Raw genomic sequence first — 72089 nt, 5'->3', positions numbered from 1 at the left:
ACTATTTACAAACTACAGGACACGAGACTTTAGGGCATCAACCCTAACATTATGAACTCATGCCTATGAGAGCTCGTCCTTTGATTTGTATGGGTGAGAGTGGCTCGAGTCGCCGACTCAATGAGCCTACCATTTTAGGAACTTGACTATATAGGGAGTTGAGAGCGTAATTTCACAAGATGGAATTCACTTCTTCCCATATAGGGACAATAGATAAGTAGTTCTCTTAAGTGTCATCTCTAGGACTTGAACAATGGGGCTTCACACTCTCATTGGCTCGAGAAGGACTTGATTTGTTGTTAGACCATAAACAAATTATTCATTAGAGAATCAGGGGTACTTAAGGATATAAAGGTAATTACAAAAGTAAATGAATATTTGACCCAACTGTAGTTACGAACAACTCGTGAAGGATCGACTTATGTGAAATGATTATATCCATAAATGCAACATGTCCTACAGTACATAAGAGTGCAACTATGGGTCTATAATGATTTGCTCCATAGTTAATCGATATTGATTGATTAACTAAAGAGTTTAATTAATTAATCTCTAATCATTGGAGACTATAATTTGCAGGTTCATTAGTTTCCCTTCTTAGCTTACAATGGATTAACAAGGACAAAATTTTAAAAGAATAATTTGAATCGTTCAAATTAACATAGGGAAATACATATTAATCGTATATGATATAATTAATATAAAATATAATATATATAGATATATTATTATATATAGTTAATTATAAATATGATTTATAACTAATGCTATATTTTGGGAGAATTAATATATTTGAATGTGGTTCAAATATTAAATTAATTTAAATAGGATTTATATTAAAACTATAGGTTGTATATTAATATGAACAAGATTCATATTAAAAATATAGATTATGAGAGAAATATACAATTTGAATATGATTAAAACATTTATTAAATTAAATGGAAGATATTAAATTAAATTAAATTATTTAATTAATATATTATTAATGAACTATTTCTTTTAATTTCATCCACTCCTCTTTTGCGCAAAGAGTGGAGAGGTGGGAGGTTATTTTAATCTTCCTCTTGTTAAAATAACACCGAAGGATTCTGTGTTGGGTGTGAATTAAGAATTCTTAAAATCTTTCTCAAGAAACTCACAGAGAAAGGTCTTTGCTAAAAATCAATTCCTTCCAGTTTCCTATCTTCTCTTTCAACAGGCACCCCCACAAGTGTGTCCTTGCCAAGAGATATAGCGAGGAAAATATTTTGGGAGAAGAAGTTGCGTTGAATTGAAGAAAAGTCTTCAAAAGTAATACTTTTTCTTCTCTTCATATTATGCTTGACCTAATAGTTTTACAACATATAATGTTGTCTGTTAATTATATTTTAATTCTGTATTTCATCTTCTCAAAATCAAAACAAAAGCATTCATATGTTTCCACTACGGAGTTCGATTTGACAACATTAGGGTTTTCGGTGCAGGCACATCACTAACGTATTTCTGCAAAATTAGTTTAAACCATTATAAAAGCTTATAAAATCAGTCCAAATAGTTAAAATTAACTTAAAAGATAGTTCAAAGATACGTATTTACTTATTTTACTCATTTTAGGCTATTTTAGGGTGAAAACATGCTAAGTGTCCTTTTACTCAAGAAAAGTAGTAGAATAGATAGTGAAAATATATACTTTTTGTCTTGCCTATGTTAATTAACATTCTTATCACAAATATTACAAAGAAGATTCTTCTTCTTATTGCAACTACAGATTATTAGAAGGAGAATCTATGATTCACGTGATAAAAGTTCTTGAATGAAATTATATAGGACTTTTTTGGATTGATTATAAAAATAAAAATAAAAATAATCTTAAAAAAGTAATTTTTATTTAAATTCTTTTGATAAAAACCATTTAAAATACACTTTAAAACTTTAAAATTATTTCAAAAACTATTATGAGTGGTTGCTAGACACTTCCATTTTTTTCTAAAATGACTTATTTTCAAAATTAAACACTTAAAAAATTAAAATAAACATAATCCTGATCTCATTATAATTAGAAATAACCCTGATCTCATTATAATTAGAAGCGTTAAAAAGGAACTTGTATTGGTTCAATATTGAAGAGAAGTATGAAGGTGACAAAATCCATCTCGTTTACCACGTCATACTCTAACCATCAAAGAAATATAAAATTGATATATTTTTACTACATAATTAGAGTCTAAAATAGTCTTGTCAGCTTTCTGTCAATCAAGATACCCTCAATCGACTCAATGATTATCGAGAACTATTTTCAAAACTTTAAAAACTAAGGTCCGTTTGTAATCATTTGATTTTTTTAAAAAAAAAATTGTGTTTTTTTTCTCAAATTCTTAAAATAATTTTGAACTTTCCTAAGTAAAAGAGTTGTATTCTTAGCCAAATTTTAAAAACAAAAACAAATTTTTTAAAAATTAACTTTTTTAGTTTTCAAAATTTGGCTTAGTTTTTGAAAACACGGGTAAAAGGTAGATAATCAAGCAAAGAAGATTAGAGAAGGAAAGCGTGTTTGTAGCGTTTAATTTTCAAAAAGGGGAATACTTGGTGCATCCGAAGATGCAACCATATTTATGGATCCCACTCTTATCACATATAAATAATGAATTAAATATGAGGAACGATTAGGTGTAGCCTAGCTTGAATCTATTTCCATGCATCTCATTTTACTTACACAGTAAAAATATTTAAAAATTTGTCACATGACATATTTTTATTGGTGTGCAGTTCGGACTGCTTAATGCTAAGGGCAACCAAGACTATATCTAAGTTTTTTTTCTTAAAATATTTCAAAAAATTGAGTAGGATAATTTTTCATGTGAAATTATAATTGGATAATTTGGTGGAATACACAAATATAAAGACAGCTTGAATGCATCTAGTATTTTTCTTTTCGAAATAAAAAATTTAAACCAAATAGTTATCGACGCTTTTGGGATAAGAAAGACACTCAAAATGTATTTGGCCTCAATCCGTTCACAATTCAGATGCTTTTTTTCTTAATTTTTCCTCCAAACAAGTCCCATTATTGTTAATTTCGTCCCATTATAAAGACGTCGTTTTTTATGTTAAAAGTGTATATTTCTATGATTTTTTAATAAAAGTAAATTTTAGGAGTTTTTAATTACTAATTCACAAAAATTGAAAAGGAACAAAAAGAAAAAAGGAAGGTACTTATATTAAGAATTAAAATATTCCATCTTCCTACTTAAGAAATAGGTAATGATTGGATCTACAACTAAATCAGAGCATATAAGTCTGAGACAGAGTTTCTGTATTGATATATATAAACAAACAACCATCAAACGTTTCAGAGAAATAAAAAGCAAAAACAGAGAGAGCTCAGTGCTCAGTGTTCTCCCAAATACTTCAAAACAAAACACAACACACACACCCACATGGGTTCTTTGCCTTCCGAGTCTTTGGCCGTCGAAATTACCGGTACGCATATTCATGCCGTCGCCGGTGCCGGTACCGGTGCCGGAGCAGAAACCTCTGAATGGCTTCTCAATTCCCCCAACCCTCCAACTTTGTGGGAAGAAATTATCGGCGCCATCAAAGGAAATGCCATTCCTCGAAGTTGCACAAAGACCCCCAAGAAAAAAACTTCTTCTTCAAGCTCTGAAAAACAGAGCATTTTCAAAACCTCATTTACCCTTCTGCAGAGAGTGTTCCCGATCCTTAAATTGGCTCGAAATTACAAAGCCTCCAAGTTCAAAAATGACCTCATGGCTGGTTTAACGCTCGCCAGTCTCAGTATCCCTCAGGTAACTATAAATTATGAATTCTCTGTTCTTTTTTTTCTATTTTTGGGGGGCTTTTTTTTCCTATTTTGATGCATTTTGGCTTTGATGCAGAGTATTGGGTATGCTAATTTGGCAAAGCTTGATCCTCAGTTTGGTCTCTGTAAGTGTTTGATTTTGATCCTGTTTGTTGTTTTGCTGATTCTGTTTTTAACATGTCCGGTTTTTTTAAAACAAATTTAGATACAAGTGCTGTTCCTCCTTTGATTTATGCATTTATGGGGAGTTCAAGAGAGATAGCGATTGGCCCAGTGGCTGTGGTTTCATTGCTTCTTTCGTCTATGCTTCAAGAAATTCAAGATCCTGTTGCAGACCCAGTTGCTTATAGAAGGCTTGTTTTCACTGTGACCTTATTTGCAGGGATTTTCCAAGCATCATTTGGACTTTTGAGGTTTTGTTTTTTCTTTTTGGATCAATCTTAGTTAAATTTTTGGCTCTTTCTTTTCTTTCTTTTGTAATGTTATGGAATGTTCTTCTATACAGATTGGGTTTTCTTGTGGACTTTCTGTCTCATGCTGCCATTGTCGGGTTCATGGCTGGGGCTGCCATTCTTATTGGTCTTCAGCAAATGAAAGGCTTACTTGCTATCAGCAACTTCACTACCAAAACTGATGTGGTTTCTGTTTTAGAATCTGTTGTGAAATCTGTTCACCAGACTGTAAGTTCTCTGTTTCAAACCAAGAGAGAATAAAAACAAGAAAAATAGCTTCAAAGTTTTGACCTTTTTTCTTTATTATCTTTTCTTTGGCAGTGGTATCCTTTGAACATTGTACTTGGCTGCTCCTTCCTAATCTTTCTCCTTGTAGCCAGGTTCATAGTAAGTCGCAACACCAAATCCCAAATTGGCTATGAAGAAGCACGCAGAAAGAAAGAAGTCAATAGATAACTAACTTTCTGAACACTTCTTCGAAAGTCAATCTAAACAAACTCTTACTTACTCGTCAGAAAAATAGGAAGTTTTTGTTTAATTTAGAGTTGACATGCAGGGCAGAAGGAATAAGAAGCTATTTTGGGTGTCAGCCATTGCTCCTCTCATATCAGTTATTCTGTCCACTTTGATAGTGTTTGTTTCACGAGCTGATAAACATGGAGTTAAGATTGTGAAGGAAGTGAAAGAAGGATTGAACCCAATCTCCATTCATCAGCTTCAATTGAACAGTTCAACTGTTGGGTTAGCTGCCAAAGCTGGCCTCATTGCTGCCCTTATAGCTCTCACAGTTGAGTTTCTCAATTAACCTTACAAAGAACAAATCTCCATGAAAAACTTCAAATATCCTTTAGAGACTATTTAGGACGTTGAGTTAAGTTAAAAAGTCAGTTAATATATTAGAGTATCTATATTTGGGGTGCAGAATTTAGAGTTAGAAAATATTATTGGGAGATGAAGTTATTCGATAAATATGCAAACTTTAATGGTAAATACTATTAAAAGTTGGTGAAGTTGAATTATTTAACACGACTTAGGAATTTGGTGGGCCATACACTTCCTAAATGATATATAACCTTGTGCTTTTTTCTCAGGAAGCTATTGCAGTCGGCCGATCCTTCGCCTCAATTAAAGGCTACAACATTGATGGGAACAAGGAGATGATGGCCATGGGATTCATGAACATAATAGGCTCTTTAACATCTTGTTACATAGCAACTGGTTAGTATTAATCAAATTTGTTATATTAAGGTTTTGATAAATGATTTGAAGATGGTAAAATGTTATTAAATTCAGGGTCATTCTCAAGAACTGCTGTGAATTTTAGTGCTGGGTGTGAAAGTGTATTGTCAAATGTAGTGATGGCAATAACAGTGATGGTGACACTGCAATTTCTGACTCGGTTTCTTTACTTCACACCAATGGCCATTTTGGCTTCAATCATTCTATCAGCTCTTCCTGGTCTCATTGACATTAATGAAGCTCTGCATATTTGGAAAGTTGACAAGCTTGACTTTCTTGCTTGCCTTGGCGCTTTCCTTGGTGTCTTGTTTCATTCTGTGAAATTTGGTCTACTTGTGGCGGTAACCCCTCTTTCTCTCCCTCTCTCCTATCTAAAATAGACATAGTTCGGTTATGCATTTACATGATAATGTTTTCGTTTCTTGCTTCTTGTTTCTCATTTTTCCTTTCTTTTGTATTTAACAAGTAAAAGATGATAAAGATAATAATTTTATGTTAAAATGTCGTTTTGGTCCCTATATTTTTTGTTCAATTCAATTATTGAATTTTAATCTATATCCTTTCAATAAATCTTAAATTTAATCTTTATACTTTCAATGATTTTCATGCAAGGAAAAAATATATATGAATATGTTTTCAAAATTTTTTGTAAAAATGTTAATAGAGTGCAAAAAAATTTTAAAAAATATTAATGATAAACTACTAGTGAGGACTAAATTTAAGATTTGTTAAAAGTATAAAGACTAAAATTAGACAATTTGAAAGCATATGATTAAAATCGAACATATTTCAAACTACGGGGATCATAATGATATTTTAATCTACTTTTATCTATGTATGGAAAAAAAAAAATAAAAACTGAAATAAGAAATCAAAAACTTGTATATGCTGTTCCAAAATGTTTATAGGAAATGAAAAACAAGAAACATAAATGGTTATTATATAATGTTTCTAAAAGATGAAAACAAGAAATAAGAACATTTGATCATAGAAAATCGAAACAAACCAATCACCGTATTAAAAGCAATTTTAAAAAATAGTTAATTTGGTTTGGTTTATTGTGTTGGAATTACAATAATGATATACTTGAGAGTGATTTTAAAAGGAGTTAAAACCTATTTTCTCAATTTTAAAATCACTCACCAAATTCATAAATCATTTTAAATCAATTTTAATTGGTATAAAAATATAAAAATTAAATATTAAATTGATTTTGAGGAATTGAAAAATACGTTTGATTTGAATAATTTTAAACCAAACAAAAATCACTAAATTGAAGAAGATAATCCGGTGAACGAGGACAAGAATCTCTTACTCCCCTCTTGGATAAAATAATTATAACCAAGTTTCAAAATTTGAAAGTAATAATATACTTGTGACATGAGAACAAGTTGGGTTTAAAAAGGACAAAATGCTTAGGATAAATATAGGTCTTTATAATATAGTATTTTTGCTTTATGTTTTGGACATTTGATCATGGTCTCGTTTGTCTCGTGAGTATTGGTCGGTTCCATGTATTTCATTATTATTATTGTTATTATTATTTTATTTTTTTATCTTGTTTGTCTCGTGTGTATTGCTCGGTTCCATGTATTTCATTATCATCATCATTATTATTTTATTTTGGTTTTATATTATCCTTAAGACACTCCAAAAACTGGACGTTACATTCTCTTGCTTTATTCCTTATTTAGAAACCATTGATTGTAGCAACGCAACCACCTTGCAAAGTTAGATTATCTATATTTAGAGCACATAATTAGATTGAGTTAAATAGGAATATCTGTATTTGAGGTGTTGAATTATGATGATTTGAGTAAAAAAGTTTGTGGAGTTGTTGAGTTTGGATATTTTGTGTAATTTTTCTAAACGAAATTGATTTTGTCTTGAATTATTTCTCTTATTTTTTTAAATTTCCAACTGTGCACATATTTTCCTAAAAATTTTAATATTAAAAAATACTTTTTTCTTTTTTCTCATTGTTAAAATATAATTAAAGTAAACATATACTAAACAAAAATTTTGAATGTTCAATTACATAACATATATGTTTTTTTTTCCTTCCTAAACATAAAACATATTCCAAATAAATGAAAATTTTTCACAACTATTTTGCCCTTAATCATGAATACTAAATAAGCTTAAAAATTGAATAGCCTTTTGTTTTTCCTACTTGAAAAATGTAACGTATTTTCACCACATAACTTGAACAGTCAATTGCATAACAATTTTATTTACATCCTAAAAAACATGTCGTATTCCAATAAAATAAACAATTTCTTAATTCCTAATCCTCAATTTTAACCCTCAAGTAATTTTAACTCAACCATAAATGTTAATTAAAAAACAAATTCAAAACAAATTTTTATCTTGTTTTTTGCTCATATATTTATAAAATATGAATTTCAATTTTTATGGTGAATGATTTTCTTCTTCTTCTTCTTCTTCTTCTTCTTTTTTTTTTTTGTGCAAACGTATGATTTTTTACATGCTACACTAGTACAACAAAATGATGTTCTTGTGTGAAAGCTCATTTTTTGCAAACATTTCTTATGATTAGTTTTTTATGGTTAAGTCTAATTTACCACTTACAAAGGAAATAATTATATCTACAAAAATGTCTACGTACATATAAAAAATGTGTAACAATGAGTTGTACTTGATACAACACAAATTGCTCCTAAACAACTAAACAAAATTTGAACTATAAAAAGTAGACTCCAAACTTAGATTAATAAATTTCAAACTAATTATTGGAGGAATTATGTAATTAGTTTAGGCCCTATAAATAAGATAACAAACTATAGTTAGATTAGAATAAAACTAAAATACAAATAAAATTAAAATCAAACATACTATAACATACCTTCAAAGATTTGAAATGAATTAGATCTAAACACCAAAAGTTCAGAATGAATTAGATTGAAACACCAAGAATAAATAGAGTTGTCACTAAGGGTCTCGTTAGAGGTGATCTTTGTCGGAGTTGGTTGTCTGAGGTGAATGTTAATGTTGGTTGACAAAGGTGGTGTTCACCGGAGTCATCGAAGATAATCTTAGTTAGAGTTGTCGGCAAAGGTGGTTGTCGGAGCCAGATGGTGGTCGCCAGAGTTGTGTTGACGGAGTTCTATTGGAGGTGATTGCCAAAACCCGCAGTTGGGTGGCAAAGGTGGTTGCCGAAATCTGTTGTCGGAGTGTGGTAACAGTAGCCATCGATGGTGGTTGATGGATGAAGCCATTGAAAACATTGGAGACAGGAAAAGAGTTTGGTGAGTTGGAGGGAGGGTTGGGGTGAGCTTGAGTGAGTTGGTAAAAAAACCAACGTAACTCCACCAACATTTAAAGTTGGTGAGCAAACATTGAGTTGGTAATTTTTACCAACTCACCCCCTTAATGTAATATATTAAGTTGTTAAAAAAGTATTTTGCTTTAGATTTAAAATCCTATGTCACTTTTATTTTAATCTATACTTATGGCCTGTTTGGATTGACTAAAGAAAAAAATATTTTTTTAAATCATTTTTATTTAAACTCTTTTGATAAAAATGGTTTAAAATGAACTTTAAAAGTATTTCAAAAGCTATTTTGAGTGGTTGTCAAACATTTTAATTTTTTCCAAAATGACTTATTTTCAAAATTAAACATTTGAAAAGTTAATCCAAACACACCCTAAGGGGCCGTCTGGATTGAGGTTTTCTCAATGCCTAGGAATTAAGGGTGTCTGGGAATTATATGTCTGTGAATAAAATTAGTGAGGAATCAAGGATGACTATGTTTGGTTGTGCATGAGAAAACAATGTCTGGGAATAGTATGTGTGGGAATAGTATGTGGGAATTAAAAAAAAAAATCCAAACGACCCCTGCAAGAAATATGTTACAAAATAATTTAGTAATATCCCAAATGCGATCATATTACATTTCATCTTAATTTTACATTTCTTGCAGATGAATTACTAAATCCAAACGGCCCCTAGGCTTGACTATGTTATTTTGTCTTAATCAATTCTCTCTATCGTTTATGCTCTCTACGTATAGAAAATTTCCTCTATCGTCTACATCCTATCGTGTACTTTCTGTCGCCTACACGCTCAACCCAATCATGCAGTCTCCTACCCCATCGTCTACACGCTTACCTCTATCATATAGACGCTTGTCCTATCGTTTACCTTTTTCCCAACGATTGTCTAGATATTTGACAACAATCGTCTAGCCTTTTTCTCAACAATCGTCTANGCTTGTCCTATCGTTTACCTTTTTCCCAACGATTGTCTAGATATTTGACAACAATCGTCTAGCCTTTTTCTCAACAATCGTCTAGTCTTTTTCCCAACGATCGTTTAGCCTTCACCTTTCTGTCGCCTACACGCTCAACCCAATCGTGCAGTCTCCTACCCCATCGTCTACACGCTTACCTCTATTGTGTAGACGCTTGTCCTATCGTTTACCTTTTTCCCAACAATCGCCTAGATATTTGACAATGATTGTCTAGCCTTTTTCTCAACGATCGTCTAGTCTTTTTCCCAACGATCGTTTAGCCTTCACCTTCTTGTCTCCTACCCTATCGTCTACACGCTTACCTCTATCATGTAGACGTTTGTCCTATCGTTTACCTTTTTCCCAACGATCGTCTAGATATTTGACAATGATCATCTAGCCTTTTTCTCAACGATCGTCTAGCCTTTTTCCTAACGATCGTTTAGCCTTCACCTCTCAACGATCGTTTAGCCTTCCTTTCTTCCTTCTTCTTACAACATAAAATCAGTGACTAGGGATTGAAGAGAGGAAGAGAGACAACAGTGTTCGACAGTGGTGAATAAAGACAGTAGTGTTCGATAGTAGTGAATTTCGACCATGGATCTAATTTCTAATTTATTGAGTACCAAATGCTAAAATCAGTGACTGGAGATTGAAGAAAGGAAGAGAGACAGCAGTGTTCGACAGTAGTGAATAAAGACAGCGGTGTTCAATAGTAGTGAATTTTGACCATGGATCTAATTTCAAATTTACTGAGTACCAAATGCTAAAATCAGTGACTGGACATTGAAGAGAGGAAGAGAGATAGCAGTGAATAAAGACATAAATTGAAGTGAGAAAAAAGACATAAATGGAGATGGAAAGATTGTAAGTACCAATAGGGGAGCAAAAAATCACGCTAGTGAGAAGAGAGGAAGAGAGATCGAAGCAGAAAAATGTATAGAAATGGCTAGCATCGAAGCAAAGAGATGGTCGGCACTCAAAGCAGAGAGGTCGATTTTCATGGCTGGAAGGAAGAAATTTCGTGATAGGAAGGGGAAGAAGAAAAGAAAACCCACACTTTTCAATGGGCATTCAATTCTTTTCTTTGTGTGGGAAAAAAAAAACCTAGGAATTATCTTTTCCAAGGCAAATGAACAAAGCCCACCAACCAAACATGGGTTTTGTAAGCCCATTCCCATTCCCATTCCCATTCCCACCCTATTTTCCCTCCAATCAAACGACCCATTGAGAGATAGTGTCTTTTAAGTTTTACTATTGTTGAGTTAGATTCTAATTTTTATTAAAAAATATATCACATTAGATAATTGTAAAATTTTTTTTGAATATCAATTTGATGATAGAGATGAATAACTCATATATCTTTTCTATAGATTGTGAGGTCTTTTTATATTTTTGATGTGTGGGATCATTGTCAGTTAAATTGAACTAATTTATATGAACTTTAATTTCATCAAATCGCACTCGTTAACTTGAAAAAAAAATGTTACAATTTTAACCTTAAACTTTAAAAAATATTACAACTTTTACACTCTGATAAGTGAAAAGAATTTTCATATACTTTCGACAAACTATAAAACATATGTATGGTAAAAATAAATTATAAGATTTCAAAGGAAAACAATATTAAAACTAAATTTTGGTTAAAAATCTTCAGTTATAGCAAAATAATTCCATAGCTAATTTGTGCATATTAATCCAATCTAAACTTGTGCAAAACTTAATATTATTGAAATTATTGAGTTTACGTAGAATGTTTTACATTGCTTTCTGTTAAAATTAGTAGAATAAGCGAAAATTGAATAGGTACCTATAACTAAATTCCAAAAACCAGTTTCGTAAAATTTATGATGAATAATTGCTACAACCTGACAAGTATATTATAGGTAAAATATATATATATATTTTCCCTATTTTTTTTTTAAATTATGTATACCCAAATGATTATTTTAAGTTGAAAGGGTGTTTAATTTGTAATTGAATATTCAGGTTGGAATTTCATTTGCAAAGATATTGTTGATATCAATAAGACCAGCCACAGAAGAGGTGGGAAGGCTTCCAAGAAGTGACATGTTTTGCAACATGAAGCAATTCCCCATGGCCACCAAAACTCAAGGATTCTCCATTATCAGAATTAACTCTCCCTTGCTTTGTTTTGCCAATGCCAGTTTCATTAGGGACAGGTTTAATTTATTAATTTCATATCAATTTTTATAATGTCATCTATTTAGTTTTTTTTTCTTTTTAATCTCAAGGGCCTTTCTAATTTCATTAATGGTTTATTAGGTTAATGAGATTGGTGGAAGAAGGTGATGAGGAAGATGATGATATTGAAGAAAAAACAATACAAGATCAACCTAAACAAGTAGTTGTTGACATGTGCAGTAAGTTCTTTCTAAATTCACTAAGTTTCATCATAATTCTCTTTTTTTTTAATAATTTAACTCAGAAAACAATTTGGTTTTACTTAGCTCCATTTGGTAAGCATTTAAGTCCTGTTTGGTAACCATTTGATTTTTTTGTTGTTTGTTTTTTAAAAATTCAGCCTCATTCAATCTCTAAATTTTTTTGGTTTGTTATTTATTTTTTATTAATATTTTCAAAAACCAAGCTGAATTTCAAAAACTAGAAAAAAAATAGTTTTTAAAAATTTGTTTTTATTTTTGGAATTTGGCTAAGAATTCAATTCTTGTATTAAGAAAGATGCAAATTATTATAAGAAATTGAGAGGAAATAAACTTCCTTTTCAAAAACAAAAAAAAAAAAAAAAAAAAAATGATTACTAAACATGACCTTAATTTTTGGTTTTTAGATCTTGAAAATTAAACCTACAAATATTTCTTCCAATTTCTTTTAATTTCTTGCTTCGTAATATTTACTTTCTACCATTGTTTTCAAAAGTCAAACTAATTTTTAAAAACTTGAAAACGTAATTTCTAAAAACTTGTTTTGTTTTTGAAATTTAGTTAAGAATTCAAATCTTCCACTTTGAAAATACGAAAAGAGTGAAAGAACGGAAAAATCATGGTAAAAAGTTAAGAGTAAATAAGTTTAATTTTGAAAATTCAGAATTAAAAAATCAAATAATTACCTTAAGATGTCTCCATAATTTGCCATTGAAAAATATCTTTAGGACAGGAAGAAAATCAATATCAAATAGAATCTCACTACTTTAGTAAGGGTTTTTCTAATTTTTAACAGCTTCTGTATTACTTTATTTTCAAAGCTCGTGTTTTTAACATCAAGATATCATTTTGGTTCTTATACTCTAAGTTTCACTTCATTTTAGTTTTGTATTTCAACTCATTTTTATACTTTCAATAAATTTTAAATTTCGCTCTTAAAGTAATTTTTATCACAATTGTTTAAATAATTATAAGAATGTTTAGATAAGAAAAGATACTATGTTAATACATTTTCACAAAAAAAATATAAAGGAAATGCTAATAAAGATTTTTTTTATAGAAAAATCAACGATAAATTAAACTAATTGCATGGATTAATTTAGGACTTATCCGAAGCATGGAGACTAAAATTGAATATTTTAAAATTATGGAGTCCAAAATAAAATAAAACCCTAAAAGTAGATGCCAAAATAGTTTTTTTTTTTTAAAGTTTTTTTTTCATGCTTTTAGTTTTCACAAGTGTCATCATTTTTTTTTCTAAGATAAAAGCACTGAACCCAATAAATCTTTTTTAAGTAAAATCAGAAGTCACAAACTTGTGGAAAATAGTTTTCTTAAAAAATTCTTCCAACATCCCATGATGAAAATTGACAAAAATTTCTCCTTTTGATATAGATGTTATGAGTATCGATACATCAGGAATCATTGTTTTAGAGGAACTTCACAAAAGGTTGTTGTTGCACGGCATACAAGTAAGACAAAACGACTCTGATTACAACATGTATTTACTTTATTATTCTTTTACATTCTAATAAAGAAAGAAACTTATAATCCGAACATATCTCAACTAGTTTGAATACTTATATTCTTAAGGAAGAAGTTAAATATTTGAATTTTTATATCATATCTTGAGTATTGTTAGAACTAAGAAAAGGGATGATTTGATGGTTTGCAGCTAACAATAGCCAGTCCAAAATGGGAAGTCATCCACAAACTAAAAAAGACCAACTTTGTTGAAAGAATTGAAGGAAGGGTTTTCTTATCAGTTGGTGAAGCTGTGGATTCCTGCCTTGGAAATGCATCCAAATTGCCTTCTCTCTTATCAAAGTCATTGTGAAAATTGAAACTTTCACGCTTTTTGTGACAAGTGTTTTTGTCAGCATGAAAACAAATTTGATATGTATATATTTATATATATATGATTATATACTATATTATATGTAATGTATATTTACTGCAAATTTGACTATTTGAGTGTGGCACACTAAAAACTTTATCAAATATATATGATTAAATTAAAATTAGTTGGATCTCTTGATTTTTTAAGTTTAAATTGTGTGTTTTATATAGGAAAATTTTTCAACTTTCATTAGCCTATTTGATGTTTGTTAAAATTCATAGATGTTAGGCCAAATATATATCAAGTTCAATCTTTTTTAGTAGACACATTCTTCATTATTTAGAGACCAAATAGATGCAAACTTAAAAGTTTATAAACGTGTGACTTAAAAGTTTATAGACGTGTGGGTATATGTGTGCGGACGTGCACATTTTTTTTATCTTATATATCAAATCATATTTTCAAAGTTCTATTTTAGTTTTTATATATATTTTCCTTTGGTTTAACCTTATTGATAGCTTTTGTCATTGTTAAACAAATTAGTGATATGAATGAGAAGTTGATCTAGAATGGTTATGGTACAAAACAAAATTAGGCCAACTTGAGCATGGTTTAAAAGCATTTTATTATTTTGACCAATAATTGTTTCAAAACTTCATAACATGCACCAAATTAATAGAGCCAAAATCGAGCACAGTTCAAAGTACAAATGTCTTCGACCAATGATTGTTTTGAAATTTAATAGGAGAAAGCTATCTCAAATCACCACATATGAAGTTCTTAGATCAAAACTCTAAAACAAATTCAAAACAGAAAATGAGTTACTAAGGTCATGTTCAGTAATCATTTAAATTTTTTTTTAATTAAATCTATTTCATCTACCTTTCTTATAATGATTTGCATTTTTTTAAGAACAGTGGTTGAATTCCTAACCAAATTTAAAAAAACAAAAACAACTTTTTGTAAGCTACTTTTTAAGTCCTCAAAATTTGGTTTGATTTCTTAAATCATTGATCAAAAGTAGATAGTAAAGGAAGAAATTTGGAGATGGAAATAATGTCCATAGACTTAATTTTAAAAGACAAAATGATTATCAAATTAGGTCTAAATTAATCTTCAAACGGAAAATAAGTTACTAAATCAGTTGGCAATTAACCTCAAGAACTGAAATAATTAGATAATGATTTCTTTCAAATATCTTGCCTCGACCACCTTCATCTCCTCTATAAAAGCAAAGCTCGAGGCTTGTAAAAGATAGAGTAAAAACAAAAATTTGTAAAAGTGAGATTTTGAGAAATTGATATTTCAAACCTAAAAAGTTATGGAAAAATATCAATTTATAACCCTAAAATTTAGGAGTTGTATCAATTTAAATAAGTGATAAATATATCAATTTAAATCCTAAACTTTTATAACGTGTATCAATTTACACTCTCTATTACATTTCATTTGGAAAAACCTTGTCTGAAACTTATAATTATACTAATTAAACCCCTAAACATTCATAAATTAATCAATTTCGACTGTTTAGTTAGAATTTCCTTTGAGAATTTTTTGTGCATTTACCTTAAATGTCCATTTTGTAAAATCGACATTTAAAGAAGTCTACATGTATTTGAGACTTAATGCATGGATGACTTTCAGAGGTCATCATAATGAAGGATCTAAATTGATTGGCTTATGAAAATTTTGGAGTTTAATTGACTAAAATTATAAGTTTTCGCACGGTATTGGTCAAATGAAATCTAGAGGAGGGGTAAGTTGATACAATTATAAAAGTTTAGGGTTTAAATTGATACATTTATTAGTTAGTTTAGAGTTTTAATTGATACAACTCTCCGAAGTTTAGGGGTATAAATTGATATTTGCCCAAAAGTTTTTTATGGGACAAAACTAACCTCTTTTTCAAAAACTTCTTTTTTTTTAACTTCTTTCTTTTTAAGATTTTAAGTGGAAGGCCCTGCATAATAAAAAATTATTTTGTCCAAGTGTCTCCAATTTCACCTTTACCTATAACTTTTCATACTCAACTTCAATCTTAAAACTTAAATTTTAATTTTCTATTTTGTTTATCTCAAAATTTTTGGCAAATTTCAGACAATATTTGTGTATTATTTGTTGTTATAAATTTGAGAAATAAAAGTTTTATTGGGATTCCTATAATTGAAAGTTTTTATGTAAAAAAAAAATTACGTTAAATTACTCATAAAAATTGGGAAAGGAAGAAATTTTTTCGAATCGAATCCAATTGTTATGAAAAATTAATGAGAATTTTTTCTCCAACTTGAAACTAAGAATGATAAATAAAAAAAATAAAAAATAAAAAAATAACTTAAAGCATCCCCTAAAGGAGAATTCTCGTAAGTTTAATTGAAATTGAAATTGGTTTGAAAAAATTAAACTACGGCTTACAGAAATTAGAATTGGTTAACTTAAACTAATTAAATTTAAGTAAAAAAAAAAATAGAATTGATTTAAGTTAAAATAAATGAAATTGGTTTTAAAAAATAAACTAATTTAAATTTATGGGAAAAAATTGGAATTGAAATTGGGTAAAAAAAATAAATTAATTAAGGACAAAAAAATGCTATTGATAAAAAAAATAAAAATAATAAAAAACTACTCCCGAGAAGAAGTTTATTGGAAAATTTCTAGTAAGCAAGTTTTTAAAAAAAAAATATATGAAAATGGTGTAAAAACCACCCCTCAACTATAGGATTTACAATCACGTGCATGAACGTTCAATTTGATCAATTATACCCTCGTGATTTATTAGTGGTTTCAATTCACCCCTAATTTTACTAAATTAAAATTTATATGTAGATATACTTTGTGTTTCTCCCTCCTCTACACCTTGCTCATCATTTCTCAAGGTAAATTAGTAGAAGGATGCAGAAAAGGTAATAAGAGAGAAAAACTCCCCTACAAATTAAAATTTAATTAACCTAAGACATAAGGAAACTCCAGAAACCATGTAATCCAAAACCTCATGAAGAAAGCAAAATCAAGAAGAAATAGATAATGGGAGATTATCCAAATGGCAGATTTAAACTCAGTGGTTTCAGCGAGTATCCGCTTCCTCACCCACTCAAGTTCGATTGCCTCCATGGCTCTTGGGTGTCGATTTCTGGAAATTGGAACACATAAATCGATGTTTAGTGTCTAGAAATTAAATTCGGGATTTACTGTAGAAGGAGCCGTCTTTTAATTTTTATTAGTTTTTCTGCATCCTTTTACGTCATCACCATTCTCGGCACTGCACATAGGTAGCAGCCGTAGATTTTCATGGCTGGCGGAGAGACAATTAGAGAGACGAAGAAGGGAGGAGAGAGAACAAGACAGAATAGGGAGAAATCATCCATATATATAAATAAATTTTAATTTAATAAAAGGGATTAATTGCAATCATTAAAAAACCACAAGGAGATAATTGATCAATTCATAGATGTGATTGCAACCAACTCCATAATACAGCTGTGGTTTTTACAATTTTTTCAAAAGATATTTAATCTAATTTGTAATAAAAATATATTTATTAAATTTAGATCTTACCAAAAAAAAAAAAAAAAGGAAAAATTTCCGATTCTAATTTCTTTTCTTAAGTTTAAGTTAATTTAATTTTTTTATCTTAAACTTAGTTAGTTTAAGTTAACCAATTTCAATTTCGGTAACGTTTAGTTTAATTTTTTTAACTAATTCATTTCCAATTAAATTTTGGGAATTCTCGTAAGGAATGGTTTAAGTTTTTTTAATTTTTTTTAATTTCTTATTTACCAATATTAGTTTTGAGTCGAAGAAAAAACTCTCACAAATTTTCCATAACAATTAAAGTTTATAGGAATTTTTTCAATTATGTGAAATCCCAATGAAATTTTTTTCCCAAATTTTTTCTTTTAAAAATAACAAGTCTACCATAAATATTGGTAGAAACTTAGCAAAAACATATAGACAAACAAAATAGAACACTTAAATTTAAGTGTTAAAACTGAAGTTAGGCATGAAAAGTTGTGTTAGGTATATTAGAGTTGATGTTTTAAATCTCATAAGGTCCTATAGTTTATAATTGTATTGTAAGACATTTTATTTATTTAATAGAATATGAGATATTTTATTTGACATTTAGTAGCATTAAACCCACAAACCAATAAACTAACATCGAAAGTTATCATCTATAGTTTAAACATGTATGTAGAGACATACAAGTGGATCATGTTTAAGTGATAACCTAAATGACCTGTAGTAGATGGATAAGACTGGATACCTTATCCTAGTGACACTACGAATATTGCCCGACTTGTAGATGTTACAATTGTTGTAAAGTGCTACAAATGATATGATCTTAATTATTCATGTGGAGATGAGAGGGTATTCTGTACAAAGAAGTTTGTATAAGATTGGACCACGAAATGTCTAGTCTCATTCGAGAGCCTGGTCAAAAATTTCAAATTTATCTTTGAGCTCGAATAACTTATTTTCAAGATCTTATCTTGGAAAATTTTCTTCTACAAACTTGTTTAAAAACGTCTTAACTTGCTTATCTTAAATTTTGAGCTCTAAATTCCTCGTGGTCTGACCGAAAACCTTCAATCTTTACCTTTGGCTCAGATTTATCCAAGAGTCTGATCTTCTTGGAGAAACTTCATATTTTCACCATGATTTCTTAAGAATCTTCTTCTAGCAACCCAAGAGCTTCAGTTACACTCTTTAAGATTTCAAATGGCTCTGAAGTCTCTCTTTTAGTGCAGCTAAAATGCTCAAACCGAGCTCTTGAAGTAGGGCTTCCCTTTTATACTAAGAACTGCATGCCCTCCTTTTAACCTTAGGCTGCCAACACGTCCACTAAGTGGGTTTAGCTCTCCTAATCCTGATAGTTGGCCCACTCAATTCGGTAATTAAGATGAGAACTCCCTTTAAACCAACGCATGGCTCATCAAACTCTTTACCATCGCAAGGCACACCCAATACACACATCTACTTGGTCAACGCATGCCTTAACGTGTCCTACGCCCATCGCCTTGTCCAAGGTCATCACTTGGCTTCCCTTGCTCACAGCCCTTGCCTAGCCAATGCATAGTCACAATCACACATCCAAGGCCTTCTTGCTCTATCGTGTGTGCCCATGCCTACCTAACCTCAACATGGGCTTGGTTAGCGCATTGCCCATGCTTAACGCATGACATCACATCGACCACACTTAGCCACATAATCAGTGCACAACTTCATGCCTAGCGCCCACATTAACCTCAAGATGCTTAGGTTGCCGCATACCTCTTCAACGCATCAAGGCCTTCAACAAAAGGCTTCCACACTTAGCCAAATTTTCCTCATTCCATGCCTACACAATTTTCTACCCGAGAACACCATCCTCAACACTTAGAATATTTTATTCTTGTTAGTCATCCTCAAGCTTTTCCTTAAATACATAATATTAACTTATACTTAAACTTAATTAACACATAAATTAACATACTTAAGTAGAAAAAATAGGGTTTGGGGTTTATAATCAAGAAGTGGAGCAATCTTATAGTCATTCTCAATTGCTTCCCAATAATCACAACCCTCTATGTAGGTTTGTATTCTGATAGCCCATGCTTGGTAATTCTCACCATCAAACACAGGTAGGGCTAATAAAGAAATATTGTTTGGTCCTGACTTCATCTCACTCAATCCTCATAAGTGTATTACTTGGTTTCTCTTAAGGATTTCTCATTCTCATTCACAAGTCCCTTAAGAATTCAGCTTTAATACCACTATAGTTCTAACTATTTAGAGAGAAATGAGAAAATGGGAAGAACGTTCATTGAATTCTAAAATACTCCATATAAATTCACATTTAAGTCTAAAAATAAATTCCACATTGTTAGCAACTAATTCCACTAACTCCATAAGAATAGGAACTTAGAAACTAAAAATAATCTCAACTATTTTTTTTAGAAACTAGGAATTGACTAGACCAACTAAAAACTAATTTGTAGTTTTGAGTTACTAACATACTCCAATGCCATGAGAAGCCTTATGTACTTAATGGTCTGTACAATATCATATGTGGCTTATTTGTTTAACTCTAGTTAGTCGATATATGGAAAACCCTAGAAGAAATCATTGAGAAGCTAGGAAATGGGTACTAAGGTATCTAGTTGGGACCTCTAGAAAGGGTCTACTATACAAAAATCCCACTGATATGAAGTTGGAACTACATGGCTATGTTAACTCAGATTATGTAGATGATCTAAATTAAGGGAGATCATTGACATGATTTATTTTCCTACTTGAAGATAATGTGATAAGTTGGATGTCAAATTTGCAATCAATGGTAGCCTTATCTACCACTGAAGCAAAGTTTATTGCCACAATATCGGCCGTAAAAGAGGTCATATTGCTTCAAGGACTAATTAGTGAATTAAGTTTCAATCAAAAAGTGGGGAATGTGTTGTGTGATAACCAAAGTGCAACACACTTATCTAAAAATCAGCAATGCCATGAACAAATGAAGTATGTTAATTTAAAATTACATTTCATCATAAATATTATTGATAAAGACAATATATGCATCTCTAAAGTCGGAATAGAAGAGAATGTAGTAAATGTTCTCTCTAAATATATTGGTGGCTTGTTCTAAGTTTAACTACTATCTTAATCTTTTAAAATTTGAAGACTCACCTGGTTGAAGTGTTTGAGACATGAGGCTGGTAGCTGAGATGGAGATTTGTTCAAGGTGGAGATTTTGTGAAGTTCCTGATCAAATCACTGCAACAAATTCAAAACATAAAATAAGTTACTAAAGCAATTGGCAATTAACCTTAAGAACTGAAATGCTTAAATATCGATTTACCCATCAAATAACTTGTATCAACCACCTTCATCTCCTCTATAAAAGTAATGCTCTAGGATTGTAAAAGATAGAGTGGAAAATCTGTAAAAGTGAGATTTTGAATGAAAGATTAGGAATAAAAAAGTCAAGCTACTTATTCGAGAGTGGATGTAGGCCTTTAATGTCGAACTACTTTAATTAATGAGTTTTCTCTCTTTGAATTTTGCTTAAGTCTTCTCCATAAGTTTGTTCTTCACTTTAGTTTCATTCCCTTATTTTTGCATGCCTAAGCTAAAACTGAAAAGAGGAGGTGAGAGAGATGTTAGATTGGTATCTCAAATGGGGATTTAACTAAAGACGTGGCATATTTTGGTTCTAACAACATGGGTGTTTTGTTGGCTTTATTTAAATGGCTTAATTTTCAGAGCTCACATGCTTTCTTAACAAAGCACCCAAAATTGAGCATATATGTCATTGATGCCAAAATTCAGACAAGGAAACTCACCTGTCCTTCACGTACCTTTAACGATAAATTTGTTATTTTGGAGAAGAAAGAAGATCTATAAGACAAGAAAAGAAAACAGCAGTGTGGAGCCTGCCACAACACGTCTGATGCTTAAGTCAGTATTTAGCAAAAGAGGTAGAGCAAGCTAGAGATAGAGGAGTAGAACTTCCCTTTTGCATGACTTCCATGCTCCATTTATAATGAAGGACAAGGGTTTTCCTTGTCCTTTTAGGATCTAGAATCTACTTTCTTTTCCTATTTGGAAATCGGACACTCAAGGCTGGATTTAGGCCACTAGGGATGTTCCATAATAGAGAGCCACTTCGGATCGGCCAGTGTGAATGATTTACTGAGGTTCCCCTCGACTCGGCCTAGGCCATGGCCCATGAGTCTGAGGCGGGCCTGCTAGCCTACTGACCAATTGGATTCTGACCCAACTGTCTTTTTTCTCTAATTATTAGAAATTCTCTTGAGCAAGCTTTTTAGCCACTTCTGGATTCGTTTTCTTTTGAGATTAAGTAACTCTCCATTTTTTACTTTTATCTTCATCTTTTACAAGTCCATAATTATCCATAACATTATTCCCTTACTCCCATTTGGGATTTTGAGGTTAATCTATTAAGGATCTAGTATTAAGATCCTAATTTGGGAGTATATTTAGTATTTTTTTGCCATGGTACATAATAGTATAATATGTTTGTTCGCCTTTTGACCTGCCCATTTTTGGACTTGTAAATGCTCTACTCTCAAGATGTGCACCTCTTGAGTTTTGGTTTAAGCGTGTGGCCATTGACATGGCTTAATTTAGTAAATTCCTGGGCGTTCCTTAGCATTTGTACTTTCGGAGTAGCTATCAAGCTCGTCAACTGACTTTTGGCTCTCCTTGCCTTAAAGGCTATAGGATTCTTAATCCCCATGTTTTCCATGGAATGACCCTATTAAGCCTTGGGCCAATCTTGGGCTTTCCTTGGTGAATTAACTGACTATAACTCTTCATATGAAGTAGGATCTATGTAGAAATGGGTTTTGCTCAGCTTCAAGCCACAAGCTGACTTGGGCCTTAGTCTCATGAGCCTCGATCACCTTGTTGTCTCAAATCGAGGTTTGAAGGACTACAAAGTGGGCTCTAAAAAGAAATGGGACCTACCTCAGCCTCAGAGCCATAAACCAACTCGGGCCTCGGCTTCACGAGCCTCAATCATTTTTGTGCCATTTTTCTACCCTAGTCACTTTTAGCTTACTTAAGAAGAATTAACATGTCTATGCGTGTATAACTTGTCAAGCGTTTTAAAATCAACATATTTAATGAAAACAACAAAATAAGTTAGTAAGTTACTGATAGTAGATTCTTATGTGCTCTACATTCCACAGATGAGAGAGGATCTTTCCTTTGCGATCACCTAAGGTATAGGTCCCAGGTCGAACTACCTTAACAACTTGGTAAGGGCCTTCATAGTTTGGGCAAGTGCTCCTGTTTTTTTTATTCTTGGTGCTTTGAATTACTTTTCTCAATACGAGATCTCTTTCTCTAAAACTTCGTTTCTTTACTGTTGTATAATACAAGACCCTCTTCTCTAAAACTTTGTACCTTCTTGGCCTCTGCTTGCTCCGAAGGTAGTTCTCTTTATCTCAAATATCTTTGGGTCCAACCATGTTGTTTTCATTCCAAATTCCTCTTCTGTTATGGTGTTAGTCCTCTATCTAACTTCAGTTCCGAATTTGACCTCATTTATACTAGAATCCTTTATTTTTTAAGCTTCCTCGTCAGGGATTCTTGGTTGGAACAATACTGGAATTGTTATGTACAAGTCTGTTTCATAGGCTACTATTAATTGGGTCAAAGAATCGGCATTAGCATTCTAAGACCTTGGAATTTTCTTGATCTTGTACTTTGGAAATAAGGTGAGAATTTCTCTAACTTTAGAAAAGTACGCTGCTATTTTTTTTTTTCTTTGGCTTGTTATTTAGCTATTATTTGCTTTACTATCAATTGAGAATCACTTAATAGCAAGGGGTTATAAACACCTATTTCCTTTGCAACTCTTAATTTTGTGAGGAGAGCTTCATATTCAGCTTCATTATTGGAAGTTCAAAAATTGAATCTAAGTGCATACTCAAATCACTCTTCATGAGGGGACATGAGCAGTAATCCTACACTATAACTTTCTACATTTGTTAATCCATTGACGAATAAGGTCATAGGGTTGATTGAAGAGAATTCACCTTAGCCTCCAACCCAACTTTGACTCGTCCTAAGTTGTCCTCGACCTCGGCCTAGTCAGTACTCCTTGTGGTTGGAGTTAATTAAACAACAAAATCAGCCATGGTGTAATGACCCCAAATTTTAACACAATACTAGGGAAAATTACTAACCTAAAACTAATTTATTATTTCTTATGCTTTAGAAAATTTTAACAGTATAACAACACTACCATTTCAAACCAAAATTTCTTTCTAAATGACTGTTTAAAAAAGAATACACTCCTAATAACATCTAAGACAACATCTCCTCAACAAATTTGCCAAAATTTCCAAAATACTAATACTCAAATAACTACTTAATCAGATTCAACATAACTTACCAAACTAAACAAACTCAAACATATAAACCGACTAAAGCTTATTGCAAGTTCTCAACTCAAACAACTGAAAATAACTTGAAACTATAATAAGTTCCACAATTCTAAAACTAACTCACATAAAAAAAAAAAAAAAACTAAAAATGACATAATCCCAATCTTTCTGAGGTTTTCTCATCAGCACACACCTGAAAGGCTACAAATCCTTGGGGGTAAGGGGGTCGAGACATACTTGTAGGTAAATAGCCCACACCTGAAAGGCTACCAAATAATATATATAGATTACAGAGATACACAACAATTGTAAATGCCAACCAAATTATGCTACACTCATAAATCAAATATTCCTATGTAAAACATACATAGTTCATAATTATTCAAACAAGAATAAATTCACATCACACTAATCACAGCAATGAGACATTCTCGATTTAACACAGAATAAGTACATATAAACATATTAATACATGATTTGATGTACCATGCTATGCAACAACACACAACCCATTATTTATGCATCATGCCATTTACTCACACATGATTTACGCATCATGCTCCGTCACTCACACATGATTTATGCGTCATACTCTGCCACCCTCACATGATTTACACGTCATACTCCGCTACTCACACATGTTAAGTTCAACATGCAACATACTAGTCACAATGACTATAGTTCACATATTCCTCAAGGACATAACCATCGCAATGAACATTAAGACATGCTCTATCATTTAAGAATCAGAACAAGATGCATATATAGATTTATACATAATAGATATAAACCTAATAACAAGCAACAAACAACATAAAAGCCCATCAAGTAGAAATCTACTTACCTAAGTGTCCTAAAGTGTTTCTAAATGAATTTGAAGGCTCCTGACATAGTAACACATGGTTTCAAAGGTTAGAATTTAAGTTGAAACCTTATTTAGAGCCTAAAACAATAATTAAGAATGAGCAATCTTACTTAAATTGGACTTAAACCTCAATTTAAGCATCTCAAATCAAGTTCAACTACAATTAAGGAACACCCACGACTAGAAACTAAATTATAGCACCTAAAATCAATTCGAAAGGGCCTAATGTGAAATCTGGATTTCAAATTTTCCTACTTAAGCAGGTAATTAAGGAAATTAACTAAGTATAAGTTAAATCCTATGTTGAAGAGAAGGAAAATTTATAAGTGTTGAATAGATTTTCCTTGAACAGCTTTGAGTTGAGCATTAACTAGTAAAAATTTGGCTAAGTGTGAAGTCAAAAGGAAACCATGTGTGTGGTGTTAGGAAACATTAACGCATAAAGATCTAATAAGGCTAAGTTGGTAGAAGTTAAAAAGAGTTAAACATTGAAGCCAAGAGGCAACCATGCGTTGAGCTTGTGAGGTTTGGATGCATGTTGGCCGAAGCATTGCCAAGAGGCATTACCCAAAGGTTGCTCATGTGTTAGGATGATAAGAAGCTGCATGAGCGAGAGCGAGAGGGCTAGACATTGAGCGCAAGGCACTGGGCGGACGATCATGTAGTTATGTGCGGGGCTAAACGAGATGAAGTGATGCGTTAAACGATGGCACTACACAATCAGCATAAACGTTAGACGATAAGCGAAGAAGCTAAACGATAGTGCTAGAAAATAGCACTAGACGATAGCGCTAAATGATGAGCTCGGGCGCTAAACGATAAGCATAGACACTAAATGATACACGGGTGTTGGACGATAGACGCAAGCGCTACACAATGAGCGAATGCGCTAGACGATGGGCGTGATGCGTTAGACAATAAGCGTCAGCGCTACACAATAGGTTATGCACTAGACGATGAGCGTCAGCGAGATTGTTAACGGTGAGAGATACGCGATAGTGAGATTGTTGAGAGTGGGAGATCACTAGACGATGGAGCTAAGCAATGGGGCATAGGAAATGTGCGATGGGTGTAGGCACTAAACGATTGAACAATAGCGAGAAGGTTGGATGTTAAGCGACAACGAGAGATTCATTAAACGATGGAGCTGTGTGATGAAGTACAAGAGCTACATGATGGTCTAGACAATGGGCCAATTGATTAAGCGGTGCTAAGGCTTGCGTTACGCAAGGCTGATGAGTTCACCCGGATAAGTGGCTGAACCGAGAGGAGGTTAAGCTTGAGTTAGTAGGAGGTGGACGAATAGAGTTTCATGCAAAGAAGTCTTGTGCATGAGGAAGAAAACTCGAACTTTATGCAAGCAGATGAGTGGCATGAAAGTAGGTGAATGGCAAGGGAGTAGGTGGTGGCAAAACATGGTGCAAACACTCCAAAGTAGGAGGTGTCTTGCGTTGAAGACTTTGTAAGATGAGAATGATCAGTTCCTTTGGTCTATAAATACCACCACAGAGTGTCTCTTCAGTTCATAACCCAAAATCCTCTTGAAATATAGTAAGAAGAGTGTTTGAGTGCAGTTTTGGAGGAAGACCATGTGTTTCCAAGAAGAGGAGATGTTGTCGAACAGTGAAGTTTTGAAATAGCATCAACTTGAGACGAGAAGTTCTCCCAGAATACTCATGCATTTTGAGTGATTCTAAAGCCACCTGAAAGCTCAGAGAGTCTAATTTTCAAGGCAGATTGTCGGAGAAGAAGCTCCAAGGAATCAGGCTGAATAGTGAAGAAAAAACATAAGGGTCGAGCTCTCGGGTAAGCTTAGGTCAGTCTTGATATTTTGAGGATGTCGGCCAAACCACAAGAAGTTTTGAGTTGAAATTTTAAGGTAAGTTTTCTGAGAAATTTTAGAACATGTTTATAGAAGAAAGTATCTCGAAATAAGGCTTAGAATAATAAGTAATATGAGTTTAAAATTGAATCTAGAATTTAAGATTCAAAAGGGAGCCTGAGGAAATCAAGGAATTTCTAAATAGAAAGGTTCCTACCCGACCAAGGTGATTTGTAATTTCCTTTAAGTCTTAAGCATATCTTTTAGAGTATATATATATACTTATGTTATGAATTAGTAATTAGCATAAGAATGAGATTAAGTGATCAAGATGGTCAGGGATCAATAAACCTAGTTCCTGAGCCCGGGAGAAGAACTTCACAGGATGGTCAGGGGACCGAGAGGTCTAGTTCCTGAGCCTGTGGGAGGAACATCATATGGGATGATCAGAAGGCCGGCAGGCCTAGCTTCTGAGCCTATAAGCAGTGAGCTATGTGCACATAGGAGACATAGAAAATATAAGGAATGCAAGAGAGTAAGCGTTTATGATTTATCAATTTAACTATCTATCGTGTGTGTAGATAGAGTTGAAAACAGATTCATTCAAACCAAAGGCTTGAGTACTAACCTCATATATGTTATATGCTTGTGTTATTATGAGTTAAAATAAACTCTAAGAAGTTGCTTACCACTCACTGAGCTTCTTGAAGCTCATTCTTTTCTTTCATGTTTTTCTTCCCAGGTAGAGAAAGATGAAGAGTTCCAGGGTGTTGCTAAGGTCAAGGTCTACCACATCCACAGTCACACTTCCGGGTTCTAAGAGTTGTTGTAAACTCGATAGTTAAGCCTAAGAGTTGTATAAACATTGTACTGCTTGTAAAAAAATGAGTTTAATCAAACAGTTGTTATTTACACCTTTGGCTTAAAGTTTTATGAGAGTAAAGAGGTTCAGATGGGCAGTAGGTATCACAAAAAGTTGGTATCTACGGTCCTTTACGCCTCTCCTCGAGCTCAGAAGGGGGCTGGGGGCGGGGTGTGACATCTAAACAGAGCTCTAAAGTTTAGAACACGCCAAGACAACCTCGGATTCTTGTTGAAAGGTGTCCAACTAGTTCTGAAACTGTTTTGAATCTATAAATATGGGATTCTAAGTGTTGGAAACAAATCCAAACAACCTAATACCTTGTTTTCTAAAACACTTTTCCCTTTCTTTCTTTCTTTCTTTCTTTCTTTCTTTGTTTGTTTGTTTTTTTTTTTTTTTTTTTTTTGGGAAATAATCAAGTATCAACTCAAGATCTTGAAATTAAAGGTTTTAACTAGAACGAATTTCTTTCTCCAACATTTCAATAAATTTAGGTTGGTCAACTTACGAGGCTAACTAAAATTGACCCTAAAGAAGTCCTATTAATTTAAATTTAATGGACCGAAAACGATTTAAAGATATCATTTATCCCAAATTAGCCTTAATTTTATAATGTGGGGTGTTACACATGGCTTAACCTTGCGTAGATGCTCTTGGTTTATGATGAATGTCATGCTCACTTAGTTCTATTGCCCATTTCATAAGTCGTCTCAATTCCTTTGGTTTCTATAATACCTATCTCAAAGGGAAATTAGTTAAGGCAGTAATTTTATATGCTTGAAAATATAGGCATAACTTTCTAGCTGATGTGACTAGTGCAAGAGCAAACTTCTCCACTTGAGGATATCTAGTCTCGGCTCCCACCATTACTTTACTATATTAAACCAGTCATTGGAGTCCATTCTCTTCTTTGACTAAAGCTGAGCTCATCATAGTTTCAGAGGCTGCTAGGTAAAGTAATAATTCATCCCCAATAATGAGTTTGCGAGAAGAGGTGTTAAAACCAAACAAGTCTTTAGGTCCTTGAAACTTCTCACATTCATCTGTCTATTCAGGCTTAGATCTTTTCCTTGAGATTTTGAAGAAAGGTAAACATCTATCTGTGGCCCTATTCAAGAATCTATTAAATGATATTATTCCACCATTAAAACTTTGAAATTGCTTGAGGTTTGTTGGAGATGATATTTCCAAGATAGTTTGAATTTTGTCTGTGATGGCCTTTATCCCTCTCTGATGAACTATAAATCCTAGGAATTTTTCTGATATTAGATCAATGGCACACTTACTTGGATTCAACTTTATCTTTTATTTCGGAGTGCTTGAAAAATTTCGCTCAAGTCGACTTCATGTTGACCCGCTTTGGTTTTTTTTTACTAGTATATTATCTACATATACCTCCATGTTCTTCTAAATAATTGATCTGTTAATAGGTGTACAGCAGGTTACAAGATGTTGAGTTGCATGGATACCTATTCAAGTTATAACCAAATCTGAAGGAATCAAATTCCTCAACAGAAGCGCTTGAACACGTGTGCTTTTGAAATTTATTTTGGAAAAACGTGAAAACAAAGAAACAAACAAAAGAGTACAGGATAAACATACAATAATATATTTGTATCTCTATCTGTATGCCCTAACTACAAGGCATTAGGGCATACATCGCAACAAAATCAAGATGCACGATGCTGACCAAATCAGTAAATTCGATACACATTCGCCACTTTTCATTTTCCTTCTTGATTAATACCACATTAGAAAGCCATTCACGATAATCTAGTACTTCTCTAGTGAAACCTGCTTTTAAGAAGATCTTCGACTTGGTCGGCTGTAACTTCATTACGTTTTTTTATTAAACATCCTTCACCTTTGCTTTATGGGTTTAAAATCCCTATCAACATTTAATCAGTGCACTATCACGCTAGGATCAATTCTCGACATGTCTTCATGTGACCCAAACAAATTTGCATTTACTTTATGGAATTCCATTAGCTTTGCTCTTTTTGTTCAACTCCCAGCTTGGTCCCAATATTGATTTTTTTTCTTTGGATGTGTGGGGGATGAACTCCAATGCTTCTACAGGTTGTCCCCTCTAGTTGATTTCGGCCTGACTTGGGTTCACCTCAGCCTCGGTCTTTCCTAGATTTACCTCCTCGGCTAGCTTGAGTTCATCACTTCAGCCTCGCCCTAGCCTGGGTTTACCATTTTAGCTATAGCCTAGCCTAGGCTCTCCTTGGCCTCAGCCTGGCCTATGCTTACTGAAGGAATCAAATTCCTCAGCGAAAGCATGTGAATGCATGTGCCAGTGAAATTCATTTTGTAAAATATAAAAAATAGAGAAATTCAGAAATACAGGATAAACATTTTAAACTACAACATGCTTTAGGGAGAAGAGAATTCATACCTTTGAAGACTGTTTTCTAAGGTTTCTTCTCCATGTCATGAACTCAACGAACTACAAACTCCTCCCTCGGACTCGAACGATCACGAACAAAGACACTACCATTTGGAATCCTTGCTATTCTCCGGATAAAAGACATGATGGTGAGATCCTTCTTAGTTTTGTAAGAGAAAAAGAAAGCGACAGAGGAAATTTGAGAGTTATAGTTGAGAGAGAATTTTCTTTCTGTATTCTTTTGTAACTTATTACAGAATGAAAACCTGAGCTACAAAAAGAAACGTGCAGGGGAGTTAACTCCCCTCACATCCACAACTACTCCCTAGTTACAGGGAAGTTATTTTTTAAATAATATTATTTAGTTAAAATAAAATTATAAATTCAATTTTAATTAAATAAATATTAATTAATTAATTAATTAATTATAAAATTAAACAATAAATATAATAGTTAATTAATTTTATTAATTAATTATAAATTTAATTAAATATCACTTATTTAATTAAATATGCATTTAAATCATCTTCAAATGCATAACTCTCTAATAACCTATAGTTTTAATATGAATTTCATTCATACTAATTTTAACCTATGGTATTTATATGAATCTCATTCATATAATTAATATTTGAATCTTATTCAAATATATTACTTTGATTAATTGTATAGCATTAATTATAAATCATATTTATAATTATCTATATATTATAATGTATTAATATACATTATGCTTTATATTAATCACAATAATATAAATCACTATCTCCCTTAAATAATTTAAACAATTCAAATTATTCCAAAACCATTTATTCCTTGTTTTATCCTCTGTGAGCTAGCAAAGGGACCTACCGAATCTACAGATTAGACGCTCCAATGATACAAGATTTATTAATTAAACTTTTTAATTAAATTAATCAACATTCATTAACTGTAGGTTGTTCTGCTAAAGACCCACAGCTAAACTCTTCGCAATATAGATATATTTATGTGTCTACGAATATAACCAATCAATAGTAATTTGACCCTTCACGAATCGCTCATAATCACAATTGGGTCAAATTATCGTTTTTACACCTATAATTACATCTAACTCCTCAAGTACTATTTACCTCTAATGAACAATTAGTTTATAGTCTAACTATAAAGTAAATCCCTCTCAGGCCAGTGATCCTTCTAATGAATAATTAGAATGGTTATTCCAAAATTTCATAGCACTAGTCCATTCCATCCAAGAAAAGTTGAGGACTAAAATGCCCTCTAACTATTTTTCACTCACTTAAAAAATCATTTTATTCTCATAATTTTTACTTAATTTTAAACTATAATATCAACTAACGCGACTGTATGAAAATTATTCAACTCTAAAACTTGTTTGAAATTAAAATTGACTTCTTATATCCACATATAATATGACACTATCGAGTGGTAGAATTTTCAAAAAGAAATCTGGTCACTTTTAAGTGTCGTGCATGTTTAACACTTATAGATCCCAAAATGAGCTATCTTTAACCATCTAAATCAAGTTAGTTCTTAGGAACTTAATGTTAAAATGTTGTTTCTTTGTGAATGTCTGACAAACTAGACAAAGTTACATGATTTATCGTTATAGACTAAGTTTTATCCCGTAATCATTGAGATCTTTAATCACATGATAACAAAGTTAAGTTAAACTTGTGAAGTTACTTGGTCACCCAGCCAATAAGCATTGTTTATTTAACTTAGTTGAATATCGTAGTGTTTAATTTGTGAGATATTACTTGCTTGTCATGCATCTTAGCTTTATCTCTGGAACTTAATGTGGTTGATTGACATGTCTAAGATGCATTACATCTAAATATGTTGATTGATTAGGCACTTTAGACTTCCATTTAGCATTACTATTTTCCTATTTGGTAATTTTTTTTTTTTTTTTAATTAGCCTATGCACACTACTTCCACCTCCAAATTTCTTCCTTTATTGTTTACTTTTCACCAATAATTAAAAAATAAGCCAAATTTTGATAACCTTAAAAAGTAGCTTTTAAAAAATTGTTTTTATTTTTAGAATTTGGCTAAGAATTCAACCATTGTTCAAAAACAAAATGTGGATAAAATAGGCTTAATTTTCAAAAAAAACAAAAAACCAAATGGTTATCAAACGAGACTTATATGTGTAGCTAAGCATAAGCAATATCCTATCATTGTTACAATATGAGTGATTCTACTTTCCTCAACTAAAAGCATCTAGTTAGGTCGCATTCAAAGAATCAATCAATCAATCATCACTTTTATTTTATCTCACTTGCTTTCAATCCAAACCAAAGTCCCTCATTTATCGTTTTAGCTAAAAAAAATTAGTCATGTAAAACTATTTTTGAGTTCCCTTAAAGATCAACATGATCTTGATACTAATACTATTCTTTGAGATTGATATTATAAATTTTACTTGGTTGGTTGAAAAAGACCTTCGACAAATCTCTTTTTTCGTCCATCAAACACCAATCAATTGAAAGTAGATTTTAAGAAGAAATTTGATATGCATGTTTAAGTATAAGAAACTAAATTTAAACTTCTTAAACATTAGAGACCAAAATAAAAAGAAAAGAAAAACATCAAAATTAGCGGTCAACGCAACTATAGATACTTCTAGTTGGTTGAAATATTAGCTTAGTTTGGTCTTATTTTATTTTAGTTTATATATTTGAAATATTTTTGAATATCTAAATTTAGTTGGTATACTTTTAATAAAATTTAAATTCGATTTTTATGGTTAGTTTATTGTTATTTTTTTTAACAAAAATAATTATTATTTAACAATGTTTTATAAAATTAAGTTAAAAAATAAACTAATTTTAAGATGGATTGAGAATAGGTTTACCTGAATTAAATTTAAACATTTGAAAAAAAAAAAACAAATCAAATCAAATGGGATAAAATGAATCTAAATTGGTAAGCATTTTTTACTTTAAAAAATAATGATAATGAAAAAAAAACCTTTTTAGTCCGTATATTTTGACCGATCTATTTTTCATTTGATTCTTAGGTTTCAAAATGTTGTACATTTATTGTTTAAGTTTTTAGTTTGATTTTAATTTAGTAACTAAGTTTCAAAATGTTACTTTTTTACATTTGAGATTTAAATTATACCTTAATTTGGTCTCTAAATTTCAAAATTTGTACTTTTATCCTTAATTTTCACTAAACACTCGTTTTTTGTCTTGAGTGTTAATGATTATTAATTAATTTGAAAGAATTGTAATTAATGAGTTTTACTATTTTCATCACTATTAAAATTAAGTTTTATTTCATAATTATATTAAATTAATTAATAGAAATTAACTGAATATTTAATGAAAAATTGAACTTAAAATATAAATTTCGAAATCTATTACTAAATTGAAATAAAATCTCAAAGATAAAATTATAATATTTTAAACCAAACTCAAGACTTAAAAATCAAATATTTAATATTTTAAAATTTAAGAACCAAATTTAAACCCCACTCATAACCTAGATTGAAAATTATTTTTTTGAATAATCGTTTTAAATAGTAAAATTGTCGAAAATATTTATAAACATAGCAAATTGTCACTCTTTATCTATTATAGACTGAGATAAATATCTATAGTTGATACCGATAGATATTGATAGATCATAATAGATATGTATGTCTATTATGCTTATTGCGATCTATCATTAATAATTGACTATATTCATAAATAAGTGAATTATTTTAGTTTATTTGATTTTATTTTTTTTTTCATTTTGTTTTCTCATCTTTATTCGAATAAAACAGAGGCTGCGGCAATTCGTAGAGGTTGTTTATCAAATCCAAGAAATTGATATACAGTAAACAGAATGGGGGCAGAAGGAGCAACGGAACAAGAGAAGTGCGCATCTCATAATCCAAGGACGGTTCCGATCACGGAAGCTCAGTTCCTATCCTGGAAGCGGCAGAAGGTACTTCCCTTCTTCTTCATCAATCTCTCTTAGGTTTCGATTAGGGTTTCTTTTGATCGCTGCTCTTTGATGTGCCATTGCTTTGCTTGAGTTCTTTAAGGTGCCAATTAATTGTATTTCCGTGCCATAGCCTGTAAAATTAGAGAATTTAGGGTTTCGTGGAACGACTTTTGGGGATTTGAAAACCTCTAGGATTCATTCAATTTAGAGAGGTACCTAGGAATTGTTTTCTCTGTTGTTTGTAGAAAGGGTCTCAATTTTTCTCAATTTTGCTTACACCCAATTCGGCTTAAGTTTTGGAAAAGCTTTTTTATTATTTATTTATTTATTTATTTTATTTTTTGGAGAATAAACAACTTAACGGGCAACAAACCTGAACGTACGAGATTACATCACTAAGACACGAACAACTTAAGAACCTAATTTTCCGCTCGGAGTTTGAAGAATGAAAAAGGAGTTTGTAGAATGGAAGATTCTTGCTCCTCAAAAGCTTTATGGGCACTAGAGCGACATTGCATTTTGGTTGCTGCAAACATGAGAAAACGAGACAATTCTCATTTCACTATCTAGAGCCTTTGCCTCATCAATAAAGAAAGGGACTTCATAAATGTCGACCGCTTCATCATTCAACAACTTAAGGACCTCCAGACTATCAGATTCAATTAGAATATTCGATGGATTAATTGAGGAAAAGGAATTGGGTAATGAGAAAGGAAAGGTTTGTCTGTATAAATATAAAATTACTCAGATAGTCCTAGAGTCCTGGCCTTCTATGAGGGACTAGGATTATTTTGTTTTGTTTCCTAAATAAGAAACCAGCTTTATGGCCTACAAAAAAAGTTGCTTCTATAAAAAGGAGCAAAGTAGAAAAGAAGAAAGAAAATAATAATAATAATAATAAAACAAGATTACTAGAGATTGCTTCAACTATTAAGAATAAAAAATAGGATAGTTACAGAGTACCAGAATACCTAGAAGGACATTGAAATTTGCTGCATTCAAAATCTCTTCCCAAGATTCTTTTTAAACGCTGAAAGGTTCTCTTGTTTCTCTCTAGCCATAGATTTCACAATGTAATGAAGAATCTTGCCTGCCAGTGCCAAATAATAAATCTTTTTTACTAAAGGAGGAATTTACCAATACCACCTCCATGGCCCTTCAACCTCTGGGAGGCACATTGGCTCCAAACATATTCAAGAATTTGCTCCATAGTGTCAATGTAAAGTGGCAACTTCAAATCACATGAATGAGAGCCTCTGTAGATCCCTTTCACACATCACATGCCATGATGCAACTCACCACTGTCATCGGGACATAAAACCATGGATGAAGATCTTTGAATGAAGTTAGAGTGTTTAACCTTCCCAAAGAAACCAATGAAGCAAAGAACTTAATCTTCTCTGGATTTTTCCAGATCAGGGAGAAGAAAGAGGAGACAGGAGGAGGATTGGATTCAGACACTAAATGGGCAAGAAGAGACTTCCTAGAGAACGCTCCTGAAGGCTCAAGAATCCATTTGAAGTTCGGGATAGGCAAACCCCTTGTCGAAACAAAAAGGAGATTAGCCAAATCTTCAGATTCATGATCATTAAAGGATCTTCTTAAATGAAAAATCATAATCTTTATGGAGGGTAGAAGTAGAATGTAGACGAACTATAATTGAGAGGATTAAAACAGAATTGACAAGCACTTCATTTCCAAGGATAAAGAAGTGGGGAAGAACAACTTGGGAAGAATTATTTCCGATCGTGAAGTCCTCCGGGAAACAAATACGAGTCCCATTTTCCATGGAAATTTTGATGAAATTGTTAAAGAAGGGGATTAGTGAAAATACCTGCAATACGTAAGTAGCTATCTTTAAATTTGGTGGCTATTAATGTTCTAAATCACATGTTTCAACAATTGATTGTCAGTGACGTGAACTACAGGCTCGGTTTTGTTGGAGTTAACTGACCACTGGAAGGAACCTAAACCGTTCCACCTGTCTTTTATGAGACGATTTGTGTGTCAGTGAAGTAACTGAGTTGTTGATGTTTGACATCTATCACCAGCCACCTCCTCTTATTTGCAGGATGCTGAGGCATCTGCTAAAAGAGATGAAACAGCAAGGAAGCGTGCAGAAGATATAGCCTCGGGAGCGGTGCAAATGAATGGGCGAGAGCTTTTCCTGCACCAACCATGGGTTTTTGACAATACTCAATATTGAGGTTGGTGGTTTAAGATGGAAATATTGTGGTGCTAGTTTTTGTGGTCTCTTGAGAAATTGGCTTTATACTTTAAAATGCTACCTTGTATTGTATTAGATATTCATCATTCATACGAGTTAGTAGTTCTTCCGCTCAAAAAAATTCCTCTCTTTGGTTATGGTAGCCATATATGAATCTGTTTAGGTTTCATCGCATGGTAAAAGTTGTACAATTGGACCAATTGGTTCTAGAAAATGATGCATCCAATTTACGCTGATTTGCCCTATGCTGTTGGGCTAAAATGACTTCATAATATGCATTTGTCTTCTCCAGTCTACAAATCATGCGTAAATAAATGTTATGTTTCCTTTCTAAATAGGTCCTACATGATGAAAGATTTCATTAGGGCATCAAAATCATGTAGTGTCCATGGTTTTGGCGTAAATAATAAAGGACTTAGAGGGAATTGGCATAAACTCTAGTAGCAACCTGTATATCTAGAATTTAATATCCTATGAGTTAGTTTGACAATAATATATAGTAGGATCACATGGTTGTCTTGTGAAAACATTTGAGGTGTGCGTAAGATGGCAATTTATCAATCATAATCAATGCAAAAACCTAGAGTGAATTGACTTCGAAAATGGTGGTCACATTTTTAGCTGAAACTAACTCTCATCTGGTTTAGGGGAAAAAAAATGGTCTTTCTCGAGGGTTGATTTCTTATATCCTCACGGGATTAAAAATGGGTAGAAATGAAACAATGTTATGAGTTTAAATATAGGGCTTTCTATTATCGAGGATTAAGTCTATTGTTCATTTACATGGGCTACACGTACGGTTAGTGTTTTAAAAAAGCTCTCTTGGGTGTGCATCTAGACTCGAGGAGTCTGGCGCCTTGTCCTTTCATAACGTAAGGTGTGCCTTTTGTGAAGTCTCAAGGCATTAAACTTTGTGTCTTGGGGCTTTTTCATTATTTTTAAAATATAGTAATAATTAGTGTTTTTTGTTCTTTATTAAATTAAAAATCAAACTTACTAAGTCTAAATGCAAAATTTTTTGTGTTTAGGGTTTTTTTTCCTTTCATATTTTCACTTCAGTTATGTTTTCTCTTCTTTATGTAGTACTTATATGTATAGTGCACCTAAAAAAAAAAAGAAAAAATTGTTTTTTTTTTTTTTTGCACTTTGTGCTTAAGCTCTAGAAGACTATTGCACTTTATAAAGTTGACACCGAGTAATGTGATTGTGATTCTATATATGTATATGTAATCGTGATTGTGGTTCTATATATGAATATGTTATACAATGGCATTGATGAGTGTAGATGTTAAGAAGGGGAAAAGTGGTTGAAGGCCCACTGAGTGATGGGCAAAGGATATGAATTTGTTGAAGATTAGGACAATTGTTAATGAATGGGCCATGGTCTTATCTGATCAAAGTGATCACCAACCCAATTAAAATATAACATAAAAGCAAAAGAATGAGATTATGAGGATTAGTTCACTGAGTTTAGGTAGCTGCTTGGACCTGGGGTCCGCCAAAGGCAGTCGACCAGGAGTTGCTCTTGCACTTGCAGACAGACAAAAGAAACAAAAAGGCCTATTATTAGGGAAGGGACCCTATTTCGATCAACTCATATTTGCTGCATCACGCCAAACATTTTATCAAGAAATTAAAATTTTGCTACTTGGAATTCTAATTCGAATTCTATGTGTGTCTCTCAAGAATTTATTGCCTTATGATGTTTATCCACTTTACTACTTTTCAAAGAATGGCTTCGATGTTGTTTGGTAAAAAATAGTGTTTAAAAGAAGCTTCGTCCCAATAGTTTAAAGCATTTTTTTTGTTTTTGTGTTTTTTTAATCGTTGATAGTACTTCCATTTGAAACTAGCTCTCAACTAATTGAAAAGGAAAACAGGTACAAACTATAAACCTTGTCCTACAAGATTTTTAGAGAAATTTAATTCGTGGAATTTGAACTTTGTATTTGAAGGAAATTAGACATGAGGATTTCCATGAGCAACGGAATGATCGTTCTAAATTCCATTCAAAATTGAATACTAACAATTACAGTCAAGAAACGGAAACTTACAAGTCGTGACAAAACGAAATTACAACATGTTTTGTAATAAGATCAAGGGATAAAGTATCATACCTTTGAAGACTCGTGCTTCAAACTCCCTCGATCACGGATGCTCGTTCAGTCTCTAAGACAGCAACACACGAACGCTCGAATATTACGACCGCAACACAACACGATCAACATTAACCACCACACGAATAGCGCGAACACACAACGAACGGCCTCCAAAACTTCGAACTCAGTCGAGTTGAGTGAGGACACCGCCACAATGGCTACCTTAGTATTCTCGGTGTGAGAATCCAAAAGTGTGGGTTCTGTGTGGACTTGGTTAGAGGAAGAGATCGGAGGAATAACAATTGTGTAGACGATTGAGCAAGTGGGAGATGAGAAGTATTTATCGTATAGACGAATGCTCAATCATTTAAAAGAAGGCAATCTATCGTATAGAAAAAGCCTTGCAATCGTTTAGCTACGACCAGTTGAGTGAACTATCGTATAGTCTCTCTTTCAGCTATCGTTTAGTGAATCTAATTCACTTGACAGCAAACCATGAGTACTTTCCGAGAATAGCAACTCTTTCTCAAATATTATAAATTTAGGAAAATGTTTTTCCTTTTATCTCACGATTACCATAAAAACCACCAATAACCTCCCACTCAATTGGTTATTATAGAAAAAGATATAATTATCCAATAATTAATATTATTATAAATATATATAATAACTAACTTACCTTATTATATTTATAACTTATAGTTTTAATATTTCATCTCATGAAACATATAAACCATAGTTCTTTTTCTATTTTATGGTACTTAATGGAAATCTCATTTACATTAATCATCCACTTGATGTAACTCATACATCACACCGATCATATCATATATATAATCGAATTTCTTCTTGTCAATTTGAACTTTTCAAATCAACACCAAGAACTGATTCTCAACTTGAATCCATTGAGCTATCAAGGGGATCTTATGGACCTGTAGCTTGAAGCTCCAACGGTAGGTGAATAACTGACTAAACTCTTTAGTCACGGGATCCATCATTCGTTAACTACCAAGCACTCCATTAAAAACTGACAGTTGCACTCTCCTTACTATAGATATATTTATGTCCATATCAACAAATCAACAGTGCGATAACCCTTCATAGATCGCTCGTGAGTACAGCTAACCAATAACTGTTATGCCCATGTAGTTACATTTAACTCCTTAAGTAGTTAAGTATCGTCGATTCTTTTAATGAACATAAGTAATAGTCCTACTATGACTGAGTCCTCTCTTCCAAAGAAAAGTTGTGGTCACTATGTTCAAAATCTGGAATCAGCTCTTATGGGAACAATCTATCTACTTACTCCTACTTCGGGGAAGGAGTGAATTTCATCTTGTGTAATCAAGTTTCTAGCTCTCAAATCAGACAAATCTCCAAAAAGGTAGGCTTGTTGAATTGGCAATTTGACCACTCTTACCCACTTACTATAAATACTCTCTCTGTTCACCTTGATATTGACTCATGCAAACACCATCCGAAGGGATACTCCCAGGGCACCACGAGGCCAGGCATGCACATTTAGGGAGAACGTGAGTGGAATCATTGACATATCATATATATCTCTTCCTCCCACTGAGTATTTTATAACCTAGGGTTTAGTTTACTTAGCAAAAACACGGCTAAGAATTTTAACTAAGTGACTTTTTAGGTTTGCCCAAGAGTAACTTTTACCTTGGATAGTTGAACAACTTTTGATCATCATCCATTAAACTCTTTAACGGAATCTTTGACCAACTGTCGCATGCTTGCAGAAAATTTATCTAATTCACCTTTCCAGATAGGTTCCCAGGTAGGGGTGTTCCGTTTCCGTTAGCTTAAGTACTCTCGTCTAGACAGAACCTCTCTTAGACAAAAGGTCCCTTATAGATAGATTTAATACAATTTTAATCTTTTATGTCAATCAATTTAATCCTATTAAACCGATTTAACAAGATTAAATTAGGTTGCTAATCCCATTAGAAACTTGAACTTAGGTCTATCTTAATCCAATTTTAAAACCCTTTTAAAACATGAGTTCGCCTAAGTCTGCATGCAACTCTTTCTTATCAATTTTAGTTCTAATTTATATTATAACGCTTATACAGAAACAACCAAAACAATTCACAACGAAAAGCAAACACATACAAGACATTCATAACGCTTGCAAACAATATAAGTGTCATGCTCCATGCATTGTTCATTCATTGCTACTTTTTATATAACACTTATACAAAACAACAACGAACCAAGAAAACATGCTTCCATTCATCCTTATACTATAATGCTTATAATATAAAGATGATGCATGAATATGCTTACTGCATGCATAAATATAACTCTTATATTTCATGATGCATGTGCATGCTTTCTTGTAATTTCATCATGCCATATTATAACACTTATAATACATGATGCATGAATAATTGCACAACCTAAGGTGGGTTTTAAATCTATATGTCATACATTATGTCATATAAACTGCATACATCTCATGTATATTAACCAAAAATTGATGAACCGGGATAATTAGCCTCAAATCCTCAAAACTAAAAGCTAATTATTACAAAAGCAAAGAGTCACTGGTTCAAACAGGCGAATTGAGTCTTGAACCGTCCAATTGAAGTCCGCGTCTCCACTGATCGTGTACCAAAATCGAGTGATCACCTACACGAAAGAGTAAACGCTTTACTCAATCATTTACCAACGCTTCCAGAGCTAAACGATCGTTTAGCAACAATCATGTCCCTTTACTATGCGATGAAGCACGATGTACGCGATCTGCAGCGCGCAATGCACAACGCAAGCGTTAAACGATCGTCTAGACAACAACGATGGGTGAAGCACAATTCTCTAAACGATCGTTGAGCGAGTGCCTAAGTATTGTATCTCGCGTGATCATGTAGTCAGTTACTATGCGATGAGGCATGCTAACTACACGATCGTTTAGTGCTCCCGTCTTTTATTAAACGATAAGCATCAAATACTCCCACTCGCTCGTTTACCTCCAGCGTCCACACGATCGGGCAATCAATGCTACGCAATAGAGTAAATGCTTTACCCCATCGTTTAGCATTAGCTAAACGATCGTTTAGTAAATACTATACGATCGTTTAACTAAATCTCAACGATCGTTTACCTAAAGCTATACAATACGACCAACTCTTGGTCTTCTTCTTCGCTGAGAATTGCATCACCATGCTTCGAAACTTCATCACGAACGACTCGACCAACTCAAACACTTTGAATTACAGACTTGATTGCATGTTAATTATGCCTAAAAACTCAGGGGCCCTTACAAATTAACACTTTGTAATCAAAAGAAAACTTTTAAACAGAGACAATTAACCTATAAACATTCATCAACGCCATCCACAAACGCATTTAACACTTAAACGCAAATGCAGAAAATCCATCACGACTGTAAAAGAAGTTCAAAACAAAATTGAAATTTGGCATATGAGAACAACCTGGCTCTGATACCAATTGAAGGAAATCAAACATGAGGATTTCCATAAGTAGTGGAATGATCGTTCCAAATTCCATTCGAAATTGAACGCTAACAATTACAGTTAAGAAACTGAAACTTACAAGTCATGCACAAAACGAAATTACATCATGTTTTACAATAAGATCATGGGATAAAGTCTCATACCTTTGAAAACTCATATTTCAAACTCCCTCGATCACAGACGCTCGTTCAGTCTCCAAGATAGCAACACACGAACGCTCGAACACTACGACCACAACACAGCACGATCAACAGCAACCACCAATAACCTCCCACTCAATTGGTTATTAGAGAAAAAGATATAATTATCCAATAATTAATATTATTATAAATATATATATGATAACCAACTTACCATATTATATTTATAACCTATAGTTTTAATATTTCATCTCATGAAACATATAAATCATAGTTCTTTTTCTATTTCATGGTACTTAATGTAAATCTCATTTACATTAATCCTCTACTTGATGTATCTCATACATCACACCGATCATATCATATATAATCGAATTTTCTCTTGTCAATTTGAACTTTTCAAATCAATACCAAGAACTGATTCTCAACTTGAATCTATTGAGCTACCAAAGGGACCTTATGGACATGTAGCTTGAAACTCTTTAGTCATGGGATCCACCATTCGTTAACTGCCAGACACTCCACTAAAGATCGACAGTTGCACTCTCCTTACTACAGATATATTTTGTGTCCATATCTACCAATCAACAGTGCGATACCTCTTCACAGATCGCTCATAAGTACAATTTACAGTTAGGCCAGTAACAGTTATGCGCCTATAGTTACATCTAACTCCTTAAGTACCACCGATCTCTTTAATGAACATAAGTCATAGTCTTACTATGACTGTGTCCTCTCTCTCAAAGAGAAGTTGTGGCCACTATGTTTAAGACCCGGAATTAACCCTTAAGGGAGCAATCTATCTATTTACCCTTTCCTCGAAGAAGTGAATTCCATCTTGTGTAACTGAGTTCACAACTCCCAAATCAGACAAATTTCCAAAAAGATGGGCTTGTTGAGTTGACAATCTGGTTACTCTTACTCATACTAATCAAAGGACTGCCCTCAAAGGAAGGAGTTCCCAAAACACTCAGGATTGAAGTCATGTCACCTATGGTCGTTTAGGTGAGATGTAAGTCTCAAATATCAACGGCGTTATATAAAGAGACCAGTCATCTTGTGGTCTGGTCTTATACAAACTTTTTGTATAGGACATCCCCGCTCGCATGTTTCTACATGAATGGTCAGGATCTACCATCTGTAGTAGTTCACAATACTTGTAAACCTCTACAAAGTGGGTCGTATCCGTAGTGTCACCAGGATCAGGTATCCCTCCTTAATCCTTATACTACAAACCTTTTTAGGTTATCACTTAAGGCATGATTCACTTGTATATTTCATATACATGCTTAACTGTACATACAATAACCATGGAGCTTTTATTTATTGGATATGAGTAAATGCCAAATAAAATAACTCTTATTTTATTCATTACAATGTGTACAGTTTACAATTATGAGATTCTGGGAGAATTAGGACATTAATCCCAACAGTATTTGTATTAATTTCTTCAGTATAGAGAGTACAATCTCTAATACATAATCCTTTGATTCTTTCTCTTGAAAAGTTAATTTTAATATTTAGGCTTGTTGATCTTCTTGGCTGATCGACCTTTGGGCTTAATGATCTTCTTGGAGGATCAACCTTTGAGCTTGTTGATCTTGTTGATCGATTTGGATTAGCCTTTAGCTTGTCGATCAGTTTGGATTACCTTCTGGCTTGTTAATCGGTTTGGATTGCCTTCTGGCTTATTGATCGGCTTAGATCGGTCCTTGGCTTGTTAATCAACGTGGATCGGCTTCTGGTTTGTTAATCGAATTAGATTGGCCCCTGGCTTGTTGATGTTTGGATCAACCTTTGGGGCTTTAATCTTCTAGTCTTTAAGCTTGAGAGTTTGAGAGCTTCAGTTTTCAGAACTTGAGAGCTTCATCGCTTCAGTCTTCAAAACTTGAGGACTTAAGAAGAGTTATATTCTTCAAAGTTTCATTCTTTGGAACTTCAAATCTTCAGCGGGCCTTGACCTTCAATTCTTCCAATCTTCAGGAAGTTATAAACTTGAGATCGATAAGAGTTTCAGTCTTTTGGAATTCAAGGAGGTTTTAGTATTCCAAGTCTTCAATCCTTAGAAGGTTGTAATATTTAGATCGATTAGAGTTTCAGAGTCTTAAAATCTTTAGAGCTTCAATCTTCAGGCCTTCAGAAATCTTTAGAACTTCAATTTTTAGGTTTTCAGAGCTTTAGAACTACGTTGTTGATGCTTCCAACCCGCCCAAATGAAGAGGTAAGGCTTCTGTTTATAGAAGCTTCTCAATGACCTTATACGGGTTTGGGCCCAAATGTTGGGTTTTAGCCCAATCTTTAATTTGGCCCAAAAACTTATCATGGGCTTAGGTTGGATTGGGCTCGAGCGACTTTAATTACTTGGTCGGATCTAATTTATAATTTTCACAATAGGCCTTGACTTTCGTTTGATGACGTGACAACTTGTGATTAGCCAAAACTTCTTATTCAACAAACATAAATTGATGATCGCAAAGAATTACTATTATTTGGCATTGGTTTCTAGTTTAGGATAGATATTCTACATATTTGCTTTCTTAGATAGATTGATGTAGTAGGATTAGGGTAAATTAGGGCATCTTGGTCTCATCTTTAATTGATTAGGATTATGATTAGTTTTCTTGGTTTATTAGGATTTGGATTAGTTTCCTTGGTTTATTAGGATTATGATTAGTTTTTTTGATTAATTAGGATTATGATTAGTTTGCTTTCTAATTCGTTATAAATAGAGTCATTGTCTTTTTTTAGTGATAACTTTTTATTCATAATAAAGACTTTGATTTTAATCATAACTTTAATTAATGATGTAGTAGGATTAGGATAAACCAGGCTATCTTAGTCTAATCCTATTACATCATAGACAATATTTTTTAAAGCTCAAATGCGCAATTAAGTGTAATAGTCTTCTGGGGCTTAAGCACAAAGCGCAAAAAAAAAAATGCAGGTTTTTTTTTTTTGTGAGGCGCACTACATATAAAAGTAATACATAAAGAATAGAGCACAATTAAAGTCGAAATATGAAAAGAAAAAGACCCTTAAACACAAGAAGTTTTGCATTTAGGCTTAGTAAAGTTGATGTCTTTTTTTAGTTAATAAAAAAGGAAAACCCTTAATTATTACTATATTTTAAAAATAATGAAAAAGCCACAAGGTCCTAGGCACCAGACCTACGTCTTAAGCCTAGGCGCACACTCGAGAGGGTTTTTTAAAACACTGGTCATAGAGTTTGTCATGTTGTTATGTAGCTTTATATTTTTACTTTAGTTGTATCTTGTTTTGGGATGTGATGAGGGCGCCAGAGGTATATCGATCTAGTTGTGAGATATCTGGATGCGCCTGCTGGTCCCCCCGTATCTACTTATGAGAAAAGTCTTATAGCTTATTCTTTTATTTTATTTTTTCATATATTAGATTTCTAGTATTATGTCATTCTTTAGTTAAATCTCTACTAAAATATTTGTAATAGATGAGTTAGGTAGGTTAGGTGTAATGATTCGACCCTTCAAGACTACTAACAAGGGTCGTTACTCGTAAATGCATGTTTAACACCTAAACATCTTGACCATTGAGGAATAATTATTAAAACAGTAAAGACACTTTCCCAAGCAATCCATAAATTTAACAAATAAACAAATAAATAGAACCTTTATTCGATGCTCCTAAAACAGCTAAGAATCATGACAATTAAACAGTTAAATTTTTTTCCCAACATTGAGTTCCAAATCAAAACTTTTAAATAACTTGAAAACATAAACTGGACGGTAGCAATTTCCTTGTCCCATATGGCACGTTCACGGGTCTCGCTTGTCACTAATCAGTTTGTTCATATCCTTACCTAAAAAACATAAAATAATAAAGGATGAGTCAATACTCAGTAACTGACCTACTACTAGGCCCTTTAGGTAATCATATTAACCTTACTATCTAGGCAACAATGTACGTCCTATAGCATATTAGTCATGGTGATCCCGAAGGATCACAAATAATTCATAAAAGTGATCCCGAAGGAGCACATATAAATCATAAGCATGTATCCTCTAAGGAACACTTATCAGTCATAGGTACGATCCTGAGGGAGCACATATCAGTCATAGGTGTGAACTTATAGGTACACAAAACAGTCATAGGTGTGAACTCGAAGGAACACAAAATAGTCATAAAAAGTACACCACTCGATAAGAAGACTAACTGTTACCATCGATTTTACATACATTAGTCAACCAATAAATCATAAATCATAAACACAGTCACATAAACACATTCATTACATTCAGTGAGCAGATAATCAACTTAAGATTCTATATCAAGTTCATTGCAACCTAACCCATAGGTTTCCATAACACCCTCAATGGTCCATCCAATAGTATACCATAGCAAATCATTCTAACACATTATTATCATGCTCTCACATAAATTCTCTGTCTTAACATTAATTTGGTTGGGGTTCCTAGTTCCAAGGCAAATCAATAGTAAACCACTTACCTCAAATTGCAAGTCCAAATATTGTTCTCCAAGTAAACAATTGGCAACCAACTAAAGAATGTGAAATAGAACCTACATCACAAAACCCAAATTTTTTAACTCATACATTAGGGCTCAAATTCCATTCATTAGTTCACGCAATCAACTCCAAATAACTTACCCAAAGTGAAATCTTGCATTTGCAAGATTACTTGCTCCAATAATTAAGTTAAGAACAAAATTTTCTGATTATACAATTAAGACCATTCGTCTTGATAATGCTAGTGAATTTACATTCCAAACTTTTGATAACTATTGCATGTCAATTGGGATAAGTGTTGAACATCTTGTAGCTCATGTTCATATATAAAATGGTTAGCAAAATCATCCATAAAATGTTTGCCGTTAATTAATAGACTATTGCTTATGAGAGTTAAGCTTCCTACATCTGTATGGGGACATGCTATTTTGCATGCAGCATCACTTGTACGCATTAGGCCAGTATCTTATCATAAGTACTCGTCATTACAATTAGCTTATGAACATGAGCCAAATATTTCCCATTTAAAAATTTTTGGATGTGTAGTATATGTTCCAATCGTTCCATCACAACGTACTAAGATGGGTCCTCAAAGGAGGTTATGAATATATATTGGATATGATTCCACATCAATTATATCAAATATCTTGAACCCTTAACGGGTGATGTATTTACTGCACGATTTGCTAATTGTTATTTTGATGAGATAAATTTTTCAACATTAGGGGGAGGAATTAAGAAGTTGGAAAAAGAAATTATATGGAATGCATTGTTATTGTTTCATTTAGATCCTCGTACACATCAATGTGAACTTAAAGTTCAGAAAATAACTCATTTGTAAAATATAGCAAATAGGTTACCAGATACATTTATAGAATGAAAGAAAGTAACTAAATCATATATACTAGCAGCAAATGTTCCATAAAAAAATGATATCCTAACATAAAAAATTGTCACTAATAAGTCTGGAACATGCCAAAAGCGTGATAGACTAGTGGGTTCCTGATAACGGGCAGAAATGCACGTTATTACAACGCAAAGATATAAAACAATGAAGGATTGCGATGATAAAAATATATAAAATTGCATCCAAAAGCATTAAGTTTAGAATATTGTGATCACATGCGTCCATCGCATGCAACTAATTTGTGTATTTTGTGTAGAAATGCGTTGGCGCAAGGCGGAAATGTGATTCAAAGAAATTAGCGTCCGAGCGCATTAAGAGATTGCGACCGCAAGGCTATGCGATCATATGCGTCCGTGAAAATCTACTCAAGAAGGTGGCCACATAGAGCCAACGCATCAAGGTGAAAGCTTAATAAAACATGATGGGACAGAATGCTGATGACGGTCGATTTCGAATTAAGTTGACAAGCCGTTAACGACATACTGTAGCAAGTAAACTCAACTTTTCGGTGACAAATATTCGGCGCGTCAGGCAGAGAATTAATGATATTCCATCAGTGCAATCATTCAAGAGAAAAAGCTTTTCACCCTGAAGCTCTATAAATATCGAAGGTCACCTTCGTTAAAGGAGTTCGGTTCGAACTTCGGAGAATTCACCATATAGACGACAGTTAGCCTTTGTTCGTAGTTTTCATATACTTAGAAGGCGGAAGCGAGGGAAGGGAAAATACGTCGAGAGATCGTCCTGGTTAACTCGGAAGAGCGCCGGGAAGCGTCGAAAACTAAAAGAGAGCCAACTCTTGCGGAAGCAAGAATATCTTTTGGGCAGAATAGAGATAACTCAGTGTAAAAGCCTTGGAAAGCAAGAAACTGCTACCAGGCTCTCTATCCTTATTTTCTATTGTCATTTTGTATTCTAAACTTATTGATAAAATGGAAATTGCATCTTTATATATGTCCACTCTCTTTACATTATGCATGAGTAGCTAAAACTATCGAATGGGTTTAGAAGCACTCAGCTAGCATAACCTAGGATCTTCACTTTATGCGATCATCTTGTATTATGTATGTGTCATTCGTCCTTTAGAGATACTCGGGAGGGTAGTCTAAGGATAGAATCTAGGCTTGGAAAAGTCAGAATAGAATCTAGGCTCGGGAGAGTCAGATTAGAACCACATAATCAAGAGATAGAAGCTTAGGAATAAGTTCTGTTTGCTATTAATGCATCGCATGCACCCTAGAGATAGGATATGATTGTATGCGGTCACATTGTACCTGTGTGCATCTTTCATCATCGCATAGACAAGAAGTAGAGACTTAGGAATAAGCTCTATAGACATCATCGCATACATCGCATGCGTCCTAAAACTAGGAGTTGTCGCATTTGCATTGGAAAATGAATTGATGTCGCATGAGTGTAGTATGATCGCATAGCTTGAACGCAATCTCAGAAAATGTTAGCTAAAAACCTTCTCAACCCGTTCCTCCACATACTCATTATATCTTTCGCATTATTAATTCTTTTCTCAATTCCGCTGCATAAACCTTTTACCTTAAACAACAAACCAACCAACGCATTGAATTATTTGTTACTGCAAAGTAATAAAAAATTACCACCGCATACTGTTTTCTTAGTCCCTGTGTTCGACCATGGGATTACCAGGCAACTTAGTAGGGTTTATACTTGGATCTTGCTAAGAAAACTTGCATGCACAACGCATACTCCACCATCGCAACACCATTATTTCATCGCATTAACAAAACCCATCAGTTCCAAATATAAAACCCTCAAAAAAGAAAAATAATTAATAGTCAAGAAGACTTGGTTGAGGATATAAATACCCATGAAGAAATTCATGACATGACTAATGACGAAGGTGGAATACATAAAGATAATAGTAAGATTTCAAAAAATTATGTCATGATACGAAAAAGATGGAACCAAATTCATGTAGTTATTGACAACATTTTGGCATATAATGTTGTTCTTGATATTATATCTGAAAATGAGATTTTTGAATTAAAATCTATTGAAGTATGTCGACATAGAAAAGATTGGCTTCCATGGAAAGAAGCAATCGAGGCAGAATTAAACTCACTTCCAAAACATCAGGTTTTTGGACCAGTAGTCTGAATACCAAAAGGTATCAAACCCGTGGCAAATGGGTATTTGTGAAGAAAAGAAATGAAAATAATGAGGTCACAAGATATAAAGTAAGACTAGTTGCATAAGGTTTTTCACAAAGACCTAGTATTGATTATGAGGAGACGTATTCTCCAATGGTATATGCAATTACACTAAGATATTTAATTGGTCTGACTATGTATGAAAGTCTGGATATGAATCTTATGGATGTAGTCACAACATATTTATATGGATCTCTTGATAATGATATTTATATGAGAATCCTAGAAGGATTTAAGATACATGAAATATATAAATCAAATTCTCATGAATTGTATTCATTAAAGTTACAGAGATTGCTATATGGATTGAAACAATCAGAACAAATGCAGTACAATCGCTTGAGTAGATATTTGTTGAAAGAAGGATATCAATACAATCCAATATATCCATGTGTTTTTATAAAGAAATCACAGTTAAAATTTGCTATTATAACTATATATGTTGCTGACTTAAATATAATTGGGAGTACTAAAGAGCTTTCAAAGATAATAGAATATCTTAAGAAAGAACCTGAGATGAAAGATCTTGGAAAACAAAATTTTGTAGTGGCTTGCAAATTGAGCATGTAACAGATGAGATATTTGTTCATCAATAAACATATACAAAAAAAGTTTTGAAAAGATTTTATATGGACAAAGTGCATCCATTGAACATTCTAATGGAAGTTTGTTCACTAGATGTGAAGAAAGATATATTTCGAATTCGAGAAGATAATGAACTTCTTGGTCCTGAAGTATCATATCATATCTTAGTGCAGTTGGTGCACTTATGTATCTTGCTAATTATATAAGACCACATATTGCAATTTCAGTAAATTTATTAGCAAGATATAGTTCTTCTCTAACAAAAAGACATTGGAACAAAATTAAGCATATACTCCGTTATCTCTGAGAAACGATCGACATGGGTTTGTTTTATTAAATAAATCAAATTTTGATCCAGTTGGTTATGCAGATTATAGATATTTATTTGATCCATACAAAGCTAGATCTTAAACAGATTATCTGTTCACGTGTGGAGGAACTACTATATCATGATGATCGGTGAAACATACCATAAAAGTCACTTCCTCAAATCATGTTGAAATTCTAACAATTCACGAGGCTAGTCGAGAATGTGTATGACTAAGATCAATGACTCAACACATTCGTGGTGAAGGATCCCATATTGAAGGGCCCTTGAGCGGAAGCGGGATTGTCCTAAATCCCATTTTTACAGAGAAAGAAATTTTATAAAATAAACAAATAGATTATGCAATTATCAAATTTACTACAGTATGCTCGACAACAAAATGTTTAGGGTTTCATGAAACTTTACCTTTGAATACCTTTAAGAAATTCAAGAAATCCCTTGATCTGCAAATCACGAACAAAGCCAAAATGGTCAATTGGGATACCACCAATTGGAGACCTTGGTATTCTCAAGTAGAGAACCTAGGATTGGTAGGCTTTGGCTAATTTGGATTGAGGGAAGGGAGGAGAATAAGAGTTTTAGATGAAGAGAGAGGGGAGGAATTCAGAGAACCTTTCTCTTTAAAACAATGTTCTACTTCTATCTCTTTTCTCTCACAGGTTAAAGATAATAAAAAAAACAAAAAATTCATCCATGAGAGAGAAAAGGGGGAGACTCCCTCATTTAATTTAAATTAATTTTAAAATAAAATAATTAAATTAAATTATTTAAATTATTATTTAATATATATATAAATATGATAACTAACTTATCATATAATATATATATTAAACTATATGTTATATCAAATATAACATATAACTTATAGTTTTAATATTGTATCATATACATTATAACCTATAGTTTCTTTTATCTCATGACATTTAATATAAATCACATTTATATTAAATTTAACAATTATGAATCAAATTCATATAATCAATATTTGAATCATGTTCAAATATTTATTTCCTCTCATAAATAATATAATGTATCAAATACAATATAATAATTATATTACATATAATTAAAATAACTTAATTATATCATATATAATTAATTCCCTTAATTAATTTGAACAATTCAAATTAATCCAAATACTAGTTCTCATTTCGTCCTATCGAACTACCAAGGAGACCTTATGGACCTGTAGCTTGAAGCTCCAACGGTACGTGAATAATTAATTACACTCTTTAATTAAAGTATTCACCATTCGTTAACTGTCGGGCACTCCACTATCGACAACTACACTCTTCGTACTATAGATATATTTATGTGTCTATTGGATATAACCAATCAACAGTACGATGACCCTTTATAAATTGCTCGTAAGTACAGCTAGGCCAAAATTATTGTTTTTCCCCTGTAATTACATCTAACTTCTTAAGTACTATCGACCCTTCTAATGAACATTATATCATAGTCTAATTATAACTAAACCTCTCTCAGGCCAGGAGAGAATGTGGCGCCACATTGTTCAAGCCCCGAAATCAACCCTTAAAGGAGCAATTTATCTACTTGTCTCGACATCAGGGAATGAGTGAATTCTTTCTTGTGTAGTTGTATTTCCAGCTCTCTAATCAGACGAATCCCCAAAATGGTAGGTTTATCGAGTCGGTGATCTGGTCACTCTCACCCATACAAATCAAAGGACCGCCCTCATAGGCAGGAGTTCACAACTCACTCAGGATTCAGGTCATGTTACCTATGGTCATCCTGGTGAAATGTAAGTCTTCATTATTAACGGTATTATATAATGAGACTAAACATTCCGTGGTCCAGTCTTATACAAACTCCTTTATATAGAATATCCCCACTCACATGTCTCCACATGAATGATCAGGATCATATGGTTTGTAGCACTTTACAACAATTGTAACACCTAAAAAGCGGACCATACTCGTAGTGTCACAAGGACAATGTATCCAACCTTATCCATCTACTTCATATCATTTAGGTTATCACTTAAACATGATCCACCCATATGTTTCTACATACATAAGCTACAAGATAATCTTGGATGTTAGTTTATTGGTTTGTAGTTAATGTAAGTAACTTTGAAATAAAACATCATATATTCTATTAAATAAACAATAAGTTTGTACAATACAATTACAAACTATAGGACCTTACGAGATTTAGGGTATCAACCCCAACACGTGGAACATGTGGTTTGTCATCTAGTAAAAATCTTCCAACGATATTATACAAAGACAAGAAAACATGCATATCTCAAATCAAATTAGTATATATTAAATAAGATAAAACAAAACATATTTTACCAAAGTTTTTCTACACTCATAATCTTGAAGAAAATGACGGCATCACTTTGCAACAGATTTGTTTGAAAGATAACCTGACAGGCTTATTTATAAAGCCATTACCTATCACAACCTTTAAAAAACTGGTGCACAATATTGGAATGCGGCGACTCAGAGATCTCAAGTGGTATTTCCATGAGAGGGAGTAAATATACTTTTTAAGAGTATCAGATTATATGTACTCTTTTTCCTTCATTAGAATTTTTTTCTTAGTGGATTTCTTTACTAGTAAGGTCTTAACAAGGCATATTTCACATATAATAGGCAAGTAAGGAGGAGTATTGTAAACATGTTAAATTAGGTGTAATGTAGATGTCCATTGTTAGTGTCTATTGGTCATATGTCATTTATTCATTACCTCATGTGTTATTCATGTGTCTCAAGATTACACACTATTAGTCTCCATGTAATCCAACTCATACATGCCAAATTGCCTATAAATAGTAGTATTTTGTGGGTTTTGAAAGACACATATTGGTAATCAATCCAAAAAGATCGGAGAAAGAGGAGAAATACATTCATTGTTATTTTATTTACTTTTTGTTATTTATTTATTTTGTATATTTATATATTATATTATATTTATTTCAATATTTATTTATTTTATTTTACATTATTATTGTTATATTATATTTTCTTCATATTTGTATTCTTGTTATATGCACTTGTGCCCTTCATATTCACAACATAAAATAATTATTTTATTTTTCAAAAAAATAAATAATAATAAAAGTAAAGAACTTTAGGTTTATGAATTTGTCACAAACAATTACTTCCATAAATTTTTTAATTTGATAATCAACCTACAGTTTGTCAAAAGTTTCAAGTAGCCCCTTCAATCACAATATCAATATTGACATCAATATTTTAACTCTTAGTTTCAAGTGACCATTAATTTTGATGTCGAATCCATTAATATACTATATGTCAATATTTTAATCTATAATTTTCATTGAAACTTAACCTTGATTTCATCTTAAATTCTCAATGTTTTTTTCATTCTTAGTATATTAGAAATTTTCATCTTTACTTTGACAATTTAATTCAATTATTTTAGTTAATTTCTTTCTAAACTTTAAAATTCATCAAACATACATCAGTAAATATATAGAGAAAGATATGTACTTTCATCTCTTTTTTAATTCAATATGCCTAGGAAAAATGTACAAACATAGCTTCGACAATATATATTTGTGCTTATTTGAATTAGACACTCCTACTAACTGCATTAGAGTGCAGTAGATTCAACATCACACTAGTACAAAAGTCTCTTATGTAAGTCAATTTGGAAAATATCGAGACAAGACCAAGGAGAACAGGCTGGAGGTCAAGCCATACGCCCACAGGGAAACTAACACAAACGAGATTCGAATGCCAATAAATATAATTGTAATAGATTTCATAGAGATGATTAATCACATTAAAAATTGATGTGTATTTATAGCAAACCGTTGCTTGTGCCATTTTCTCCAATATAAGATGTAGAAAGCTTGACGAAAACTAGAGATGCCAATTGCTCACCAAAAAGGCAAATTTAGAATTAGGAAACGGTTAAAAAATCATGAGAGGATGGCCGCAAATTTGGTCGACTGATCCCGACTTCAATACTATTTTGATTCTGAGGTGTTTTATTTTTTTTTTAATATCAAATATCACTTTTTTTTCTATTGTATATAATTGTGGTGTTGAAGAAAAATTGTCAATGTTTAAAATGGTATATAACTTCTTATCTACTTATAAATATTTTAGAAAAAATTTTACAGATAGAAAAAATATTAAACTATTTATAGAAATTGCAAATTAATATATATATATATATAATTATATATATATATATATATTGATAGACACAGACAGATTTTCATCAGCGTTTATCAGTGATAGACTTTAATCAATTTCAATTACTGATAGACTTTTATCAGTCTCTATCAATTTCTATTAAATAAAATAAAAATTTATTATTTTATGTAAATAGTTTTTCTTAATTTTTACTTTTGAAAATCCCCATTTATAATTGTATAATATTATTATTATTATTTAATAATTAATATTAGGAAATCTAGGAATGTTGAGCATAGCTCATTTTATAACTTCATGCTGTCTTGCCCTTACAAATTGATAAAGGATTTTTATAGTTATAATTTGTTAGTGAAGATTGTCTAGTGTCTTAAATTACTTATTAAATTCTGAACTTGATTTACTACAATTAAATTCAAATACTTATGAAAAGAATTACCAAAAAAAAAAAAAAAGAATTTTTTTGTACTATTTACTTGGCATCCATATACAAAATTACATGTTTTTTTTTAAAAAAAATACTATACAAACAATTTATCATATATATCTCCACTTTTTTTTCTCTCAAAAGAACCCAACCCACACAAAAACCCATGATCAATAGTAACATGATTTCCTTTCCTATCATCAATCATCAACTATAAGGATAAGCTTTTGAAATATTACTTTGGTTCTATAATCTTGATTTTAGTTCATTTTAATCCACGTAGTTCTAACTTTTATTTATTTTTATTTTTATCTTTTCAAAATGTTTATTTTGGCCTTTGCACGCATTTGGTCCCTCCATTTTTATTTCCATTTTTAAGAGACCAAAATAGTCACTTTTCAAAAGTACAAAAATCAAAATGAACAAAAATTGAAAGTACATAGAGTAGATCAAAATGAAGTACAATAACTTTAATGAATCAAAGCTAAAAGTACGGGACTAATACCAAAAACATATTATAGCTTATGGCAGAGTGTAAAAGTGTAGAGAATATTGGGATTATTAGTTATTGAATTGAAGGGCTAATTAAGTAATTAAGTAGGTAGTTACATGATAGAACAAGCGTAGGGATTGTCATCACTGAACATTCGAACATAGTTTTCATTGACAAGAGTCTCTGTAATGGTGGCTGTGTTGGGAACACTTCTAACCATGTTTGGAGGAGCTTTCTTGTCGTACGAGGCTGATATATATGGATATGGCTCCAATGAAACTGGAACATAAGGCCACATCTCCACCTTCTTCTTCGTTGCTTGTGCTGCCTTCAGCACCTTCTTTGGCTCTATGTATCCTGTCACTGTCACCTTCATTTGCTTCACATCCACATCCACTTTCTTCGCCCCTGCAAAATCATTCCCGTTTTATGACCACCATTGATTGGGCTAGTGATCGTTTTGTTCGACTAGTAAGAGAGCAAAGGGACAAATTGAGCGTATACTACATGGTCTATTTTAAGTAAATTCTACAAGGTGTGCAAGCTAATCGAAGACTTGTGTACATCGGGAGGAAAAATATTTTGGTGTTGATTGGACTACACTTATCTTTATGCAGCCCACCAATTGTCCAATTAAAAATTGTCACGTGACAAAATATTTTGATTTTTTTTAAAAAAATTAGATCTTCCTCACGAAAGTGGTTGTAATGACCAGGCCCGAACGGCTATTTACGAAAAACACAGGTCTTCACAAAGTTGTAAAGACCATGTATGGTGCTGATGCCTGTCCAATGCCAAAAGGTCTATTAGTAGGAAATTTCAAACCAGACTATTTGTACTTCAACAAAAGAATTATGCACTTCTTCAATAGAAGATGTTTTTTCTCTCGTTGCCAATTCAGCAATTTTTTGCTAGGTAATAAAAGAAGAGATGACACCTAATCATTGCTCTATCACAAGTTTTATATGGATTATGACGCACAAAAATAAACACAACTAACCTTCAATAAGCGAGCAGAGAATAAAACTGAAGAGATTTGAAAATAGAAGAGTAGTAGTAACTTTGTTGTTAAAATCACTACTAAACTCAAAACTTTTGGCGTACCTTTTACACGAGACATGATTTGCTTCATCTTGCGACCGCAACCCTCGCAGTCCATACGAACCTTTAAGGACACTGTTTGCATCTGTTTCTTCTTCTTCCTGTGTTTGTTAATCAAATTGGAGAAGTATTCCCAAGTGCCTTCAACTCCCATTTTGATTAACTTCCTCTTACAAGTTGCTAGTAAGTACTTTCACAAGATGTGCTCTACCTAGTAAGTGTTTTTAGCTATAAGATTATATATATGGGCTATAGGAAGATTGGTGGAAAAATGGAAAAACCAATGGCTTTCTTGAACAGACAGGTAATTCTCTAGAACTGAACCCCTTCTTATAAACAGTTAGGCAAGGACTCAGTTGAAAAGATAATGAGAGTTTGACTCCAAACTTGTACTTTTCTTTCTTTCTTTCTATGGAAATTGGTTTTTTCAGAAAATGGTTCAATGCTTCATGTATAAGAAAAGGTGAAAGTAAGAACAAAGTTAAAACTAAAAAGCTTGAGAGCCAATGCCTTCTTTGATAGTGACAATTTCAAAGCCTTATAGAATATTTTGATCATTCATTCATATATATCCATATATCTTTGCAAGAATATGGATATCATATATGGTTCTTGGAGTGACATGGATCAAAAAATGTCAAGTTCCAATGATTAACATCCACGTGGATAATATATAATCCAACGGTAGATGCAGAGCCACGTGAAAATCAAAAAATTCAAAAGGAGCTAGTGTAAGTAGTTGCCTAGTTATGAAAGTTGAATGAAATGTTGGTTATATTTGTCCTATATAATCTCTATCATGTTATTAAATACTGAATGCTGCGTACATCAAGCTAAATAAAATAGGTTAAATTACAAATTTAGTATATAAGGCCCCGTTTTGTAACCATTTTATTCTTTGTTTTTGTTTTTGAAAACTAAGCCTATGTAGACTACTCCTACCCCCAAATTTCTTCATTTGTTATCTACTTTTCACCAATAGTTTAAAAAACAAACCAAATTTTGAGAACTAAAAATAATAAGTTTCAAAAGGTTGTTTTTGTTTTTGGAATTTGGTTAAGAATTCAACCATTATATTTAAGAAATATGCAAATCATGGTAAGAAATGTGGATGATATAGGTACAATTTTCGAAAACAAAAATAAAAAACAAAATGGTTACCAACCGAGGCGTAAACTCTCAGATTTATGTCTAGTTTGGTTCCTTAATGTTAATTGAAAACGTGTGGAATAAATTCTTGAATTTTGGATTTAAACAGTCGTAAATTCTTGAATTTTGGATTTAAACAGTCGTAAATAAGATTCAAAATTTGAGTTTTATTACACATAAAAATTCATTTTAAAAGGCAAGGAACCTAATGATACAAAATGAAAGTTTAAAGTGACTAAATTCATAACTAAACCAATGAAATAACAAATTAAACAATGATATGACTAAATTAACGTAAAACCACTCAATATTAGAATGTCTTTGAGATAAGTAGTTTTAAATGAAGCACTTCACAAATGCTTTGAGTACTTCTAAATCCAATATTTAAAAAAAAAAAAAAAAAAAAAAAAAAAAGGTACTTTTAATTATTTGAAAACACATTTCATCCTTTCAAATGTCAAACTAAATCCACAGCTACCATGAAGAAGAGTGTATGCTCTCTTTGGTCTTATGTTCACAAACAGTTATCCACTTGTAGGATGCATAGAAGATAGAGCAGTGATTGGGCGGTGGGAATTTAGAAAAGGCTAAAAAATAAAATTAAAAAATTAAAATTTTAAAAATAAAGTATAAAAGGAATATACGAAGGCATACCCGAATAAATGACTAGTTGTAGCTACTTTTGCAAGGTGGCAGCAATTTGGAATATGGTTTCAAAGCTTTCATTATCATTCCTCCTCTGATTTTGGTTTTAGATTTCTCTGTTGGTGGTGATTTTAATTAATGTCAAAACAAGGTTTTTGCCTTTTCTTGTCTTTACAGAATAGAATTTGGAAGGTTTAGAATTAAACTATGTGGTAGGGATTTAATTATGGTATAGCATATGCATGGCCAACATCATAGTCCCACATAGATTGTTTCATTACTACAAATTATTGAGCATCCAGAGGCTTCTTCTATAACCCTGATATATGTTGGTAGTCTTAATGAGCCTCAACCTCATATTGGTATTTTGAGAAGAATCCAGTATCTTAAAGACTTTAACCAAATAAAATAGGCACACAAACACAGAAATAGTTGTATTTTTATCATATTAGTCCAAAGAGAGATTCTAAACACGTCACATGGAAACCCTAAAATCTAGGGGGTGAAAAGTTGAAACATATAATTTATGAATACCAAATAGTTTAACAATTGCAGAGGTAGATAATAGAACTATAACTTTTTTAAAAGTACTAAAATTTATATTTATCCTTGAAGGGAGAGCAAATAGACTTTAATTTGAATAATATGTCTGTGTCAGATACTTATTAGTGGATAGTAATAGTTATACAATTTGAATACAATAATTTCGCTATCAAATACGTGTCAGATACTCGTTAAATATAATTAATGCATACTTTAATATAGGAAAAAATTGATAAACATTCTTAAAAATATTTTATAAACACGAGGGATCAAAATATCTGTTTTGAAATTTATGAACGAAATAGACATGAAACTCAAATCTCATGAATCAAAAGTGTACTTTGTCCTTACAAAAAGAGTCGAAATTAGTGAGAGAAAAAATTGACTAATAGTTAAATTAGGTGCCTCCATCCATGGGTGAGATGGCTTAATATGATTAGACATAACCCAAAAAAAATGACAACTGTGTGAAGCAAAAATGCATCTCGTAGACACTGCCAAAAGTTCCCAAACACAAATCCAAGCCCCATGAAATGACCTATTCAACAGAACAGTGCAACTTTTTAGCACTTTGCATAGTTGAGTGCCACAAAATTATTTGAAATTTTGAACAGTAATTGTTCAAGTGACCCTCAGCCTCATCTCACCTTCATCCATCACTATCACATAATAAGAGTTGGAATTTTTTATTGAGGAAAAAAAAAAAGGAAAGAGAGTGACAGAAATCAATATATTTCTCTTTCAAGTTGAATTCATCTAAATTCAGTGTGCCTTTGTCACAATTTGTTGGATTCTCTCTATGGGTAAAAGGTAAACTTTTTTATTCTAAAGGATGCTCTACTTTATCAAAATTCGAGTGAGAACTTTTCATACTATTTTCTTATCTTTCATATTTATCACCATTATTCTATCTTGTGATCAAAAAAAAAAAAAAAAAGAGAGAATCTATATAGATACAAATGACATGTGTATAGAACAAAATCACGAGATGATGACTAAAATATCAAAGAAAATCCAAACTAAAACTATAAACTAAATAAATAATCATTTGAGAAAGTTTGTAACTAAATAAGTAATTAATGACGGTAGAAGATCTTAGAATTAGAAAAGATATGGAAAAATATTAATTAATTAATTTGACGAAAAGAATTTCACCAACCTAATAATAACAAGCAGTCAAGGTTGCACCCATCTCCATGTATCCCTTTCAATCACAAAGGAAAAATATCTTTTTTAAAAAAATATCTTCTATAAAGAAAGAAAATGTTTACTGCTACGTTTTAAATTGTGATTGGGCACTTGGGTGGACTGCACAAAGATGAGGGCAGCCTCATATGTACCTAAGTATTTTCTATAACAATATTAACAAGAAATCAAATCCTTTATCCTTCAAGAATAGTGCGCATTGACACAACTGAAAATTCTGAGCAAGTCTGGCAAAACGAGAGAATAAGACAAGTTGTTTAATCAGGAGATGACTCAAAATTCATCAAATAATGCAAAGCTTATAGGGAGGTCAGGGAATAATGGAGGGGGAAATAGCTAATTCTGAAATATTCAAGCCCCCTTCCAATTTGGAGAGCAAGAGAGCTTGTTATTTTTCATATCAACTCATGCCCCAAAACTGGCAAGGGGATCATAAAACTAAGCTTCATTTGGCAAGCAGTGTACTTTATTAAGAAAATCATTGAAACTGGGGGGTGCTCGGTGGTTTTTCACATCCAGAGAGAATTGTTTAAGGCAAAAGCAGTCCGTATGTGAGCTTAAACAAGTGATTTGGTGCAAGAAAGATTATTTGAATTAGATAAAAACAAACTTTCAACAATGGTTGAAAGTGTGAAAATTTGATTGTTTAAGTGAGATAACTTGGAATGATGAAACTAAAACTTCATGTCCAGCAAAATGAAAAATATAAAGAATTTAAAGGACAATATTTTCTTTGTGCAAGGTATTATATAATCATCTTTTTTTACAAACTCGTGTAAATATTCGCGGAGGTCTAACCTTGGGGCCACTCTGCATGAGCCATTCGGCCAGGGCACTAGGCTCCTACAAGGATAATCAATCATGTTATCCCAAAATGATTCCCATCTCCCCTTTGATGTAACCTGTCAGATGTTTTCATCACTTTCAACCCCTACAAAGAAAGGTCAGCTACAATTATCACAAATACAAAACACAAATTTCTCTAGAAATTTCAGCAGTTTATATAACAAAATAAAGAATGGTAAGTACCTGTCTGACTATACTGTAGCTTAGCAATTAGTAGGTGAGGTACTGGACACGGTCAGTCGTCACCCAAGTTTACTTTCCTTGCTTGTGTTGAAATTCTTGATGGACCGTAAAACCTAAATCTTCCAATATAGTTCTACAGAACTTTAGTAATCTGCTAGTATGATGTTTGGACATGCCACTTCAAAAGACAATGAAGGGTCAGTGTAGTAGTTCAGAAATAGTTGCACGTTGAGGCAGTGGCAAAGATGCATGAATTGCAAAAGACGTCTATATAATATATGTGGGTAAGTAGACCCCAAGAAAAAATGTAACTTATTTTTCCCTCTATGATACAGCAACTTACAGGAAGGGATAAGATGTTAAGTAATTGAAATGCCCATCAGAAAAGGCAACATTTACATTATGGACTCAACAAATTCAACAAGCGACCAGAAAAACTGCAAGCAACAGTAGCAGGAAGGGAGAAAAACAGGATGCAGTTAGGGAAGATTTGGGAGACGTTCTTGCAGCAGTGGGTGCAATTGCTTGCCTATTTGGAGGTGGTAATGCAATTGGCGATCCATGATTTCCGTCATCTGAAGGTGGTTTGGCATGGTCTGTCTTACTACTGTTGATATCTAGGCCTGCAGTTTTACACACTTATAAATCTCGAATGAAGATAGGGGAATTTAATCGTGCTCAATATAAGTTCGTTTTCCATGCTCATCGAAAAAAGAAAGCCAGAAGTATACAAAGGCTTCACAAAAACTTAAATATGGACCCACGAAGAATTGAAAATGAAAATCTTAATATGTAAGTTAAAGCTGCTTCACAGTGTCAAGGTCATTGGCGAGAAAATCCTTGATATAAGAAGCTGGTGAGAGAATTCAAAAGGCAAGATGCATTATTGCCCAATATCCAAAATCTTTCTCCTAAATAATCTAAGTGATAGACGAGCAGCTATAGCACACTGTTAAGGAAAAAAATTAAACTATTAATAGCAACGAAAACATGCTTACATTTGGACTTGGACCAACCCAATTTAAGATTTTCTCTGTCAAAAACCATCCGGTAACCCACCATCAAGTTTTCTGCAGCACAAAAGGAAGAAGATGTCACAAGATTTATCACAAGTGCTTTTACACTTCCAAGCTCCAAGCATATAATTGTGTGATAGGAGAAGAAAGAGAACTATACTAGTTGAGAAAGATAAATGAAACTGTTTCTTCTTCATTAAAAGAAAATTGTTGAAATTTTGGCATCTGCAACTACAGAGTCAAAAGCCATACTTACGTCCGATTACACCATAATCTTCATCTGTCTCCTCTAAAGTTAAACAAAACACTTTAGATCCCTGCACCATAAATTTCATAAAATTGATACTTCAACCAAAACAGATAAATCATGGCCACTGAGGCAAAAGGATATAGAAGTCCTTTAAAGTAAAGTTGTTAACGGCATTCAAGACAAAGGGACATTTTGAATGCAACAGCCCCCATCCATAACAAAAGAGAAGCCAGATAAGGCAGTAAACATTTCGGTGCTTTCCTAAACATAACTTTTTGTCCTCAAACTTTTCTTCAGAAACCTTTTTAGTTTTCCCAATCCCAAAATAAACAAATTGAGGGAAATACACCAACAAATATTCAATATTTTTTAGGGCCCTTCCACTGAGAATAATCATTTGTGTAAAATTACTCAAGAAACAAGAGTAAAATGGTTAACTTACTTCATTTGCAGGGAGGATATACACAGGATCGTGTATAAAGCTTTGATTCAATGGAAACACGAGTTTCATGCTAGGAATATGAAAGGACACCAGCGAACTGTTTCAACAATAACAGAACTGCCTGTCAACCCTCAAGTAATGAGGAAAACATCATCCCGTACTTATTTTCTTGTTCAGCCACCTACCTAGCATTATAGCAGTAATTCCAGGGAAGTTCCTGGAGAACTATCCTGGTAGCATTAAATTTCACTTGTTTGTCAAACTGCATCAAGTAATGTGAGACTTTAAGCCATATTCAATTGAAATAGAATAGATATTTATATTGCAATATCACCTCAAAGACAATCTTTTTATAGACTTCTGAAGGAAGATATGTAAAAGATGAGCCACTGTCAACCAACGCCTGGAATCCACTTTTCTGCAGACAGGAACTCCCAACACAAAAAGACTCCACCCCAACAAAATAGGCATCACTGAGGCAAGGAACGGATGGCTCATTGATGATGGTAATAATAGATAATTTCAAGAGAATAATAGAGGTAAAATTGGCTTAACGAATAATTTAGTTGATAGTTCACTTACAATTCACCAAATAGGGGCAAAAATTTTGTTGTTTGCTGGGTGGCAGGACCATTGTCCCCAAAGAGGATTCTCCCAGAACCATTATTATCAAAACAAAGTGAAAATGTGTTTCTAACCAATCCTTCTTGTGCCAATAAGGTTGGCACTGAAATGTTTCCAGGACCCAACCCCATAACACCATCAGGAGCAGCCCCATCCAAATAGCTACCACTCTGTTTCCTACCACAGCTGTGTCAAGAGAGGGAGAGAGGGAAATCACAGGCAAAGATTCAGGTATCATTCCACATCTCAAGTTCAACATCATTAAAGATGAAGAAAACATCCAAATATGTGATGCGGTAAGAGCCCACCCTAATAGAACTGAGGCTTGCAGAAGGCTTTGTGTCCCATGTTTGCTAAAAGATGCCAAATGCAATTTATCTTCGATCATAAATCCAGAAGTTGATGTATTATCTGAGTAATAATCCCGTTTATAAGTGCAGGGCTCGTCGGGACTTTTGCAAGTTGTGCTCCAGGCACATAATCGATGACCGCAGGAAAGGTGCTTGCTGGTGCTGGATAAAGCTGGATTGTACTCACTCAGATCCCTATCCTGCATCATAGACAGCCCCAAACAGTATAGAACACCTGCCAATCAATTGGTGAAATTAACTGAAAAACTTGTTTCAGTTCTTAGTGAACTACTGACAAGTATATAAATAACATATTAACATAAACGTAACAGGAAATAATGATTTAGTTGGGAAAAAAAAAAAAAAACCATACATATTTGCCGTGTTCGTTGAAAGTCTAGACTGAGGTAAGTGCTTACTTTTGCTGTACATTAGTTTTCCTGTTCGTTTTTTTTTTCCAATCAATAATATGTCTGCGTGGAACGATTTTGAATACAGCTCTTCCCTTTAGAAGTTACATGTGGCAAGTCAATAGGTAATTTGACTAGTACAAAGACTAATCTTCCAAGTGTAAGAGATCAATGATAATTGACAACTACTTAGTTTCAACTTTGAAAGATATGGAACGTATTAATGTTTCAATACATCCGCATCAGTAAACCTCAATCATTTATGATTTGATCATTAAGATTCTTGCACGGTAATACAATCAAGATATAATCATCACCTATATGGAAGTTAACTGAGATTGAATAAATACATACTCGGAGGAAAGTAGGTATCCAGTTTATGAACTAGTTAAGCAGCTTGGAATATGTTAAAGAAACATTAAAGAAATAAAGAAATCAGTGTTGGTGATTGCAACCATACCAGAACACTATAATAACTTGCAGACAAGGGAGCACAGTGAATGCAATCACACGGAACCCAGAGCAGGTCACTTCCAACATCCAATGCAACGAGAAACGGAACACTCGGTGTTCCTATATCAATCCATGTGTAATGTAACCTGAACAACTAGACCCACTGAATTCTTTAATAGCCCTAACGAACAAGTTAAAATCATAGTTCATAGTAAAGTCGATGTGCTGGCCTAGTGAAACTTCTCCCTCCATTATGCTTGAAATTTTTAATGTTGAAGAAAAATGCATAAATTTAAACAATTTAGTTGTTGTGGAAGTAAAGAAAACTACAAAAATGGTAGTAATTTAGGCGTTAGAGCGATCGAGTTCAAGCATACTAACCAGTTAAACTCGTTTCCGAAGAACATAACCTGGCTTCCTTCAGAAGGAAAAAGCACGTCGTACTTGGATCCGGTCTTCAGCCGCCGCCTCTTCAAGTCATAGTCCATTAGCATTTCAAAATACTTGGAGCTATTCCTCGGCGGCCAGAATTTTCCAGACACATTACCAGTCTTCCTGGACTCCCAAAGTGATTTGGCCTCGTCGGAGAATCGATGTACTAGCTTCGAGGTGAGCGTAAGCGCAAGAGAGCTGTCCACGAAGAGACGAGCCATTAAGAGCCAAACAAGGATGCAATTCGCCATGGAAACCAGAGATGAAGACCAGATTTCTCAACAATGGACTCAAAAACCAAAAATTTTCATATGAATTAATTATCTTTTTCTAAAAACTTTTTTATTATAGACCTTTTGTCCCTATAAAATACCAAGTTTACCCCTAATCTTAAAACTCTTCGGACCACGCTTTCGTCTTCTTCCTTCACGATTGTTTAAGCAATATGTATCCAATACAACACTAACATTTCACCAAGGCATTTATTCTCAACTAATATTCTACCAATACCATTGAATAACATTGATATTAAGAATGAAAGGTTATCAGTTATTCAATTTTTGTCGAACTCCCTACAAAGTTTTGAAAGGTTACTATTAGTTATTTACTTTCTGTCGAACTCCCTACGAAGTTTTTCCATTGTTCTCTCCAAGTTTCAATCCAACATCTTCATTGTCGATCGCTTTCATCTTTGTTCATTTTATTGTCTTTGGGTATAGAGCAAGATTCGTTCGTTAGATCTAGAAACGAAGAGAATGTAAGTGATATTCTACAGTATTTTTTGTCCCATATCATTTTCATAATAAGTGTTGTTTAGTATTAAATGAATGATCGTATAGTAATATATTCACGATTGTTCATTACAATATAAACGTTCATTTAGTATTATATAACAATCGTTAGTATTATATAAATGATTGTTTAGTATTATAAATGATCCTAGTAATATATACATGATCATTTAGTATTATATAAACGATTATTTAGTAATATATACATGATTTTTTAGTAATATATACATGATCACGTACACAATACTAAGGGAACACTTATAAATAATTAGGCGATGGCTTATCAATTACTGGACGATTTCTTAAAATTTTATGGGATATTGCTTAAAATTTGTTAATCTAATTCCAGATCAATAACGCTATTTCGCATCTTTGTATGATTTGGTGGAGAATGGGACCAATCCAAAAGCAATTATGTTGGAGGTCATATGAAAGGTCTGAAGGTCAGAAATGATATAATGGTCAGTGAATTAGTGAGTATTATGCACAAATGACTAAATATCGATCCAGATATATTTGATATACACATTAAATATTGTTATAATCTAATCGATGATGAAGTCTTTAGCTTTTTTTAGAAGGTAGTGATACATCCCGGATGTCATTATTTGTATCGGTTACACCTCGCGAAAGTCATGGAGTACACACAGACAATATGTATCAACAGTGCAATCCAACGAATCCACCCATCCCAACCAGTCAAAACTTTGGGTTTGCAACCATTCTAACATATAATATTCCCACCATGTCTTCATTGGATAATCATATTAAGCCATATTACTTGAAAGATGATTGAAGTGAAGCTTGGTTTGGTCAAAACAATGAACCCAGATGTAATCCACGGTTCGATACTGACCATGAATATAGACAACCTTTAGGACCACAACAAGTCCAACACCTTACATTCATGTTCCACCCCTACTTACTCACGTCCCACCAGTGGTGATGCCTTCGGTTCAAATGCATTCCACCATTCCAATCCGACCATTTATAGATATACCCAGACCATCAAAGGGCTCATCATATGACGCCCTCATCATGATACCTCATGATTGTCTGAATGACAAGGATATAAAGTTTGATAAGATTTTCTTTTTGAAATATGACTTGTTAGCTAAATTGTCAATAATTGCAATAACAAAGAACTTCAACTATCATGTAAAGAAGTCGACGAAGAGCTTTCTAAATACAGGTGTTTAGTGAAGGGTCATGATTTCTTTAAAGTGACGAAATATCCAAGTGAACATTCTCTTGAAGTGAGAATGGGTAATCATCGACAAGCAAAAGATTGGGTTATTGGACACTTAATCAAGTTCAAAGACGAACAAATTGGTTGAGTATACTGCCTGAGGGATATAATTGAAGACATCCGACGAGATTATGGAGTGAATATAAGTTACAAATGGGCTTATCGCGCTAGAAATTATTGATTGGTGTTCGCATGAAGGTCCCCGAAAAGATTATATGCTATTGTCAGGGCATATGGCGAGGCAATTAAGCCTGCAAATATGGGTACATCTTTATGAGATGTTTTATTCGACATTTAATAGCATTAACCCACAAACCAATAAAACTAACATCCAAGGTTATCTTTTATAACTTAAACATGTATGTAGAGACATACATGTGGACCATATTTAAATGATAACCTAAATGGTCTGTAGTAGATGGATAAGGTTGAGTACCTTATCCTGGTGACACTACAAAAACGACCCGCTTTGTAGATGTTACAATTGTTGTAAAGTACTACAAATGATATGATCATAATCATTCATGTGGAGACATGTGAGTATGAGTATTCTATACAAAGGAAAATGTAAAAAATCGGACCACAAAATGATTAGTCTCATTATATAACACTGTTCATAATAGAGACTTACATTTCACCAGAATGCTCATAGGTGACATGACCTGAATCTTGAATGAGTTGTGAACTCTTGCCTATGAAGGCAGTACTTTAGTTTGTATGGGTGAGAGTGGTCAGATCGTCGACCCAATAAGCCTACCATTTTGGGGATTCGTCTTATTGAGGAGCTAGGAACACAGCTACATAAGATGGAATTCACTCTTTCCCCAATATCGGAGTAAGTAGAAATATTGCCCCCTTAAGGGTTGATTCTGAAGCTTGAACTGTTGGAAATGGTGTCCTAAATCTCTTTGTAGTTTCGTAGTTTGTAAACATTGTATAAACATATTGTTGTTAATAAAATAAATGTTATTTTATAAGCACATACTCAATCCATTAAACTAAGATCTGAAGTTATTTTATGTAATTTAAACAAGTATGTAGAGACATACAAGTGCATCTTGTTTAAATAATAACCTAAATGGTCTGTAGTAGATGGAAAAGGCTGGGTACCTTATCCTAGTGACACTACGGATACGACCCGCTTTGTAGGTGTTACAGTGTTGTAAAGTGCTACAAATGATATGATTCTATCATTCATGTGGAAACATGTGAGCGGAGGTATCCTATACAAAGAGTTTGTATAAGACCAGACCACAAAATGATTAAACTCTTCATATAACACCGTTAATAATATAGACTTACATTTCAATAGGATGACCATAGGTGATATGACCTAAATCTTGAGTGGGTTGTGAACTCTTGCTCATAAAGGCGGCCTTTTGATTTGTATGGGTAAGAGTGGCCAGATTGCCAACTCAACAAGCCTACCATTTTGGGGACTCGTCTGACTGAAGAGTTGGGAACACAACCATACAAAACAGAATTTACTTCTTCCCCGATACAAGGTAAGTAGATAAATTGATCCTTTAGGGTTGATTCCTGGTCTTGAACATAGTAGCCACACCCTCTCCTGGCCCGAGAGGGATTTGGTCATAGTGGGACTATGACTTATTGTTCATTAAAGGGATCAGTGATACTTAAGAAGTTAGATGTAACTATAGGGGAAAAATGGTATTTTGGTCCAGCTATACTTACGAGCAATTTGTGAAGAGTCATCGCACTATCGACTGGTTATATCCAATATTCAAACTAAATGAGGGAATTAATTATATATGATATAATTAATTAAATTGATTATATATGTGATATAATTAATATAATGTATTTGATACATTATAATTAAAGGTAATATGAGAGGAATTTGAATATGATTCAAATTATATGAATTAGATTCATGTAATTAAATATAAATATGATTTATATTGAGAGAAATTAAATATTTGGATATGATCCAAATATCAATTATATGGATGAGATTCACATAAGTGAATTTAATATAAATGTGATTTATATTAGATATTGAAATTAATTAAAAGAAAGGAGTTATAACTCCCTCCCTTCATTCTCTCAATTATTATACGTGGGATTCAAGTTGGCTGTAGACTATTCTACCTCCTTAATTCACTTTGTGAGAAGAGTTTTCTCCAAGAAAAAGAATGAAGAGAAGAAAAGTTCTTCTCTTCACTCTCATCCTCTCCATCTCCTTTCCTTCTTCTAAGGATTCAAGAAAAACCCATAACTCTTACTTGAATTCTTTATCCTAAGAGAATACAAAGGGTTCTTGAGTGGTGGTATCCGTTCTTGAAGAAGGAGATCTGCGTGGAGAATGAGTTTTGTTCGTGGCTTGTACAAGGGAGTTCTTGAAGAAAGGGTTCTTCAAAGGTAAGGGTTTCTGAAACCCTATGTATTTTTTATTTAAAACATATTGTAATTTAAGAAAATGCATACCAATCTATATTCAATAAAAAATGGAATTTGGATTGATCTTTGCTTCTACTCAAAGGGTCTTTTTCGAAAATTTCCTTCATGAACAATGTGATGCCACACCCTCTTTTAGTTCGAGAGGGGTTTGGTCATAGTGGGACTATGACTTATTGTTCATTAGAGGGATTAGTTGTACTTCAGGAGTTAGATGAAACTACAAGGGCAAAATGATAATTTTGGCCCAACGTACTTACGAACAATTTGTGATAGGTCATCGCGTTGTTGACTGATTATATCCAATCAACACAAAAATACATTTGTAGTGCGAAGAGTGCAGTTGTCGGTCTTTACTGGATTGACCGACAGTTAATGGATGTTGGATAATTTAATTAAAGAAGTTTAATTGATTATCCAAGTACCATTGGAGCTTCAATCTACAGGTTCATAAGGTCCCCTTTGTAGCTCAACAGTGATTATTGAGAATCAATTTTAGATCAATTTGAATTATTCAAATTAATTGAGGGAATTAACTATATGTAATATAACTAATTTAACTTAATTATATATAATATAATTAATATAATGTATTTGATACATTATAATATAAAGTTTATTTTGAGAGGAAACAAATATTTGAATATGATTCAAATACTTATTATATGGATGAGATTCATATAATTAAATTTAGTATAAATGTGATTTATATTAAACACCATAGATGATTGAGAGAGTTAAAACTATAGGTTATATTGTATTTGATACAATATAAAAACTATAGGTTAAGTATCATATTTGATATAACATATAGTTTAATATATATATTATATGATAAGGTAATTATCAATATATATATAATTTATTAAATAATTGGTTAATTATTAAATTTTTTTATATTATTATATTAATTTTTTTAAAAATTAATATGGGAGGGAGTTGTAAATCCCTCCCCCTCTTTTCCCTCTTAATATTATGTGGGTTGTGTGGTTGGTTTTTTTCCAGGAGACCTATCATCTTCTTCACACAAGAGATTTTAAGAAAAAAAAAAAAAAGTAATTGATCTCTTTGATTCATATAGAAGAAAATTTCCCCTAATCTTTCCTCCCTCTCCCAAAACTCAACAGCCCATACAACTTTGAGATTTGTCTTCCCTACAGAGAATACGGAGAAGATTTTATGGTGGTGGCCATTTTGGATCGGGATTGTTCATGATCATCGTGACCAATCAAAAAGGATTATCGTGAAGATCTTGGTTCTTCAAGGGTAATTGTATAATCTAACCCTAAATCCCTTTTTATTAATATGCTGTAAATTTTTTGTTGATATGCATAATTTTTCTCGTTCTGTAAAATTTTGTTATGTGAAATTAAAATTGGGAAAGATCCCTACTTCCACTGTGGAACTTCACCGTTCCTTTAGTTTGTAAATACAAATGAGTCAAAATTACCGTTTTACCCCTGTCATTACATCTTGTTTCTTAAGTCCCACTGATCTTCTAATGAGCAATTGGTTTATGGTCCAACCACCAAACTAAGTCCCTCTCGAGCCAATGAGAGAGTGGGGCCCCTTGTTCAAGATCCAAAGTTAGCACTTAAGAGAACAACCTATCTACTATCCCTAGAATCGGGTAGGAGCGAATCCATCTTGATGGACTATATCCCCAGCTATCTACCCGATTTTATCCCTAACATGAGGTGCTTATTGAGTCTATGAACTTGGGTCACTCTCGCCCATGCACATTAAAAGATAATCTCAAATAAACAGGAGTTCATAGCTAGCTCAAGATTAAGATCAAGTTACCTAGGTCATCGTATTAAAATAATCAGTCTTAACAGTAAATAGTTGGTACGCCCAAAGTTTACCATTGTTGGTAAACCCTTGCTACACAAATAAAATTTATAAATCACTGAACAAACTACTTAATAGGGGGTTTAGTATGGATGAAATAGGAAAGTGCATAAAAGAAATAAAGTGCAAGAAAAGTAAAGATAGAAACGTAATTAATCGAGATATCTTAGCTCAGAGGGATGGATTCACCCAATGTAATTAAGATCATTAAACTAACATATGACTTAAACTCCTTATTTATGCTTAGCCCAATTGATTGGAATCTCAACCAATGATCCTAAATATCTAATTAATCGAAATGCATAGAAAACGAATCCACTCCATACAAATTGATAAATCGCATTAAGTTCTAGGGATGATGCTAGGATGAGTGTTCGACTTCTAACGTCTAATCAAACATTCAATGTGGTTTCTCTCTAGGTTGATAGAACAAACTACTATTCATTATAGACAACAAATTGCAAGTCTAACTAACCTATTGCTTCCTTTGAGATTAACCTATAATTAAATGTCACTATTATAAGCCATTCTCCAGGCATTCAAATCACACAATAAATCATTGGTCGTTAGTCAACAATAAAATCATATAATTCATAAATATAAACTCGAATTGAAACCCATAGACAAGTCTGTATACATCATAAAATCTGAATCTCCCAAAATAACATTGAGTTCCTCCAAATCCCTAAGCTAAGAAACCAAAATCTTACCTTCCCATGGAGAATGAAAAGCTACAATCCGGCATTTATTCGATTAACTACTAAAGAAACACCCAAAGAAGAAAGTGGAAGAGAGAAGAGAGGGGAAAATCGGCTGGAAGCTCGA

At 32.8% G+C, this 72089-nt stretch overlaps 4 protein-coding genes and 1 long non-coding RNA gene across 7 annotated transcripts; 2 read left to right on the top strand and 3 right to left on the bottom strand.

Moving 5' to 3' along the window:
- The first annotated feature begins 3254 nt into the window (after nucleotides 1–3254).
- LOC120067149 (low affinity sulfate transporter 3) lies at nucleotides 3255–14120 on the top strand. Its single transcript, XM_039018600.1, has 12 exons — nucleotides 3255–3788; nucleotides 3879–3927; nucleotides 4008–4215; nucleotides 4308–4482; nucleotides 4576–4641; nucleotides 4811–5041; nucleotides 5346–5472; nucleotides 5548–5834; nucleotides 11736–11929; nucleotides 12033–12130; nucleotides 13547–13623; nucleotides 13827–14120. The coding sequence occupies exons 1-12, from the start codon at nucleotides 3420–3422 to the stop codon at nucleotides 13986–13988; spliced, it is 2043 nt and encodes a 680-aa protein (XP_038874528.1). The 5' UTR covers nucleotides 3255–3419; the 3' UTR covers nucleotides 13989–14120.
- LOC120067150 lies at nucleotides 9320–11721 on the bottom strand. Its single transcript, XR_005478934.1, has 2 exons — nucleotides 9744–11721; nucleotides 9320–9658 (listed from the first exon to the last, which is right to left on the bottom strand). It is a non-coding gene; the product is annotated as an uncharacterized LOC120067150 (long non-coding RNA).
- A 19489-nt stretch (nucleotides 14121–33609) lies between the features above and the next one.
- Nucleotides 33610–36263, top strand: LOC120092690 (zinc finger CCCH domain-containing protein 15 homolog). Its single transcript, XM_039050840.1, has 2 exons — nucleotides 33610–33764; nucleotides 35836–36263. The coding sequence occupies exons 1-2, from the start codon at nucleotides 33663–33665 to the stop codon at nucleotides 35968–35970; spliced, it is 237 nt and encodes a 78-aa protein (XP_038906768.1). The 5' UTR covers nucleotides 33610–33662; the 3' UTR covers nucleotides 35971–36263.
- An 18968-nt stretch (nucleotides 36264–55231) lies between these two features.
- LOC120092711 (heavy metal-associated isoprenylated plant protein 24) lies at nucleotides 55232–56560 on the bottom strand. Its single transcript, XM_039050865.1, has 2 exons — nucleotides 56410–56560; nucleotides 55232–55713 (listed from the first exon to the last, which is right to left on the bottom strand). The coding sequence occupies exons 1-2, from the start codon at nucleotides 56558–56560 to the stop codon at nucleotides 55418–55420; spliced, it is 447 nt and encodes a 148-aa protein (XP_038906793.1). The 3' UTR covers nucleotides 55232–55417.
- A 4095-nt stretch (nucleotides 56561–60655) lies between these two features.
- Nucleotides 60656–65283, bottom strand: LOC120067867 (aspartic proteinase-like protein 1). Of its 3 annotated transcripts, XM_039019476.1 has the most exons (11): nucleotides 64905–65279; nucleotides 64531–64669; nucleotides 63619–63860; nucleotides 63269–63496; nucleotides 63021–63159; nucleotides 62872–62948; nucleotides 62687–62783; nucleotides 62251–62311; nucleotides 61977–62048; nucleotides 60979–61601; nucleotides 60656–60880 (listed from the first exon to the last, which is right to left on the bottom strand). In XM_039019476.1, the coding sequence occupies exons 1-10, from the start codon at nucleotides 65204–65206 to the stop codon at nucleotides 61396–61398; spliced, it is 1563 nt and encodes a 520-aa protein (XP_038875404.1). In that variant the 5' UTR covers nucleotides 65207–65279; the 3' UTR covers nucleotides 60656–60880; nucleotides 60979–61395. The 3 variants fall into 3 exon arrangements, with proteins under 3 accessions (XP_038875404.1, XP_038875403.1, XP_038875402.1); XM_039019475.1 differs by having other exon boundaries at nucleotides 60656–60897; nucleotides 62872–62916; nucleotides 63269–63860; nucleotides 64905–65283; XM_039019474.1 differs by having other exon boundaries at nucleotides 62872–62916; nucleotides 63269–63860; nucleotides 64905–65283.
- Nucleotides 65284–72089: the final 6806 nt, after the last annotated feature.

This window comes from Benincasa hispida, chromosome 12, assembly GCF_009727055.1.
Source record: "Benincasa hispida cultivar B227 chromosome 12, ASM972705v1, whole genome shotgun sequence".
Taxonomy (NCBI): domain Eukaryota; kingdom Viridiplantae; phylum Streptophyta; class Magnoliopsida; order Cucurbitales; family Cucurbitaceae; genus Benincasa; species Benincasa hispida.
Note: the sequence above shows the minus strand (reverse complement) of the source record. Positions and strands in the feature narration are given on the sequence as shown.

Bases quoted from the DNA above. Each gene is read 5' to 3' on its own strand.
- LOC120067867 (XM_039019475.1), bottom strand. From the start codon at position 65,206: ATGGCGAATTGCATCCTTGTTTGGCTCTTAATGGCTCGTCTCTTCGTG. The intron at 64,670-64,904 runs GTTAGTATGCTT...CTAGTTGTTCAG, and splicing joins TTCGGAAACGAGTTTAACTG to GTTACATTACACATGGATTG. The intron at 62,312-62,686 runs GTAAGTTAACCA...TTTATGGTGCAG, and splicing joins ATATCCTCCCTGCAAATGAA to GGATCTAAAGTGTTTTGTTT.
- LOC120067149 (XM_039018600.1), top strand. From the start codon at position 3,420: ATGGGTTCTTTGCCTTCCGAGTCTTTGGCCGTCGAAATTACCGGTACG. The intron at 3,789-3,878 runs GTAACTATAAAT...GCTTTGATGCAG, and splicing joins CCAGTCTCAGTATCCCTCAG to AGTATTGGGTATGCTAATTT. The intron at 4,642-4,810 runs GTAAGTCGCAAC...GTTGACATGCAG, and splicing joins TCCTTGTAGCCAGGTTCATA to GGCAGAAGGAATAAGAAGCT.
- LOC120092690 (XM_039050840.1), top strand. From the start codon at position 33,663: ATGGGGGCAGAAGGAGCAACGGAACAAGAGAAGTGCGCATCTCATAAT. The intron at 33,765-35,835 runs GTACTTCCCTTC...TCTTATTTGCAG, and splicing joins TATCCTGGAAGCGGCAGAAG to GATGCTGAGGCATCTGCTAA.
- LOC120092711 (XM_039050865.1), bottom strand. From the start codon at position 56,560: ATGGGAGTTGAAGGCACTTGGGAATACTTCTCCAATTTGATTAACAAA. The intron at 55,714-56,409 runs GTACGCCAAAAG...ATGATTTTGCAG, and splicing joins AATCATGTCTCGTGTAAAAG to GGGCGAAGAAAGTGGATGTG.